Source organism: Nestor notabilis, unplaced genomic scaffold, assembly GCF_000696875.1.
Source record: "Nestor notabilis isolate BGI_N333 unplaced genomic scaffold, ASM69687v1 scaffold16844, whole genome shotgun sequence".
NCBI classification, from domain to species: domain Eukaryota; kingdom Metazoa; phylum Chordata; class Aves; order Psittaciformes; family Psittacidae; genus Nestor; species Nestor notabilis.
Genome location: NW_009924476.1, coordinates 1 through 70,834, shown reverse-complemented (window position 1 = coordinate 70,834; position 70,834 = coordinate 1). Strand labels below are relative to the sequence as shown.

The 70,834-nt window shown below is 36.0% G+C and overlaps 1 protein-coding gene across 1 annotated transcript; it reads right to left on the bottom strand.

Annotated features, from left to right (window-relative positions):
- Positions 1–21,380: 21,380 nt before the first annotated feature.
- SLIT2 (slit homolog 2 (Drosophila)) lies at positions 21,381–69,117 on the bottom strand (the record flags this gene model as incomplete). The annotated part of the gene is made up of 17 exons (XM_010012624.1): positions 21,381–23,224; positions 24,294–24,505; positions 28,209–28,497; positions 33,151–33,305; positions 38,966–39,096; positions 39,708–39,948; positions 40,073–40,210; positions 41,782–41,875; positions 54,547–54,686; positions 56,112–56,209; positions 56,343–56,467; positions 61,147–61,310; positions 63,738–63,809; positions 65,190–65,261; positions 65,524–65,595; positions 68,307–68,375; positions 68,973–69,117. Coding segments are annotated over 17 exons (2,459 nt in total), but the record flags the coding sequence as incomplete, so codon positions are not given.
- Positions 69,118–70,834: the final 1,717 nt, after the last annotated feature.

Here is a 70,834-nt window from a genome sequence, read left to right as displayed (position 1 = left end):
GGAGCTGGGGCACTGTCTGCAACTGATCAGAGATCAGTGTTTGCTGAATAAAGAGCAAAAATTAGATTAAAAGGATCAATATGTGTTTATGATTTAGAAGGCGGATGGTGAATTTCCAGGTGACATTGCTACTCATTTTTATCCTCTGGCTTAATAGTTTCCCATGGGAAATGGGATTCGGGAAACACTTGGGTTTTTGCTTTTATGTAACAAAAGTTTGGCTTTCAGGGACAGGGTGATGTTCCCATTTGTGATCCTTTTTGTTCCAGTAGTTAATTTTTAGTTTCTTTTTCTTCCAGCTAGCCCATTTGTATGGTACTGAAATCTCTCGTCATGAATAAAGTATTTATTTGTGCAACATCACATCTGAACGGGTAAAAGGGCCCAAATAATCATGAGAATGGTTCCTTGCTTTCTTCAAAAGATGTGTTTATTCTTCCATGCACACAACAATAAATCTCCAAACAAGATATTTTCTTGGTTTGCTTGAATTGTGTGGGATACAACCTTTCCACCACTGCATTCTTTCTCACTTATGTAATTTTTAACAAGGAACTGACTGGGACTTCACAAGTGGATAAGAGAGGCTATTCTGTTGGTTTTCCACAAAAAACCCACAAGGGAATGCACTGACAGTATTGAAAAGTAGTTGTTGACTATTTGAAAACTACCAGTGGCATAAAAGTTTGGCCAATGCTGGCATTTCATAATTAGTTTTCTGCAACATAAATAGTCGGTATATTCTGGTAATGGGAAGTTGTAAGTGAGGACATTTGCAGAGTTAAAATGGGGCTGTATAATTGAATGCCTTTGGAATGCGTTAGTGTAAGAGGCCTTTTGGAAATACAGAAGGAAAAAAAATTATAAAAATAATGCTGGAGAGGGGAAGAATTCTATTTTGTTTCTAAGTATTTTTAACTAAACCCAACAGACATTGCAGTATTTTCACAAGGTTGTTGTGCTGTTCCACAGTACTAAAGACAATAGAGAAATGTATGTCTTTTTTATCCATAAATTTTACAGGCTGGTAAATGATCTCAGAAAAATCCAGTATTTCTAAAGCAGACTGTGCAAGTCTTTGAAAATCACACTACAAAATACAAACCAGCATGAGTATCTCCATAATGAGAAAAAAAGAACTGCTTTTCTGAGCAAGGTTTATATTTAGCTCAGTGGTCTAGTATCATTTTATACATATATCTGATGTAGTTGCTTTGGGAGTACAGAGCAGACTACAACTACATTCAAGCGTGGAAGAAAGTAGTAGTACAATTCCTAAGTCAGTAGGAGGTATGGACTGCTGTGCTGCATGAAGCAAAATACCCCTGATCAGCTCTGTGGAGTCAGCAGCTCCCACTGAGTTCCTGGAGGCACAGAAATGGCTGGGTTGTAAAAGGACGAGTTACACTCCAGCCTCTGTGCAAGAGTAGGGCTTAGTTCAGAGTTCAATCAGTTTCCTGAAAAGTTAAAAATAAGAGTGTTACGGTATGGTGGTGTATATGGCACAATAGGGAGTCCTGCTGTACGTTGAACATTGAATATACAGACTTCACTGCTTGCCTTGCAGTGAGAGGTGATGTGTTGCTGAGTGTTGTCGTGGGGAATATGGATCAAAATACTTGTAATAAAATGCGTTTGTTAAAATAAAATACTTTCCATACTGAGTCCCACTATTTTTGATGGTTGTAATAGGATCTAGTCTGTGATATTTTAAACATATTTGGTGGATGGACAGTTTAGAAGGAAAAATACTGTAAGATCTATACTGTGTATAGTTCAACAAAACATGACAAATTTTAAGTTTTTCTCTATTGTATTGATACCACTTCATAGTCTTAAATATGGTGTCATGAACTGCTATTATTACTGTATATTTGTGTAGCATTAGCTCCAGTTATTATGAGTTTCTCCATTATGTATTTTTTAGTTTGTTTAACTGCCATAAACCTTTCTAAATGCTTGAAAGTAAGTAAAAGACAAAAATATGAATAATTTGCAAGGGGTTTTTATCACGAAAAGAAACGTGGTCACTGACATGTACGTGAGTGTGTTCAGGTGAGCATGTATAAATCTGAAAATGAAAGCTAACTCCGGACTGATTAGTTTTCATAATAACAATACTCAACCAATTTAAATAGAACCAATGATTAATTAATTATCTATTACTGCTGATAAAACCAATATGCAATTTGACTTCTTTTTTCATTAGTCACAGTTAAATAGTTAATTGCTTAGAGGGAAGAGAATTCAACAAAGCAAAATGAATTCTGAGGCTTATGAAATTAAAACTGAGGTTTACTGGGCTGTGGCTAATTAAAAGAACATCACATAAAACAGTCACGTGTTAGGTCTTTTTGTCTGAGCACACTTGTACTTTTCTTAAGCTAATTTGTTTAGTACGGTTTAGGCTTGGCCTTTGGCCAGTGCCAATTGGGAAATGGTGGAGAGAATATTTCTTCACAAGTACAGACTTTTGGATGTAGAAGGAAGGGATTTGGTACTTGAATTTTTGTCATTTTCTAAACCAAGTGCAATTTTAACCCCAGTTGGGGGCTAACAGCTCTTACAACCTAGTAAGAACAGTAAAATAACAAAACATGTTTGCTCAACATATTTGGTAACGCTTTTTATTTCTCCAGTAATTGTGAAAAGCCAGAAATTCTCACTGGTCGCTCAAGAAGTGCACATTTAAAACTGAAGTCACTAGGAGTGTTTTCCTTAGATAGTCTTCAAACACCTTTCCCCAGAGCTTTTATTCTGACTTTAGTACTCTATAAAAGAGTTATTTTACAGGGTTTAGCAATACATGTGAGCTACAGAATAGACCGTAGGTACCTAATTGTAGTTTTCAGGTTCCTCTGCAAATATTTGGATGCTCCAGTCATTCTCAAGGTTACTTCAGTGCCTGTCAGAATTTGATGGACCTGTGAATGTTCCCTTATATCCTCAGTGAAAATTGGTGTGAAATAGTGTCATTTAAGTTTAATGATTCCAGGTAACAGTCCATAGATATTACTGGATTGCTTAATATTTTTTTCTGTAATACACTAGTAATTACTTGGTTGCCTATTATTAAGTAAGTGTTAAATTGCTCTAAGGATTTTGGATTAGCAGATCAAAGTCCTGTGCAAAATTTACAGGCAAAGTCCCAAGAAGCAGACTGATCCAAGGAATACTTTCAGCTTTTGGTATTGCAGAGTAACAAAAATGCATACAAGTATGACAACCAAATTAGGAACTTTTCATTACTTATGGACAGCTCTGCAGTTGTTTGGTTATACTTGTATTTATCTTTTACCCATGGCCATACAAAACCAACATTCCTGTCTCCTGTAGTTAGCTACTACTATCAGAAGCCAAAATAAGACCAGTTATACCCACACATCAATGAACTATACTGCCTCAAAAATGAAATTAGGATTAAAATAAGACATGTCAGGATTTGTTTGTTTTCTTTCCGATTCTTCTAAATTTTCATATTGCCATCAATAATGGCATTTCAGTTTGTTCTTTATTCTGGTGATGCCAGTTGTTCAGGAAGGACAATTCATTCCATTGCCATCTCTCAGGTGGTGGCACATTCACAGCTACTTCTGTAAAAGTACCTTGGTTATTTATGGAGAGAGATCCATTCCCACAGTCAAAAAAGTCACAGTTAGGACCCTGTATTTCTTTGAGTCACTGGACCTGACCTAAATCCAAGTTTTATGAGATTTGATTTCCTGCCTCCTTGCTGTTCACTGGAATCTTGAGTCCTAATTTGTTTAAGAAGTCCTTACCACAGCATGTTGATAGTTAAACACCTACGAGCAAGATTCACAGAAAGTACCAAAGGTGAGCAGGCAGTGGCCAGCACTAGCTCATGGGGAACGTTAACAAGAAAGCTGTGGTTTCAGAGAAAAGTAGGTGCCAAACATTTGGGGGAAAGAAAAGAGGGAGTTGGATATATAGCTGTGAATTCTTGTCTGGAATTTACAATGCTCAAAGTGTTCAAAGCTAACAAAAGGGTTTGGAAGCAGTGCTAGAAGGCTTACTGGGTTATGGAAAACTCAGGTTCAAAAATCTGCTTATGCCTGGTCTGGAGCACAGACTCAAACCCAGGCTCTCCTGCCTTTCAAACCTGAGGAACACAAGGTGATATATCCAAGTATTATTCTTAGCTGCTTTAGGATATCTCTGACTGTCCCAGAGTAACAACTTTTGTTAATTATGCTTTTCATCAAACAGGTGCAAGTACCTGTGATTTGAAACATAGTGACTGTATCTGTGAACATAGCAATCCTGAAAGATGAAGTGGTACCCAGTGTCACATAAAATAGCAACAGGACTAGAAAACCATGTTCTCTATATAAACCAGAGTCTACCTTTAAAAAATGAACAGAATATTCAAAGGTGACTGCTTTATTACAATTTTGGGTGCGTTAAGAAATGTTCTCCACTATTTTATATTGCAGATAGTTTTATAAGTGCCACACTATGCAAATAGAGAAGAGCAAGTAGGGTGGCCTTTCTCTTCCCCTGTAGAGAATGCCATTATTCTCTTCCTACTGATATTTGTGAAGCTGGAATTTGCTTTTAGGCATAAAAAAAGTTTTCATGGGATAATGTTCTTTAAATGCAAGACAGACATGCATGGGCTTTAACTGTGTTCGCCAAATGACTTTATAATTTGAAAATAAAATCTCTCTACTAAATTTCTAAGGAAGGATAAGCATCATGTAAATTCTGCTTAGGAAAATAATTACGCAAAAGTTGGAAACTTGCAGCTGATTGTTAAGGCGCTGCTATGAGAGCTGACTGACATGTTTTCCCTATCAGGATTGCACAGGAAAAAACCCACCAAAAAACATTTGAGGCACACTCCGCAGTTTTCTGTTTTCCCACTTGGTGGCAATCATTCACTGTCTTTCCTTCCCGTTTCTGCGCTTTCTCCGGGAAAGCCGCTGCTCTGCATTCTGTGGTCTCTGTTTGTTGAAAGAAACAAGTGAAAAATCAAAGTTTCCTGTTACTTCAAATATCAAGGGTGGCGAAATAGAAGAGTTTGTTAAGTGGAAATGGAAGTATTCCGTAGTTGAGTTGTCAGAGAAATTGTGTTCTTTGTTAGGAAACCTTTTACTATTTTTTTTTCCCCGCTCTAGGGCACAGATCAGTAGTGGTACATAAAGCATTGATTAAGAGCAAGTTTACTGGACTTTATGGGCCTGTACAGAATGAGGTAAATAACAGTAAATGTGAAAAAGTCGTCTGTGAGTTAACAAGGCATCACAGGAGTGATTCCTTTTTGGTTGGTTTTCTTTATTTTTAATAAACCCATGTATTTAGGACTTCTTGGTCTGCAGAGGACATGCTGGGGCAGAGCCATTGTTGCCCTGGCTAACCAAAAATATCTCTGCAGAAGCTGCAGCTGGGTACAGTGTTGTCTTTTATAACATTAACAGATCTTTTAGCTTTTTCCTGAGTCCATGAGGTTTGCTTTGGTGGATCAGACATAGGGGAGAGCTGCAGGAAGAGCATCAGGCTGTGCTCTGAGGCACACACAGCTTGGATGTGCTGCCTTACAAAACATTTAATGTCTTCCACACACCAAGCACAGCAGGTACTTGAGATAATAAGTCCAGGGATGGCAAGAAAAGATACGGTTTTTATGATATAGAGAAGGCTTGAAAGACAGTTAAGGTCCATAGAACTCAATTCAAGTTCGTGGCTGAGGACTAGTAACAGCCTAGGAGTGTTGGCTGTAGTGATGATGATAAGGATGGGAGCTGTGGTAATATAGATAGAATCAAAGGTGGTGGTAGTAGTAATAGTTTTCATCTTTTCTCTTCTCAGAAAGTGGTGTAGCCACAGCCCACAGTCCCTCTGTCCCTGCTCACACAGGAGTAACAAGTGGGGGAGTAATGCTGTGCTGCTGTCATTTCTCTAATGGATTTTGGAGGAGGATGAATTAAAGAATCTGTAAAACAGGCAAACAAACAAACCAGGAAAAAGAAGCAAAAAGAAGAAAAATAATATCTTTCTAGGAAAGATCGTGGAAGGTGGGGGAGGAGAAGGAGCAGGGCACTGGGGTTGCAGTGAGAAAGGATGCATGAATGGGTGTAGAAGAGAGAGGGGGGAAATTAAAAATGAGGATATCAGGAGGGAACCACAAGCAGAGCACAGCAAAGTCTTCAAGATCATGACTTTCAGACTTCTATTCATGTATTGTAGTTCCTGTAATTCAGACATAATTTTGGTTTTCCACGGTTCTACTTCCTAGAATGAGAAGAGACCTGGAAAGAGAAACTAGAGGCATATGGGCGGGGAAGGAGCTTTTGCTGTATTCCTCATCATAGTAGACTTCCATAGTTTTTATTTGAAATAGCAGACTGTAAGCATGTGTATTTTTGAGGAAGGAAAAGGAAAGGATGGGAAGGGCAAAGGTAGGGAATGAGTACCTCACTGCACTGCTGTGCTGCAGACTGCACTGCTGTCACTGTGTGCCAACATCATCGCACACGTTTGGGTTGGCTGGTGAATCTCATGGGCTGATATCCCTGTGGAAGTGCTGCAGCATGTCGTGTGGGACTAATCTCAAGAGCAGGTTAAAAAGAGTAGTCTGGTTGTAAGAAAGGCCGAGAATGTGATAACCTGAAATTTTGGTGGTCTTTGTACGATAAAAACTAATAGTTATGCAGCATAGGACACAAAAGAGGAAGCTTACTGAGAGCCTTTCTGGTGCAGGTATTTACCATGAGGCAAGTGGCCAGTGTGATATTTGTTATCAGCTTTAAGTTTTGAAAGGTAATTAAGTTCACAAGAGGACTGTGTATTAAAAAAAAAAAAAACTATGAACTTGCCATCTCACCAAAAAATCATTTAAAAAGTGTTGCATGTTCTGTCTAACTGAAAGCATTTCATTGAACACTGGATCAGATCAAAGATTAAGAGATCAGTGTCCTGTACTTAAGTGTCCCATGTGAAACAGCCGAAGAGGTTGCCTACGGAAGCCTATGTGAACCGTAACAACTGTACATTACATTTCCCTTGAGTATTCTCCCAGCTTTCAGCTGTTTGCCATTCAGGAACATCCTGAGCCAGGAATGACTGCTGCATATTCAGTAATCTTCAATGGATTTCTTGCATCTGGATTTCTCCTGTTGAACCTCAGGAGACTATTAGTATTCACAGTAGCCAGCAACGAGGTGTCTCATGGCTCACACTCACCTTTTCATGTCGGTTGTGAATTTGCGACCTGCTAGCTTTAAGTCTTATCAAAAAGTTCTTCTGCTAAGACTTTTTCAAGGTTACAGCAAGAATAGGAAAAGTTTATGTCATTCCACAGGTTGTTTTTTGACTGGTTAATGAAAAATAAAGTGTTACTTCCCAGATTCTCAATACCCTCTCTTTGTTCCTAAAGTCCCAAACTTCTTTAGGTTTTAACTTTTCTAGATGTTCTGCAAAATTACAATTTCTTAATTATTACGGTTTTTCTAATCAGTAATGTAAAGCAGTTCAGTCTGTAGTGGGCCAGAGTGTGCTTTGTAACTGTCAGATGGCTCACACTGTATATAGAAATTTTACAACACACAGAAGACCCCAAGGTGTTCTCTCCTGTTACCCTCCTTCCTTTACTATTTATTTTGCTTGTTTGCTTCTTTTGCTACTCCGGAAATAATAGATAAAATTTTTGGACAGGCCACTCCAGTCTGTTCCCTCTTCCAGCCCCGCCTCTCACATGCTTTTATCAGTCACTCTAGGTCTAAGTATCTATCCACAAAACTGAAAATGGCACCATTTTCATTACCAGCCCAACCTAGTAAGTGCAGTGTTCCACTGAAAGTATTGGTAAAATATATTCTTGAGAGCAATGCAGTATTATTCCATCCTGTTTGTCCATTCATTTTATTTAGCATATATACTAAGAATGCACTTCTAAAATGATCCTGTAAGTTATGGTGTGGAATTCAGTCTTGCAAATTGTTAACAGTGTTCTAAAGATGACTTCAGTAAATAACAGTGGAAAAAAATATAGTGGAAAAAAAATTCATGTGGAAAGTGAAGCAATCAGTGAGGAATGAATAGTGGTATATACATGGGTGTCCTTGCACAGTCACAAAAGGACTGTATCTCTTAGGACAGATATTGTGTGCATTCCCCAAGTAGTGAAGAAAAGCAGTGAGTTGTGGGGGGGAGGTTAGGTCACCAGTTGGAGCTTTTTTGTTTGGTTGGTTGGTTCTGACTAGCTACATTCTTGTAAGTAAGAATTTTAATGCTTTGTGATTTTTGCTGAGCATTAATTATCTATCAAGGGCAAGAAGTGCTGCATGAGTGTTTTTTTTAGCATTTATATTATTTCTTTGACTCAAATAATAATAGTATCATTTACACCATCCTTCTCCACCAAAGTGCAAATTTGCACTCAATTGGTTTTATGATATAGCTTTGAATAGTGACATTAGTAGTTAGGAATTTATTCAATAATTTATTCTTAAATTGAAGAGGCAGTATTTAAGCCTGCTCTTTGATTTCCATTGTTGACCTGGTCTATCACTTACAACAACATTTTACATCCTAGCCATGAATATTGTGTTTCATAGGGTGCATGTATTTATTAGTGGTGTAGTCTATTAGTAGTCCAGTAGTATATTTCACTATTAGACACTCGATCTTGTCAAAAGGAAAACCAAAAAGATTAATCCCTTGCTTTGACAAGCTTCAGATATTTTCAGGTATTTTTTTCTTTAGCTGAATCTTATATTTAGACCCAAACATATCTAGGTATTCCAGTTTTTCTGGAAATTTTCTGGAGTGCTGTTCCCTCACCTTAACCAGAGCAAATCCTGAGAGCTGGGTCCTGAGCATCAGCTGTGCCAGGGAGCTTGTGAAACTAGGTATAGAGCAAGTACAAATGTAGTACTACTCCCAGAGCCAGCATGGGCCCAGAAGCACTGTGTGCCTGTGCCATGCAGAGCAGGGGCTGTGGTGTTAATAAGACCTGTGGACTCATGCCAGCAGCTACCCAACACTGCACCCCTGGATCTGAAATGATGAGGAAAAGGATGGCAAGAAAACTGCATGGCGCCACGCAGTCAGCAAGAAGCTGTAAGAGTTCATTAGGTCTCATCAAGGTCTGACTGGGCTTATTAAATGCAGCTCAGCACCACATTTCTCCAGTTCCTGGTGCGGTGGCTGTCGGTACCAGAAATCTTCTCTGCAATCTGAAAGATCAATAGTTATTTTAATAAGAGAGAATTCTTATGTTCACAAGACCCTGAGATATTTCAGACTTAAAATCACACTGTGTAGTGATGAGGGTTTCCCAAATTAGTTCCAGCTGAGCTGGTATGTCTAAACAGCAAAACCTGGCTCCTTTCACAGAGCTTTGTGCTAATCCGTACAGCAGTATATATGCATTTATGTGACCCTGCCCCAGCACAATTCACCCCCCACCTCAGCTGTGCTTAGTTTATGAAATTTGTGAAAATCTGCATAATGCCCTGACTATTTCTCCAGGTGCTTGGTTGCTGCATTAAGAACAACAAAAGAAAGTGATATATGAAGATACCATTATTGCTAACTAAATTGTGAGGTTCGCCAAGTTGAAGAAGTCCAAGATCCAAATGCACGTGCACATGCATTTTAACTGTGTAGGTGGCCACAGGTTCATTATGAAAAATAGAAGCACCAAAAAGATTTGTCACTGACAAATCCTTGGTGACAATCTGTTGATAACAGCACACTGGAAACACATCAGGTCCACGAAAGATTTAGAAAAACAAAATAGGAAGCAGCAGTTCCAGTGGGTCTCTTTGAAGTGCTGTTAAGCACTGAAGCAGAACCATTTGGAGAATGGATTGAGGTTTAGAAAAGAATTGTGAAAAGTACTCGGACTGGAAGTACAGCTATAAAATTTTACATGGGGATAAGAGTGTTCATTGCTAGAGCAAAACAAAAAGAGAAGAACTTTAGTTTATAAAATAAAAGGTCCAAGACAGTATTAACCTCAAACGTTTGGATATACCTCTCAACTACATTTGCAATCATAAGGCTGAACTGGATCAGGCTGAAAAATGGCATGTGACCATTTCTATTAAAGTGATTGTTTCTGCACAGTAGAATACAATAAAACTGTTTCTGCCAGTCCCAGTTCAGTACTGTTATGTGCCCTCAAGACACCATTTATACTCCAATAAAGGGAATAAAGGGAATTTGTTTATTGGAAGTTATTATACCCTTAAATCACGACAATTCCCTGCCTTTTGTCCTTGCAAAACTATACAATGACTAATTCGAGACTCCTCCTCAGAAAGTTTAACAGTATTTTTCCCCCTCATCCTAAAGATGTGCTGCTGGGTTGGAATTGTTTTTTTCAGACCTTTGTGAAGGAAAAAGCTTTGAGGTAATGAAAGATCTTTTATCAAAACAGAAGAGGAGTCTTTAGCAAGTTACTCTTTAGCTCTATTGTAAATGTAGTGGTCCATTCCAGTTCAGTCAACTTCTCCATCAGCTTACAAAGAAATTTCCAATAGGGCAAATTCCAGATTCTGCCAAAACTCCATTTGTTTGTTTATTTTTTCTTAATTTGATTTGCCAAGGGTTTGTGTTTGACTTGTTGCCATGAATAAAACTATTCCTCTTCTGACAATGGGCTCTCCGGGAATGGTGTGGGAAAGCTAATCCCATTACACAGCTCAGAAGTTCCCACTCAGTGGTGACCCAGGAAAGGCAGCTTATCGGGCACTTAGCAGAGCTGTCAGCTGGTCAGCTCAAGTGGGGTATTCTTCTTTGTGAAGTGCAGCAGGCCAGCAGGAGCAGTAGTAGGGTTTTGTTTGTTTGTTTTAAGTAAATAGAAAAACAGGAAACTTCTACATCCTTGACCTGAAAGTCATGTTCGAGTAAATAGAAGACATTAATGGTGGAGCACACTACAGTGTCGTTAACACATTGGGCAGATGTGTTAATTAATTTATAATCCACAGAGGAGTCTTCCTAAACTGCTGTGTCCTGTGACATTTTCTGTGACTGTCTATCTCTGCAATAGCTCATACTATTCAAGTCATTTTCTAGATACCTCTGACAGCATAGCTTTCCTTCAAGGGAAGTTGTTTTAAGACTCAAAGATGCCTTCGTATTTTTGCTCTGACTGATGGGCATCTTGTGATAGCTCTTGTTACACGGCTAAGTTCTCCTGATGATGTTGTTGGGAGAAAAAAACCTAAAGAAGGAGTTCTCTTTGTTAAGGTGGAAACAGTGGCAGGACTGCCTGAGGAAGGGGCCGTAATTCACAGTAGTGAGGTGAGAATTTGCTGGTGAGGGGCAAGAGTATCTAGAGAAGCATTAGAAAATACATAGAAAAACATGTTACAATACCTTGGTTCTGATGATAACGGGATTAATGCAAAACAGGATAAATGTCTTGTGGTGGGGTTTTTTTTGTCAGTTTTTGTTTGTTTTTTTTTCTTTTAATATAACTTTGTGTTTGACTTGTGAAGCCATTGCTGCATGAAGGGGACACTGTGTCTGACTTGTAAGCACCTGGAATACAATTTTCCAGAAGCCCATGCACTGGAGACTGAGTTATTGTTAGAACTGAGAGACAGATTTAGTTTTAACTCTAGTCTTACTAGTGTTGTGCCTTAACTGATTGTCCTCATTGTTCAAGTAAAGCAAAATATTATCTGGTCATGGGTACAAAATGCCACACTGGATCAGGACTCAGAAAAATTTGGGTTCTGGTCACGGTGCAGCTTGCAGAAATCTTGCTGTGGACAGTTCTTGACTTCATTTGCCTAATAATCCCAGTACTTCTCTTTTATCCCTGTGTATAATGCTGATATGCAGAAGACATAAACCAAAATGTGCTCATGAGAGTCTTGAATAGCCTAGTGATGATGGCCTAGTCAGAAAGTATTTTAAAGTGTCATTTAGAGAATGGCCTTATTAAATTCTTCTTTAAGAGTCAATGCATTAATAATTTTTTTTATTTCCTTTATTGCAAGCCGTTATATTACTTCAGAGCAGCTCCCATTTCCTAATATATTTCTCAAAATGAGCTGATCTTGTAAGCTATGAGGTATTATCAGTTCCCTGTGCCAGCGAAGATGGCTGAGGGAGTGCAGTGATTCCACACAGGCCAGGGACTCTACAAAGAATTGTCCTTCAGCTATAGTTTGGCATTTGTTTGCTTTCATAAGTTTTTAACCAACGGCATTTCATCCTGTGATTCTGAGTTTGTGAGTTTGTATTTTTTTTCTCTTCAGGACAAATATAGGCAACAGTCAATTTTGTGTGCTCAGTATTTAGACCACATAGCGTAAAAGGCTGGCAAAATGAAACTTGTCTTAGAGCACTGGGGTGTGCCACCTATTACTTGCTAGAGGAAATAAGGATACTGAACTAGATAAATATGATCTGTGTTTTAGTTCTGCAATTTTTTTTTAATTGCCTCTTACTTCATTGCCCAAGGTCAGTCTTGTCAGACAAGTGGACCAACAGTTCTCTAGAGTAACATAAAACCATTAAGTTGCTCTTTGATCTTGCACCTTCTTTAGAACCTTTTAATCAATTAACCATGAAGCTACTCAGCTCGTCTTATTTCCTGCACATAAACGTACTTTGGTCGAGCTGACACATTACTACATTATAGATCAAAGATTGAAAGAAACTTCACATCCAACCAGGATAATTATGTGGAATTTTTCTGAATCTGTTACATACATTTTCATGCCTCAGATGGAGGAAAACAGCATTTTGATCTAGATTGAATTAAAGGATTCATGTGTATTTTAAAGCGTTGCTAAATAGGTTTATGCATGACTGACCTTACACAAGGTATAGGTAGATTTCATGGCTAGGTTGCTGAGCCTCAGCTGTCCATCTGTCCTTTGAGAGTACCCACTGCTGACAATAATAGGAAACATGACCTGTTGCAACATAAACACCCATCTCTTGTTTAGGATGCCTTTAAATAAAAAGAGAATTTAAATATTGAATGTGTTGTGATGTGCTACAGATTGAAATCCTTTTAGCCCAGGAATTAAATTTTAGTAGTGAAAAGAGTTGTGTTTTCAGGCTTGTAGAGGCACACTTCTGCAATCTTACTTGTGTGGACAAAAGGCTTTATTTCAAGAATCAGAGATACCTTCAGGATTATGTTCTTAAAGATCTGTGATTGTTGATACTATTATTTTCTAGTTATATGGGAATTAAGATGTCTCGATATATATATACTCCATTCCTTCTGTCCAAATACTGAAATACCCAAACAGCTTCAATAGCTACTCATTTGAGCTTTTCCCTTAAGTGAGACAGAGTGTCACCCAGAGCAGTCCAATGTAGCAAAGCATATGCTCACTCGGATGTTGCTCAAAGCATATTTTGCATAGTTGATTCTTGTGGGATTGGTTTGTTCTCCTTCTCCTTGCTGATGCCAAAAGCAGAGATGGCCTGGCCCAGATAAGAGTGTCACCTGGTGCCTGTGCATAGCTTGCAGGTAGAAATGCCATGAACCAGCACGATTTCTGAAGGAAAACCTGCCTCTGTTGATTTCTTTAAACCAGTAAAGAGGCATCCTTTAAAGAATCCACTTCGTAAAATAATCATGTAGATACTCTTCACAGACATCCCCATATTCTCGTAAGACATATCTTATATCTAGATTCACTATACTTAGATAGGAAATGAGAACCTTTAGAGCTGCTGTAACTCACATTAATGGTAAATTCAAGCCCCTGTCTCTTTGCAAATCTGTATTGATTTTTCTGAATGTTACACTTCCTTTAGCTAAACAGCTCCCTGCTGATGTTTGTCATCTTCCTTTTAAGCTGAATTAAAAGAGAATGAAGAAGTTCGTGGATGGCATGAATAAAGTGCTCTTTGATAGACATACTTCTTGTTTTCTGAACAAAGAAGAGTACATCCAGCTCTTGGTATTAAAGAAGAAATATTTTCCCTTATCTCCCTGTGTACAAATTCCTCATCTAAGTCTAACTGGAGATTTCCCAGAAAAGGAAAGGATATTTGTGAAACTTACTTTCACTTTTACCACCATAGTAGCTTTTTTCATGCTGGATTTAGGATTCAGTGGAGCACCTTCCTTTCGGGATTTGAAAAGACACAAAAATCCAAAAGGACTCAGTAGGAGATTACACTTGATTTTGAGTCTAAAGCAGGCCAAACTTTAAATTCTGTTGTTTGTTTTCTTTTACCCCAAGCTGTAAATCATCCCAGATTCATCAAACTGTTTGCAAATCTAATCCAAGCTGGACCAACTTACAGACTGGACCAAGATGTCGGTTTATAGTAATGCCTGAAAACAGGAAAGACTTTAGATCAGAAAGGAAAAACTATCCAGTTTCATTACATGTGGCTTCAAGTTTCATTACAGAAGGTTTTACGTGGCTTTGATCCCCTAATTTGGTGGGGAAAAAAAAAAAGAGAGAAAAAAAGACGTGATCTCATGTGCACACAGCTAGTTCAGTACATGCATGTGACTAAAACAGATACACTGCATCCCAGCAAACTACAGTGTGCTCCGCACAGACATGCTGCATTTAAGTGCATAAAGTGCAAAGTCAAGATAGATTAGGTCAACTCCCCCACTGTCAGCTACCTTGAATTCTTAATCATACCTGCTGTTGTTCAGAGCTGCTCAGGGGAACCAAGAAGCATAAATAAGTTTACATCCTGAAAACAAACAAAAAAGTATGTACTTTCTACCCTTATATATGTATGCATATACACACACACACAAAAGAAAAGATTTTACAAGAAGAATCTGTTTTCCATAATGCTTTCTTATGGAGCCAAAATTAAGTGAGTCTTCAAAAGTGAGTATTAAAGAAATGACTTCACTAGAAGCAGTTTTACTACAACAGTACTCACTTCATTTTATTTTTTTGGTTAAAGACCTCCTGTCTTTCATTTTTGATTGCTGTTGCTGAAGAGGAATTGCCAATTCTCTTTGCTGCTCTGGAGTTTGGAGAGCAGCACTGAAAAGCGAGCTCCTTTCCCACAAGTCCTCAGCACCTCTTACATGGGGAAGAGGGGCAGAACTGAGAGAGAGGGGGGGCACAAAGGGTTTTCTAAAGTAATAGAAGTGATGGTTCCTTTAGCCAACACACTGGAGGGTGGACCACAGTTCAAAACCCAGGTTTGGTGCACTGAAACCACTAACTCCTTTTTCTAGCAGATAGATGTTGTAGTGGCTCAAGGCCAGCTAAGTTGGGTTTACAGCTGCTTTGCATCTCTGAAACAGCATGAAGCAGCTTGAGCCTACAGTGAATCTGGCCCTAGATGTCTTAAATCTAATCTTTTCCTCTCTCTGGTCTAATACAGTTGTTTTCCTGTATTTTACAAGCCTTTTCATTACCATGTGAAATTCAAATGGACTGTGATCACTTTTACTGAAAGATGTTACTCCCAAATGTTTTTTTCACGTCAGCATGAAGTAACATGGATGGTTACTAGTTTCTGGGCTGTAAGTGTCCTTTCCACAAAATTTTGAAAATATATGGCTGTATTTGTTATCTATGAACAATTGCAACAGTTAACTCCGTTGTGTGTTCACTGCCCAGCATTTTGATATAGCCAGAGCTGGTTCCCTTTTAGCATTCTTATTTCCCAGGCACTCGTACCTTACCTATTTGATTGCTTATACTTTGGTCACTTAGTTAAAAAAAAAACCAACCAAACAACAAAACTAAACTGGGGCATATTATTTGTAGCTTTTGAATGTGACTGCTGAGCAGATTTTCAGTTAGCTCTAGGTCTCTTTATTCTTTCTTTCAATTAACCTGAAGTTATGCATGCTTTTCAGAATGAAAATGAAGAGGCCCCATTCTCCATGTGAGAATGGGAGTTTTACTACTTCGACATTTTGCTGATTGGTACAAGCACTTTGCTGTAATATTTAATAAATAATATTTGATTTCCAAATGCTCAAATACGAATTAGCGGGAGAGCATTCTTTCCATCACCGGGATTGTGTTTTGCTCTCACTAGCTGCCTCCAATTATCTTCATGACTGCACATACAGGAAGGTGATTGCTGCGACTCGCTATGATTTGCTGCAAAGGGAAGAAAGAAGTGTCTCACTGGGGAGGGCTGTGAGACTGGCAGGCACAGTCCAGTCCAGAGCTGGGTGGGTGGGAAGTGGGGGGAAGCAAGTGGTGTCTGGAGTGCCTGGAGCTGGAAGGAAGTGCTGGATGCCAAAGGCTGGTCTGTGGTTTGTGATAATGAATGATGAACACTGTTCTGGTCAAGTGGGACTTAACAAACCTTTTGCTTCTCATTTTTAAGCTGCTTTGTAAAGTTTCTTTTAGGTTGTTTTTTTATTTTTTCATGTTTGTTTTTATAATTTATCTAAGGTAATAGTGAACCTTTTTCTGCAGTGCCACAGAGTCCATGCAGTGCCACATAGTCTCACTGTGGATATTTAGACAAAGAAACATGCCCAAACCTCCCTCTCCACAAAAGCTGGACTAGAATTAGGTAACTGTTAGGCCCCTTTTTCTTCCTTCTCTAGTCCTGGACATTCTGCATTAATTACTTTTAAGGGTGTACTTGGAGGCTGCCTAATAGCCTTGCTCAATAATCATGTAACAGTTTGTTCAGCAAAAAAGAAGGTAAAAACTAATGAATAATAACTTCTGATTTTTCTGAGAGTTTAGGAACAATTTTTTTTAAACCATGACATAGATCTTGTGACTTCTGTGGTAAGTTTAATTTACTGTTGACATTGATTCATGTCCTTACCTTTCCTCTACGGAATTATCATAAAACTGCCCCAAAATGAGTGAACTGATAGGGAATGACATCTAATTAAAAAAACCAACCAACCAACCAACCAAAACAATGGAAAAACCCAAAAAAACCCCAAACAAACAACAAAAAAGGGGGGGGGGTGAAGAAATAAAAACAAAGGAGAGAGAACAGGCAAACTCCAAGCTCTTTAAACTTGCTATTTCAAAACAGCAAGCAACTTCTAAAGCACAGGTCAGCTGGTACCCTCTTATTGCTGTTACCATAGCAGAAACACAGAAATGTGATTAAGTAAATAAAGCTAATCAGAAGCAAAAAAACAAGTTTGCAGTAAAACCAGCTCAAGTTAACCTATTCTCAGAGGACTTGGAAAGAAAACATACTTCTAAAGATGTGCTGTGAGAGATTTTAGGCACAGCTGCAGGAGAAAAAAGGTATCCTTTCCCTCTCCCTTCAGAAGGATTAAATCTGTCCTAGAAATTAAACAAAGTGGACGAAGTTTCTGACTGAAACAACAGACTGCAGCCCAGAATGTTAAAAACTATGAGAAAGAAGAAAAATATTCTGGAAAAAGGCTACTGGATCTTTTTAAGGAACTATAATGACAGAGTAAGCAACCCAGGCACATTAATTCTACCTCTGCTTGTCTCTTGTGATATGGAAAATATCCTAACAGGAATTTAAAAAAAAAAACCCCAACAAAAAAAGCTGTAGCAGACAAAACCAGATAATGATTCCCCTGGTCTGAGTCTATAAATCCATGAAATGTGTAAGTTTATATCAGTCTGTGAAAGTTTATATCTATCTGTGGATGTCAGACTGTTCCACAGGAGGTAATGTAACATTTTCCGATTACAAGGGACATGGAAATGTTGATCTGTGTAGCTGTATGTGTAACCTGTCTCTTCTTCTTTAAGGCAGGTCTTCTGCTCCCTCTACAAATATTAATGAATACCTAAAAAAGGAACAAAAAGCAAGTCTTAAATTTCCTATATGTAGTACAGGGCATGGATTGAGATTACTAAGTGTCGACGTTTAGAACTAAAGGAGCTTGCCTCTGAACTGGAATGAAATAAAAGGATAGAGTTGTAAAGACCAGAAAGCATTACTAAGATCAACATTTTGAAATGAAGCTGTGGATCTGGGAGGCAGTTTTAAAGTCTGTTCCCATGGCTAAGCAAAATTCCTACAGCATGGGTGTCATGCTGTAGAGCTGGAGCGTATTTGCTGGGACTGTGGATAGCCAGAAGTCTTGCTGTTCAGTGGGATGACTGTTTTTTCTCAGCTTGACAAATGACATGCAGCACTGACAGAATACTCCTTTGCTGGCCATCGCCCCTACGGACACTGGCCAGAACAGCAGCAGGAGGAACATACCCACCAACCCTGATTTAATCACATGGAGCCCAGGAGACTACTGAATAGAGCTGTTAACTTTCTGTTTGGTTTGCTTTTCCCATCTGTGTTTTATTAAACTGAGAGCAAGATTTATTCACTTTTTTAACATCAGGAGCTCTTGGTGTCCAAGATGATGGTTGATGTTAAGGTATACATACACAGTTTAACCTGGCTGAGGGCCAAAGAGGCCTACAATTTCCAGCCTAGACAATTTATTTGCTAAAGGACACAGAATCCCTCTACTCTCCGAGAGTTCCTAAAGGATGAGCACAAAAACTCCCAGGAACACAGTATGTAAAGAACACAGTAAAACAGTAGGCTCTCCAGGATGAGCCAGGCTCTGCAGGCACGCAGACAAACACATCAGTTTTGCTTTACTCTCGACAGCCCCTACATAGTCACAACTACTAATGATTTTCTGATTTCCACTCCAGGAATCTTAAGGAGATTTGAGATACCAGCTCAGTGTACAGATATTTCTTCTAAAAGCCAAGAATCCTGAATGGCTCAGCTGGAGAATTGCCCTTTATGGGAACTGAAATTATGTGCCAGGCTCTCCAATGTAAGGTGGGAAAGATGAATCTCAGACACTTGCGTACCTAACAAGCTACCACAAGAATAAAGCTCACTTCTAGAACAGAAGGAATTAATAGATGGGATTTTGAATTGCTTTGAAAAGGTAAACTTTCCTCAAACAGTAGAGTTGACTCAAGGTAGAGAGATCAAGTGTACATTTTTTTGGAACTGTAAAGAGGTTTGTTTTAAATACGGAAGTTTCAAGCAATAACAGATAAGGTTTCCGAAATAGAGCTTCAATTCAAACAGCCTCCAACACTCCTGATGCTTTTCCAAAACTTCTGGGCATTTTCTTCTTAACAGCAAGCTCCTTTCCAAAACATACCATTCTCCCCTTCATCTCTTAAATATCACTCATCTCATCAAAACTAACATAGTGACATCCATGTTCTCTATTGCCATGCTACTATCTCTGCAAGTACACTATGGATTATCAGGTTTGCCGGATCTGTCATCTGCAAAACCTCTGTATTCTAGTCTTTACAGGCAAATGCCTTCATAAACATCATCTGAATATCAGATTTACTGTGGCACCTACACAGAGCATCATCATATTACAATGATTCTTGTAATACTAAGACTCTCGTGGTACCCCCATATGGCAATAAAAAGTATTTGGAACACAAGACAAAATTGTTATTACAATAGAGCTTAGAAAAAAACCCGCCTTTCTCAAGGCTTATTCAAAGTCCACCACTGGTTTGCTTAAAACAGTGTTTCTATCATTCACATACCCATTTTCCCCAGAAACTTTAATACAGGCTGCAGAATCTGGTTTCAAGTCTGATAGTTCCTGTTCTTAATTAACTTCAATGTTAACAAAGAAGCAATGACTTTTGTTACTGTTACTATTCAAGAATGGTCTTTTTTCCATGCTCTTTCACATTTTTATCATCTATGCGATGACAGTAGGAGCTGTTCATGAGCCAGTACAAATTAAGCAACATTCATGTGCTTTCACTTTTACAGCTTTTGAGAATAGCGGCAGAAAAGATGGAATCTGCAAGTTTTGGTTTTCTTGGTTTCTGTTGAAAAAGGGATTTGAATTGTATGCAGTATGAACTTGAAGGGAGGAATTTGGTCACTGTAATGAGTCATATCATAGAATGGTTTGGGTTGGAAGGGACCTTAAAGATCATCTGGTTCCAACCCCCCTACCATGGGCAGGGACATCTTCCACTAGACCAGATTGCTGAAATCCCCATCCAGCCTGGCCTTGAACACTTCCAGGGATGGGAATTTCACTTCAGACCCAATGCTGCTTACACATTTTATTCAATACGTTATAAGCAGGCTGCATGACAGTGATTCCTATAGCAGGCAGCAGATCCTAGGAGAAAAACCTAATCCCTGAAGACTATGTTAAAAGCTGTGTAACTTACGTTTTTGAATGAAACTCCATGAGTCCAGAGTGTTCTGCACTGAGCTAAATTCTCCACTGTGTTCACTATGCCTAAAGCTACAGATGCCCATTTCCCTTTTGGGAAATACAGGTACAAGGCTGCCATTTATAGCAATAGTACAAGAAACTTGATTTAGACATGAGGAAGGTGTCAGGGTGACCCATCAGACTGAGAAAGTTTTCTAGTCATGCACATCTTGTTGATGCTTAAGGACTTTCAGGGGTGAGAATACAGGGCTGCTCAGGTTTCCAAGGTGAGATTAGTCACTGTTTGATGTGGGTGTCTTATCCAGAGGTGCCCCTCCAGAGGGGTCCTGCCAAAGTGTTTTTGGTTGGTTGGGTATTTTTTTGTCTGTGTGTTTTGCCGTGTCCCTCCCCTCCTTTTTTTTTTTTAAATTTTGTTTTAATTTTGGTGTGGGTTTTTTTTCTGTCAAATTCTTAGGTTTTTTGTTTAGTTCTGCTTAGAGACCACAAAGAAGTCCCTGGCTTGATAGCCTCAGGATCACAATAGCTGCTAGCATTGCTTGAACACCAGTGCAAAGTTCCTCTTTCTCTGACAGTATAAGGACAGAACTCCAGGTACTTGGTATGGGGATTTTGATCATACGCATAAAAATAATAGTTTCTCCAAGAATGTTATATAAGCACTGTTATGCAAAAATGGCTTTTTTCCTCACAGCTACCCCTATTTACAGAAGATTTAGAAATCAGAGAAACTGCAAAGAAGGCCTCATGCCAAAGGCTGTTTCATTGCATATTTAGACAAATTCTAATGTAGACTAAGTAAAATAAATACAGACTTATCTATAGAAATTACATTACAGAAGATAAAACTGATTAAGTATCATCCCATCCAATTGCTTAAATTTAAAATACTTAGTCCAAGATTAGTGAAAATGAATCCCTTTGAAGAATCAAATTACTTGCTAAGACAACTGTCACACTGCCATTTGTATAACCATTAAAGTATTAGGATAGACTCAATTTGCCTTTTCATGCAGTGTACTTTATTTATGTCTTTTGTTAATTTTCGTATGAGTTCAGCTGTGTTCATAATGAACCGACATTTTCAGATGTCACTGCCTGTAGGTGTGATAATCCCAAGTTAATTCATTTTCAGATTTTAAGCAATGAATACACTAGATCTAGGGTTGTGTTTTATTCTGTTTTTTACCAATTAGTCTTTGCAACTACAGATGTTTTCTTAAAGGCTGTTAGACAATTTAAACTTCTCAGAAGAATACAAATAAAAGCTGTTAGTGAAGTAAATATCTGTTTAATTTACAAACATCAGTAGCATTACTGATATCAGTCCAAATAAGACAAAGCACACTGCATTACACATGTACATCTAACTTTTTTGTAAAAAAAATAATAAAATAAAATTGAAAAAACATCTGCATTTTTACAGGGTACCCTGGGTTTTACTGAAAGAAGAACACAACCCACTACCGATTACCAACTCTACATTATAATTTAGCAGCAACATGTTAACATGGGGAACATTAGGGCAGTAAAGTAGTTTTATTATTTGGGGAAAGTCACAGTTCTTGATAGCACAGCCTTTTTTTCTTTTTTATAAAAAGGTAAAGAGCTCCATGGGAATATTAATTTAAAAAGATCTACCCTCTAATGTAATTTTCTACACGCCATCTTATTTTCTGTAAGTACTGTATATAGGGAAAGTTAACTTCTCTACAATTGCCACCTAGTGTACAGGTATTTTCTGTCATACATTACGGGTTCTTGGAAGGTGTCCTGAATATCTGATGTACGTGAAAACTGCAGATTGTCATCACTTTCAGATTCAGTGACACCAAATGGTCAGATTCTAAGGGAAAGAAAAAGGGAAGGGGAAGGAGAGGGAAAAACCAGACTGAAAACATTTACCCCAAGACGACATGCTACGTTAGTTCTATTGCAAAAAATCCTGATTTTTAAGTCCTTTAAAAAAAATTACAAAAATACTGGGACAAATATAAATTAATATATATTAAAGCATTGAAAAACAGTAAAAGGGATGGCCTAAAAGGGTTAAGTACAATGTACTTTGATACAATAAATATTTCTCAATGAAACCGAATACTGTATAGAGTTGTTTAGAACTCATAGAAACAGAAATCCATATTATTACTAATTTATCCATCAATAATCTATTTTTATCATCCTCCAAACATTTATATTACAAAAAATTAATACTGGAAAAGGGCAGATAAACACTTTCTTTGTTTCTTTTGCTAACATGCTGACATAAAAGCATACATCATCAGGAGATTTCAGGATTATAGTATATTCTCGCATCTCCTGTTTCCCATTCATTAAATGGGACCCCATCTTCTCAAGATGCTTAAGAATTCCAAAAGATAAAATGTATTTCATACAATTGTTATTTCTGTATAATCTGATTCTTTTCGCTCATAATGCTTCCTCATCCATACATAAGTGATTATGGTCTGTCAAGACAATAAAATATACTGATACGAAAGTGAAAAAACAAGCCTCACGTTCTGGTCAGTATTTCATCTCTGAGCTGTTAAGCTGAAAGTCACCTGTGTATAGTGTCAGTGTATCTTCAGCATGTTATAAAGAGGAATCCATGTTAAAAGCAGTTAAAGTTTCCCATCTCTCTTGCAATGTTAACAGGTCTTTATTTTTTTTTTCTTCAAAGCTCCTCTTGGTTTTGAGAAGTCTCAGTTCAAGCACTTGAATCTTTTCAAATGAAGAAAAAGTCTTTATTCTCATAATAAAAATAAGTCTGTTCTGTATTTTACAATATATTTCAAATATTTCCACTATGAAGCATTAATTAGTCCGACACGGTCAATAAGTATACAACATTTGCAAAAGACAAGTGTGACATGGACACTTAGGAGGGACAATTTGTACAGCCACACTTCACCACTTTTTCAACCTCGTCCACAAATGATGACCCGTCAGTGCATTCAAAAGAGTATTTCCGTCTCTTGCTCCTTAGTGGTCCACAGCACTGCCCGGTTGAACATCCGCCTTTACATTCTAGTCTCGATACCTTCTTGGTCGTCTGGCACGCAGCATACCCTTGCTGCTTTTGGTAGTAATCTCGGATTCGTTCCCCTCGACAAGAGATTTCTGTAGGAAACAACATTCAAAATAAGAGATATACTTTTGAGACACAGATTAAAGAATGGTTGACATTGCTAAGGAAGATGCTGTTTCTAATTGCAGTTGGGATTGATGTTTTACACTTTGACTCAGACTGTACATTGGAAACTAGAAACATGATTTTATTCATGCTGAGTTGTATTCCCTATACCTCCTATTTTCAGTGAAGCTTATATTATTATGTATATGTAAACCGTAAATACAAAGCTATTACAATGACAAGAAAATTGGAAGTTTAAATATTTTCCTTTCTTATAAAAATACACATCTTCTGTTCCTACATTGCTTGCAGCTGGTTCTGTTTACCATAGGGAAATGTTTCAGAGAGCATGCAATTTAATTTATTAGACCTGGAGTTTAATATTATTCAAACTCTTATTTAATACAACTTACATTCCACTAACTTCATAAATTACTGAGGTATAAAGCCAGCAAAAATGAGACATCTGTTAAAAGTTCTACATCCATATTCTTCTGTTCTATTCACATCTACGTATGATACAAAATAAATGCCATCTGGGGTAAGGAAAAGAGAGGGAGAGGGAGAGCTTTGGTAGACAAAGGAAAAAGAAAAAGGTAGGGGGAGAAGTCATCCTGTTTTCATCTGTCTCACCTGCATAATTCGCTGTGATAAATCAGTTGAAGCTGAGAGGTCAAAAGTAGAGTTTGTGATAAAACTAGGAGCAGAATCATTGGATTTGGCTTCTCAGTTGCAGAAGGCAGAGAAACAATAAATACAGAAAGATACAGCAGGTAAAAGGTAGTATTTAAATATAGTAAAAATGTGTTTCTGAATAAAGGCAAAAAAGAGAAATGTTTTCACAGCAAAACATTTGATGAAAAAATCCTCAAAATGTAAACAAATTCATGGGAAAAGTTTGATTTTTCTCTGAGATAAATTCTTATGGTAAAAAAAAAAGCAACAAATGTGTGTATTGTGGGAAAAAAAAAAGCTGGTAATGTTTTTGGCTGTTCATGTTTTAATAAAAAAATATCTAAAGTCAAAACAACAATGTTGTTGTATGTATTTTTTTACCTTTATCACAGCTGTCCCCCGTGTACCCGCTGCCGCATTCGCAATATGGTTTCCCAAGTCCTGAAAGCCTGCATTTGCCATGTTTACACCTGACGGATTGGCAGGGGTTAAACAGCATTTCTTCTTCATCACAGAGGACTCCCCCATGTCCCTGCAGGCATTTACAACTGTATGAAAATGCATTGATCGGCAAGCAGGTACCATGCACACATCTACAGGGGAAACAAGCCCAAGAGAATAAAAATAAATTATTCATCAAAGTTCAGGCTAAGCAACATTAACTACAAATACTTTGGACTGTACTCAGAAGAAATTGCTTTTGTTTCTAATGGACTTTTTCAGTGAGATGCAGTGAAGTGGTTTATAATTTGTATGCAGGTTTACATAAAAGAAGCTGCAGAACAATTTCACCAGAAAACAGCCACTGTAGATGTGTTATGGAAGACTTTTACAGGCCAGTTATTAAACCCAATACATCTTGTCTGTGTAAATATTCAGCATGCTTTTGAGTAGAACACAGCAAAATCAAGCTGGAATCTAATCCAGAATAAGTAGAGAAAAAGGATACTCACCTGAAATTCTGGTTCTTGTATAATTTAAAAAAAACTGCTATATTGCCACTCATGAAGTATGGGGCTCCCAGCACAACCTCAGATCAGGCACTTCCTACCTGAAACTCTTCTGACCCAAGCAATGGCAGTTTCAAACCTGAAGATGTGCTCCCATTTTAAATATCAGCCTGCACTGCCAACTGCCATTAGCGTGGTCATGTAATGTATGTTCTTACTTCTTTTGAAAGAGAAAGGTGGTGTTTCCCAGAAGAAGGATGTTAAATTACCTGTTCCTAGGTATAAGGTGAAGATTAGGGCAATTCACGTTCTGAGATCACCACCAATTACTTTTTCATTTGGTGGCACAGGGTCAATAGCTTTCTTCCTAAAATAGTATTTTCTTTAACTGTTGTCTTGATACACAAGTTTTCTATCTACATACTGTTTCCTAGGGGGACCACAGTGAAGATCCTCTGTAGGCAGGAAGGCAATCCTGACATTCAATGTCACAGTTACCCTCTCTAATGTTTCTCCTCTCTAATGTTTTTCCTCTCTGTATTGTAAGATTTCTGAGCCCACAACCTCCTTAGTAGGTTTTGGCAGCCACCTAAATAAATATGTAAATAAATTAAAAGCTTTAGATTAAAAAAAGAAAAAAACAATCGCATTCCACCTAAAATAAAATCCTTTGAATTTGAAGATGGAAAAAATTAATAAAATAATGCATTTTGTAGTAAGAGTTCTGTTATGAACAAAATCTCATTTTGACATTTTTTAGATAACACTATTTCTGGAAACGTTTTGTACTCTACTCCTTCAGTACAGTAGGAAATTTGGTAAAACTGAAAGAATTAACCATAGTTTTTAACTCACAAAATGGAATCAACTATTTTAAATGGTTTCATTTAATAAACAACTACAAGTTCCAGTCATCAATGAATTCTACTTTACAATTCTCCATCTGTACCCTTAATTTTGTGCAAATGCTTTAGAAATGGTGTGACTTGGAGGAAAAGGAGTGTGGGAAGTCAGTTTTATCACAGAATATTTGAAAGGCACAACACATAGCCTCCATTCACATATCCAGTTTTGTATTAAAAACTGCAAATACAGAACGTAATACCTTAAGCACCTCCAACTTCTCTCTTATGCAACAGCCTTTTGAAACATCTATTTTCCCTAAAACCTTCCAAATTCTTCTTGTAGTTGAAGTCTGATATTCCAAAACTTAGATTAAGCGACTCAAAATTGGAGGCTTAGACAGTACCGCAGGGCAGATAGCTTTTGTTTAGCTTTCATTATGTTCAGCATTTGATCTGTTTACCATTTAAAAAACATCCCCTCTAAGGACATCTGATCTATGAAGGTACTTAGGTGACACTGACATCATACAGTCATATATTAATTCTATATAGACTATTTATTCTATATTCTATCTATTCTATATAGACTATTTTAGATATCAAAATTCTACGATCAAAGCAATCTGTGTCAGGATCTTTGGTACAGTTTTGCTTGACTTAGAAGATGATTAAATCTTAGCTAATGCCAACTCTCACACTTTTGCTTCCATGTGTTCTTTGAAGCCCTAAATTTCATCTTCAGACTGTACTGAAAGGAATGTCAAGCTAAGTGCAAAGTCATAGGTACAGTTTCATCTTACCTAATTTTAGGTACCTGTGTCAGGCACTCAAGTGAGATGTATAATTGCCATGAGCTCCCCACACAGTCATGGAGAGAAATGAGCTTATCCAGAGTGTGATTAGACCACTTGAGGTCTAATTTACGCTTTAGAAATGCGTTTATTCCTTTACTGACTATAGAGCAAGCTTTGGTCACTATGTTCCTAAGTCAAGCACCTAGATTTAGGTAAAATAAATGTAAGCCTTAAGCCTTTTCATGGTATGCAGGAATCTCTAAAAGATCCCCTACATTTTCAAAACAGAGATCACAGTGACAATTCTGTTTCTTGAATAAAGTATAAATGTTATACTGTATTAGACAGATAAAATGCATCTATTCAACAGACAGGATTTAGAGATGAATCAAGAAATACAGAATCAAAATCCCCCTTGGTAATTTTTAACCTGCTGTCACTTCCTTTCTTTATCTCTTAAGTTACCGTGAAAGAAGACAGGGTAAGAAAAAGACCCATAAACAATGAAATGCTATTAATGGTATGCCTCAAAAATTCACTGCTATCGCTTTGTGATGGTTCAAAACTTAAGAGTAATGGAAGAGTCCCCAGCCAATACAAATGATGACAACTGCACTGTAAAACACGCTGAAGCATGGTGTATAAAGCTGTAAAGGGTCAGAATTTCCACACACCCTGTTTGAAAAGATCACTTAAACATAATTTTATATGGAAACTGAAAATCATCTTATTGGAATTTCTTAGCAAACTCAGGCCACTGGTCCTGAAAAGTCAGAAGTTACATAGGCCAGAGCACTGAAAAAGCAGCTGCCAAAAGATCCAAGCAGGCTTACTCTACAAAGAAACAAAAAAAAAAACAACCCATCCCCAAAACAAAGCAAAGAATTGGTTGCCAAACTTCAGTAAGGACAGTGGTAATGACAAACAGAATCCAGTAAATCCTGGAGAACTCTGAATTTCTGAAGTTTCTGATCATCTTGTGCTGGGAGACCATGAGCCAGTAAATTGAATCTGTCTCTATAGTAAATTTAAAAGATGAATATGCATAGATACAAATACTCTTATATACACATATATATACATATGGCTCTCTCTCTCTGTACATATACATGACCCTCTCTATAAATATACATAAAATGTCCAACCTAAAATGTTTTAGTCAAATCAGCAAAAAGAATTAGCACACACAGACTTAAACAGAAGTTAACCATAAAGATGAAAATCTGTTTCTGGCTAAAACCTGGGGTATTGTGAAAATATAAAAATATTAGATATATACTGCATCAAGCTTTTTAAACACATTAGAGAATAATAATAATAATTTTTCTCATTATACGATTACAAATAAGCAAATACATATTTTTTTCCATTTGCAACTTCTAAATTAGTTTTGTACCAAGTGTCATACCAACACTTGCATCAGCATAACTCATTATAGAGGAAGCACATAGAGAAGTATGTAAGAGCACTTCCCAGGCTTTAGGCAGAACTTCATGAGATGTGTGTACCTGCTCCCCTAAATGGGGCACTTTTCCTTATTAAGGTTATGGAAAAAACAGACTATAACCTGGATGCTGTTTTCACTTTTACGTGTTCAGGATATTTTGTTTCTTGCTGAAAAAAGGGTGAATATTCATGAAAAAAATACACGTAACAGGAGACACATATTCATATTATACTACTATTCTGTCTTGAGGAAGGACATACTTGTTTCCAAGACATGGGTCATTAGTTTGTTGGTCACAGAGGGGTCCAGTCCATCCACCTTCGCACTCACAGGAAAAGCCTGACTGGCTGGTAGCATGGCATGTTCCATGCACACAAACTTTCTTGTGACAAGGCTCGCAACCTGGCAGAATTCCCACTTGCAGTGGCACATTTCTGAAGTCCTGGAGCTCGCTGTTGATATATAGATTACGGATGCAACCATGGAAGCTGGTGCCATTCTGTCCTGGAGACTGGCGTAAAGCTGCTATGTTATTTTTCACAGGCATGCCTAGAAAATTAATAATAGCAAGTAATCAGTATAATCCTTGGTGTAATTTTCTGTACCATTTTCTCTATTTTAAAAACATTTTTAAAGAAATATCTCTTCCTAATTAATTATTTGTAGATATTCAGCCTACAATCATAAGCAATGTTCTAGTATTTGGAAATTTTCCTGATTGTCAAGCATGAATGTAAACAAGCTGCAAATACATAAGTTTCTACGTCCAACTTAAGAAATGTATATGGGACTTCACAGAGGAAGCTCACAACTGTGAGAAGGTTTGGATACATGCCATTTTTGACCTAGTGCAATTAAGTCCAAGATAGTGCATAGTTTCTGAATCTTGGAAAAACAAAAATTTAGCAGCTGATATGAGATTTTTTGTAAGCTGCTAAGATATTCAAATCCAGAAGAATTTAGTAGGATCAGCTCATCAATTTGGAGCTGGCACACATTCAAATGTGAAATTTTGCTAGTGAAAATTCTTGCATAGGAAAGCTCAACAGGATGAGGTTCGATTTCTTTCAAAAATATTTTTGCTTAACTTGTCTCAAAAAAACAGATTAATAAAAAAGCCACTCATAGTTTGCCATTAAAGTTTAAAACAAAGGTAATCAATAATAGAAATAATTATGACATCAAAAGACTTATGTGCAGATATTTCTAGATAGTGCAAATGCCTCTAATACTGACTATTTTCAGAATACCTCTGGGTTAGTCCCTAATTGTTACAGGTGTAATTAGAGCAGTAGGCATATGTGATACAGTTATCCGATTGTGATCAGTTAATCATTTAAGACTAATTCAGAAGTAACATTACTATTAAACATTGTTTCCTTGTAAAAATGAAGTCTCTTCTATCCCTTGCTTTTTTTTAAACTTATTGCCAACATATTGGCCTGTATTAGTTAGTTCTTAAGATATTATATTCAAATGATGAATACATTAAATGCTTAAATACCTTCTGAGATTAATAAGTAAAGGAAAAAAAGTATACTGAGTATTAGAAAAGGATATGTTTACCTGAAAATATATATGCTTATTAGCTGCACTGGTTTATTCCTAGGCAAAATTAACAATCTTCATCCTGGTACTTAGATAACCACAGAAAGAGGTAATGTTCTGCTAGTTGCTCCTTAACCATGTAAAGTGATACTTCTAATGGTTTTGTGCATTTACTTTGAACAATTAAGAGTCATGCAGAAGTGCTATGTAACCTAATGAGGTAGATCTGCCTTTCATTCAGAGGTTATTGTAATTTCATTTGTGCTAAGCTTCAGTGCTAATAGAAATGAACAATGTTGCATCCATGCTGCTGAAGAGCCCAATCTTCCTTGACCTTATCAGTTAAGTAAACCAAGCTTGGGACAGTTGTATTAAAGGACTCAGACTGAAAACAACCACTCGTTTTCATTTCCTCAAAACTATTCTCCATATTCTCATAATCCAGGGACAAAACACTGTAAAAATGAAAGCTGCATAACACTAAGTAATGCAGTGTTAAACTAGATGTTATTCTTCTAAGCATCAGGAAACTTGAATATGATTTCTGGGCACCATATAAGCATATATGACATCAGAAAATATGAGGTATATAACGTGATTGAGAGAATTTTTTGTCTACAATCTCTAATATGGAAAACATTTGGAAAGTCAATGCAAGCATATATACAAGGTTTTAGCCTATACACTTTTTGCTGTTTCTAGCAAGTTACCAAGCGTTAGAAGACCAAAGTGTGTGCAAAAGCTGTTCATATTCTTTAGCAATATTTCTTAGCTAATTTTTAGATAAAGGTTGTTTATTAGTTACAAAAGAACTGCCACAGAAACAATGCAAACAAAGATTTCAGCTCTATTTTTGGAAAGGTAAGAAAGTAGTTCCTGCCCCCTTTGAAGATTTTGGTCACTGAATCTGACTACAGGTAAATTACCAAATTACTGCTCAAGGAGGCAAATGGTAAGACCTCTATTAAATAACAGTTAAACAATGAAACTGTCAAAATGAGTATCTCATTCTAGAAGTTCCTAGAACAGAGCAGGCACAAATGAAAAGCAGCCAATGCTCTACTTTCTCAGAAATAGGAACTTCCATGAAATAAGGTGTCACTGTCAATGAGTAAAATATGCTCTAATTTCTTAGGGAAAAATGTGAATTATCAATGAAGACTAACCCCTTTGAAGAGCTTTTGAGAAGAAACAGACTTCTTACAAAAAGCCACAGGCTTTCAATATGATTTACTGAAATCTGTTATAGAAAGACCGAAAAATATCTAGCACGTGCGTTCTGACCACACAAGAGAGCCATACAGTTGGAAAAAGGTCAAAAAAAAAAAAAAGGAGGGGGGTGCATTGGGAGAGAGAAAATGAGGGAGGGTAAGAGAAAGAACGAGTACACCATACGAGGGCTTGCTGTCAAGTCTGAACTTCATCCTGCCAGCTGAGGTGATGCTTACCAGAAATGCCATTTTAGCAGGAAGGTGATAAGAGTAAGTGTAAGCTACATGATGATGTAGGTGTCAAACTAAGATTTTGGCAAAGACAAAATTACTGCATAAAATCCTAGTGAGAATTTGAGTTCTTCACTGATGGAGAAGTGTGATCAAATTCTCAAAAAATTCTAGATACAGTTGGATAAGAAAAAACTGAATGAATCTCAGAAAGGTGGGTAATAAAAGATGCAGGAGTGTAAGTTGTCTCAAGAATTTTGAAGATCATAAATAGATAAACATAGATAAAGAACAGGAAAGTTTCAGAGCTCAGTATCAACCTACTGTGTTTCTTGCTTTGTTTTGTATGAATTTGCTTCTAATAATGGTTTTCATTCTGTTTTGGACCAACAGTTTCTATGACAAGGAAATAATTGAGTCCTTGGAGCCTGAATGTGAAGAATAGAAATAGTAGGAACATAGGACCTCTCTAACGAATATGCAGTAGGTTGAAAAAGATTCCTGCTCTTAGGAATCAAATCACTGAAGGAAAACATTATTTCCAAAAGTTATTTATTCTGATACTTCATTAAGACGATGCAGATTAGTATGATTCTCCTAATGGAGACAAAGATATGCAAGGTGAAGAAGCAGAGGAGAACCGTATGTCACAGATCAAGTAACTTAGCACTGCACAGAATAAATGTTTATAGTTGGGAGTCTTAGCCTCATTTCATCAAAAGGTGCCCATAACAGACAGATCATTCTGCATTAAGCTCAGTTTTCAAGAAGTAGTAGAGTTTGCCTTAGCTGTCATCAAATATGTTGACAATACAAGTAAGCAAGCATGCAGTGTCTTAGAATCTAGGACAATCTCTCCTTCCAAAAAATGTGGCATATGTAAACAACAGAAGTGATACACATGAAAAAAAAGCAGATGTGCTTCCACAAGGCAATCCTCCTTTAAAGATTCATGATATGAAGCAATTTTAAAGGCAGCTCATACATTTGGTAGTTTTAATTCTTTTCTCTGCTGGTCCAAGGAGTGATGACTAATGTTGAATTCTATCTTGTACTTGTTCCCATGTTAGATGGAAACAGGCAATGACAAAATCTGAAAAGATTTTACAAAAAAGCTGGTGTTTCAACAGAAGAATGGAGATTTTCAGTGACCAAAGTCAACTTACCCCTCATCACTTGTAACCAATGCATTTATTATACTGGTTAGACTATTCTTGATTGGTATCAAAGCAGCTTCTTGTTTTTCTTTTCCATTAGAGATAAATCTAAGTAACTACCCCGAGCTTTTCTGTATATTTAGAAAGGACAAATAGCACCTTTTCTAGAGAAAACAGGCATCTCACATATGTACTACTGGTAGCATAACGTTTTGCAAGAAGGCAAGATGCAAGTCTAAAAACTTGTTCTCAGACACAAAATAGTTCTTAAAAATTAAACAAAATGAAAAAGCAAGTAGAAAAGTAGGTATTCTTTTTGCAGAAAGATCAGAAGGAGAGTCCTTACATGCCTCCTTTAAGAGTGTAAAGTTAAACTAAATAGAAGATGAAGACTTGTAGATCAGTAGTATTTAAAAACCATGCTGAGTCTCTCATCACAAAGAACTTAGTCTTGCTATGAAGGACAGTAAGAAGGCATGAAGTGGTGGCTGGATTCTTTTACCTAGGTTGTATCTCCACAATCACCTACTACCAGTTTTACTGAAACAAATAATTCTTTCTTCTCAAAACAAACCAAAAACCCCAACAATAAAAACCCTGCCACATACTGGGAGGCAACTGCCCAGGTGGTTCCCTTCTTACATAATGTCATAATTCCTATCAGCCCTAAGCAATAAAATCTCCAGTCATAAATTATAATTCATGGCTTTATACCTTGCTATCATTTCCTGCAGATACCTGTGCAGTGAAACAGAAATGTAAAACGTAACCAAAACAGAATGTGACCATTCTACACTTTCTGAATAAGTATTACTGAATCTTCATGTAGCTGAACAACATTACACGTATTTCTTCAGTATAATAAAAAGCTACGTAACAGTAGCAGTTTGAGGACATACTAATTGTTAAAACTAAAACTATTGAGATTAACTGCTGAAGTTTCATCTTAAGGTGTTATCTCAGTGAATGAGTCTCTTACCATGTGTTTATTAATGCATGTTACTAGAGTAAATTAGCTATAATACCATTAGTAAGAAGCAGTAAGATCCTCTTACCTCCTACATACAGCGGAGAATCAAAATTCAGAGTGGACTGCTTGGACAAATTGGTAATTATCTTGGGGCTTCCTCCATCAATAGATAAAGACAGAATCTGATCCATAGCTAGCAGCTCCACAATGTGGAAATTGCCATCATTAATTGTTTCCACACTGCAAAATAAACATTAATATTAATTTTCAACAGTTGATGGTCTGGTTAGAACAGTTTTTGATCTTCTTCCCCTCAGAGTTAATACAGCTTCAGAACAGAACTTCTCCAGGAGTGCAGTCTCCTGAAAACTAGATTTTAAGCAAGGACACACATGTATGCTTAAGAGCTAATACAGTACCCCTTCAATAACACTCTATTAACAATATGTATTGTAAATTAATAGCTCTTTTCCATTCAAAGTTATTCTTGCCCTCATCAAATAATGAACCTTCCAACACAAACCACTCTATGATTCTAACGTTATTTCAAGACGTTATATGCATGTACATGTATGTGTGTATGCATCCTACATGTTGCCTAGCATTGGGTTTACATATTTTTCAAGTATGAAGGCCTGAGATCACTCCAGTGTCATATAAACCTACCATTTTATGGAATATGAAACTGCATCTAACCTTAGTCCTGCCAGACAAAACCACATCATTGGTCCAGGCAGCTCCATTGACACTAGCAACAAAGTAATTTGTTATCTTTATTAGGCGTGATTATTTCTGAATCTCAGCTTCTGGCTAGTGCAGTGAATAGCATATGCTATTTCCTTCTGCTTACTAACAAGATATGAACCCACTAGTAGGACAATGCTGAAAGGGTGTCATGCAGAAAAGGCTTGTTTCAACCATGGTGCTTATGTGTAAGGACAAGCCTACACACATTACTAAGTACAAGAAATGGCTGCCTATGTTCACCAGCTTTAATATCTACATAGCAAATGTTTAAGTGCAAGGCAACTACTCTGCATTTGAATACAGTTTATGCACATCAGAGAAGTAAGAATATTATTATTTATTTTTGGGACTGAATATATCATTGTTCTTCCATTGCTTCTAGCCCTTACTCTCTCCCCAGACACTGGAGAATTAAGAGGTGAATGCATGGCTGCATGGAAGTCATGACAATGAGCTGTAGTCCAGAGACCAGACATTATAACCATTCCCATGAAAGCCTTTATTTGCTTCAGGACACCATCAAATAAGTGAACTTAAGCCTTTGAAAAAAGTTATTTAAATGAACCAATTGTATGATAGCCTGAGATGGACTGAACAGTCATACAGTCAGTTAGCTCTTCTTATTAGGAAAGCAATATAGCTGAAGGGGATTAGCTTCCTAAATCTCAAGGCAAAAATCAAGCAAATTACCTTATAACATCCTTAGCAACGTTTTAATTAACCTAACTGCTTTTGTCCTGGAACAGATTAGAAGCACGCACAAGGTTGTTTACAGTGGTGACACACTAAATGGCTTTTTAGCTATTTAGTAACAACTCTAACTATATGGACAAGCTCAGCTCAATATGGATAAAAGATCTGCACGGTGGTATGCATGCTTTACATAAACTTGGCTCTCTGTGAAAGTGCAAACACACAACAGAGCAGACAGTGGCAGAATAAACACTTTCTGGGAGTGGGCAGGAGGGGGACTGTCAGGTTCCATGGGGAGAAGGAAAAGGTCAGGGTTCATCATTCCTAAAAAGTAAGGTCTATTCAAGGTACTAAAGAGTTAGATTTTTTATTTCTGTGATAAAGCAATAAGGAAAGTGCCAGGATTAATTTCTTTAACACATTCCAATGAATCCAAGAAAAAAGTTGTGTTAAGAAACCAAAATATGTATGACTTCTTGACTGAAGCAAGCAAGAAACCCTAACACAAAGTTCTTGTTCCAAGGAAATTTATGTTACTTAACAACTTATCAGCCTTGCACACAATAATATTTAAAAGGATGAGAGCAACACAGAACATGCATTTTTATAGCAAGAGGTCATTCCTGGGACGTATAAAACAACGTGTGAAGGGAATGTATCTTTAAAAGTGATTATTAAAAGCTTCTAATTTAAACTTTTTTAGTGGCAAAAATTTACTGCAGAAAGAGGAGCCCTCCTAGGTAAGGGTGGTTTAAATTAAAGGGGAAATAAGCACCAGGCATATCTCTGCAATACTTCCTGCCAACGCACTTATATTACTTCTAGCCCATCTCCTACTGGAGAAATGAGAGCTGAATGCATAGATTCTAATGAAAAGCTGTAAGAAAAACTGATTTAAAGCTTCTGAAACTCTTTAGAAGAATAATGATTTGTGAAAAAATATTCCCGTATTTCCAATAAATACGTGATGAAAACTGGTTTACAGAATGAAAAGGTGTTTTTCTTCTTTTTTTTTGTTTTGGTTTTTGTGTGTGTGTGTGTAAAAAACATTTAACATCTCAAAATGGATGTCCAGACAGAACAAAACCCAAGTGGATCCCAAATAACTATCTCGAATGAATTAATTTTCTTTACTGGTCTTGGCAATGGCACCATCTCATATTGGTACTCAGATTGACTGATGAGTGCTTCTAGGGTGATGGCTCTTTCTGCAGTCAATTCCCATTGGTAAAGCAGTTCTTACTCTTTACACAGCTAGACCGCTATTACTGTTGATTATCCCTATTTATCATGATTAAATCATCAGTTTGCAGCTTAGTTTTGTTGCTACTGCTAGCACCTCTCTAGGCTTTACAGCTCTCATTTGACTCCTTTTCAACATACTATTTCTTGATGGTCATTTATATTATAAAACTTTTATTTGAAACTCTCTATTGACTCTCTTATTTTGGCCTCTGTTCCAGGCATCTTATCATTGTCCAGTAGAGTACAACTTGTCTTATTCTTTTTCCTACACTATCCATGAATCTTCACTTCCTTAATGTGATCTGTAAATCCCTTGATGAACTTACCAGTTGTTTAATTTCCTTTCTGTTCTCACTGTAAGCAACTTCCCACTTTAGTTTGCGAACTATTTACCCTGTTATCAGATCAATCCTAAACCTCACTCTTCTCCAAGGTGATGAGTTAAAATGCTCTTTTGTCTTCTTCATGTCTCTCTGATAAAACATAATATATTAACTTGCTTGCTTTTATAATTCATCATTTATTTGTACTGGATCTGGCTGAGGTATTCACAATAGCTGGTATGGTGCTACGTTTTAGATTTGTGATCAAAACATCGCTGATAACTCACTAATGTTTTAGCTGTTGTTGAATAATGTTTGCACCGTGTCAAGGCCTTCTCTGTTTTTCACTCTGCCCCTCCCAGTGAATAGATTAGGGGTGCACATGAGGTTAAGAAGGGACACAATCAGGCAGATGACCCAAACATTCAGAAGAAGCAAAAATTAGGCTTACAGAGTAAGAAGAGAAAGATGTAGGACAGGGCAAGAAATAGAATAGAGCAAGAATCAGAGTAACAGTAGCAGACTGTAAGGAAAATGGGACTAGAAATTGAGTCAAGGAGGAGACTAAGAAGGATGAAATAGAGAAAAGGAAAAGTGAATCGGTAGGTTCATGTAGATTATGTCTGTCAGCAGTTTTTAAGCAAAGATGATCAGATCAACCTGGCTTAGAAAAAAATGAAGGGAGGGAAGGGAGGAAAGAAACCATGGTGTTGGACTGAAAGAAGAACGGGAAACATGACAGGAGACAGCTTCAATAGCTAACAAAGGTACAGAGAGACAGCATGCAACAAGGGGATGAAAAGAAGGTGAAGAGTTTAAAAAGGGCAGGAAATGACACAAAGATCCTAGGAAGGTAAACCAGTAAGAACTGGAAATAGGGACAGCTGGAAACAAGTTAGAAAAATAGAAATAGGTTGGAGAGGGTGAAGGGATTAGAGTATGTGTAAAAGAGCCTGTGCTACGACACACTCCTTTCTAGAACCTGAAATAGAAATAAAATAATAACCTAATTTGTAGATTGATCAGAGTGACCACTAGATGCACAAACATATATACAAATGTGGAAATGTACACATGGCTTCCAACAGATGCATTTCCCTCAAGGACCAAAGACTTCGTTACAGTTGATCTCAGTACCATTACATGGCAATTTTCAAATACCTCCTTGAAACTCGATAAATGCTTATTTGAAACAAAAGGGAGGTTAATAATACTAGCACTAGTAATATTACAAGTGTGTATCTGCTTCACTAAACAACAACGTCACTACGTAACACTTCACTACACTTCACATCCCATTTCTTCACAGAATGACATTCTCTACTTGTCTTATAATTCAAAAGAGCTGATCAGATATTAAGGGAGATGCTTTTAGTTGTTCTATGACAGTAACCTAATTGAGACTGTTTGCTAATTGATTACTTGATTATTAATGCCTTCTACATTTATGGTTTTTAATTTTACCTGTGTAAGAATTGTTTTCCAATCTTCTTCTAGAAAACTAAAATGGACAAGTATGAGTTACCAGTTTTTATTATATTCCTGTAATACTGGAGAAAGCATTAAATTGATGAGAAGGAAATAAATTTTTCAGATGGGAAGAAGTATTCTTGATAGGAAAAACAAATGGGAGTGAAAATAACTTGAAATTACATATGATGCTGGTTCCTATTGCTTCCTAGTCTCAGACACCTGTATATATCAAAATAAAAATCAACAAAAATAATTAAACTCCTTACAAAACATTTCCACATGTTAAACCATTCCATGGAATTGTAAAAAACTTTATGAAATACACATTGCATCAGAAAATAAAAGCAACCTTAAGATGCTTATCGTAAAAGGCTATGATTTACTAAACAACTTTATCCTATATTTTATAGGAATGATTTTTCTTCTGTGGAATGCTTTTAGTAATCTACCAAAACTGCAGTTCCCTTGGTCCTATTACCTAACAAAGTCTAGCATTGCTTCCCTGCTTAAGCTTTTGATTTTATATTGCCATTTGAGTACAATAATTTCTGAAAATCATATATTTTCAATCAAATATCCCTCACGGAATGCAGAACAATGTCAACTGCTACAACCTCCAGCAAGTAAATATACTCTGGATATAATTTTACAACACAAATGGTGCAAATACAGCAAAAAGATTCAAGAAAAACTCATTTTACACTTCCCCTTTACTTCTGAGTGTATTTGTAACAATAATGGGCAATCAAGGCCAAGAAGTGATGTCTGTTGTCTTTTTCTCACTCTTGCAATGTCTGTATGCAAATTCTTGAGAAATTACCTAAAACCTCCCCAGAAATTTAGGTGGTAATTTTTCAGAGAACTAGAGAAATTTGACTTAAAAAACCTTGGAAAATTAGCTCCAGAAGCAGATGTGGATTCTGTCTCTAATGACTTTGGAAGCAAAAAATATTTCTTTTTCAAGGATAGTGCCTTTTTTCAGAATTGAGTTTTTAGCTTTCTATTTACTTGGCAAGGAAAAGCCCAACATTACATGACTGTCTAACACAGAGGAAAAGAGAAACCTCCACTTCATTTCTGCTTGTGCAGTACAGTCTGCACTTTACCCTGCACACTAGGAAATTATTTGTCACTAACATCATTAAAAAAACTTCACTTCCACACGTAAGCTTTACATAAATGTATAAATATTCTGCTGAAAGCTAGCTTACTCTGTGTTAATGGATCAAATAATATATTACCTTCTAACATATCTGCCTTATTTTCCAAGCCAAATCATGTATTTTGGCAACAGGTTTTAAATGTCTGACAATACATTCATTTGCATATATTTCTTTTAACCATATATTCAAGAATATGACTTTGATATAAGGAATTAATGTTTTGTTTCAGTTAGAAATTTGTTTCATCTGGGTTCACCTGTAAATAGCAGAGGCTGGGTAAGATCCTGTGTCATAACTGACCCTCACTCTACCCCGGTACAGCTCTACTGCTATGTGATCTTTATCGCCTTTGTAGAGCAGGATCCCACTGTCTTCATCTGTGGCAATCTAGTGAAAAGAAAGAATCACTTAGAAAGAACTAAAAATAAATAGTAAATAAAAATGCTGTATTAAGTGAATCTCTGAATTTACTGCCATAGTCTATTACTTCACAATAAAATTTATTCTGGAAGGACAACCTTACAAAATTCTTTTTCTTCTATCAATAAGCACATCTACTTCAATATGAATATAGTTATTCTGTGATTTTTCTAGATTTTTAGTTCCAACTGTGAAAAGCTCTTTAAGTGAGGGAATGACAATTCTGGCTAATCTTCCACACCATATGAAGTAATTTACACTCTTTTCCATAGCAATAGGACAAGGAGTAATGGGTTTAAACTTAAACAGGGGAAGATCAGGTCAGATATAAGGAAGTAGTTCTTTGCTGTGAGGGTGGTGAGGCACTGGAACAGGTTGCCCAAGGAAGTAGTAAATGCTCCATCCCTGGCAGTGTTCAAGGCCTGGTTGGACAGAGCCTTGGGTGACACGGTCTAGTGTGAGGTGTCCCTGCCCATGGCAGGGGGGTTGGAACTAGATGATCTTAAGGTCCTTTCCAACCAAAACTATTCTACAATTCTTTGATTCCAGATCACAATCTACAACACAAGCAATCTTACCTGTAGAGTGATATTGGTTTGGGGGCGTATCTTTGCTGATGGGATTTGTAGATAGGATTCTTTGTTGATGAAGTTTATACTGATCAGCTTTTCACATTTCTCGCCCTGGTAGCCTGATAAACACTGACAGATTGGTTCACTCTCTTTTATGATACACTGGGCTCCATTTTGACATTCATAATTATCGCAAGGGCTGGTGCGAGGTAGAACCATTGGTGGTGAAAACTCACAAAACAAGCCACTAAATGCAAACAAAAGTCAATATCACAATGCTCACCTACATATCAAAAAAAAAAAAAAAGAAAAAAAAAAGCAACTTTTGACAGAAGACATACATGTTTGTACTGCCTTCAGATCTTTCTCACCTGTATCCTTCTGGGCAAATACATGTATACCCATTAACTGCATCAGTACACTGTGCTCCATTTTTACATTTGTTGTCCTGGCAGTCATCAAAGTCAATATCACAATGCTCACCTACATATCCAGGTGTGCAATCACATCTGTGAAACAGAAAAGCAAGTGGGATAGCACAGTGCTTATGGCAAAGGTAAGGAACTACTGAATTGTTTAAAAATCAAGAAAAAAAAATCATTATTGTGACTTTGTGCGTAAAGACTATGTAGCTTAATCATTACTATATAAGGAATCCACACGTGTTTGCTAGTTACATATGCTTACTCATCTGCCATTATACTGAAGATCTGTGTTTTAAATCTAGGGAGTCCTCATTAATAATTTTGACAGTTGCTCTTGGAATTTATGAGTAATGCAGAAAATTACAGGACGTTGTAAATGGCTTTGAACACTAAAAATAATAAATATGCTTAGCTGTTGAAGGAGAGACTAATAATCCAAAGCTTGTGTTATGGTGATATTTTCTTTGTCAACTGAACAGCTACCAACTGCCTACAAATATACAGTCCACAGTTTCTGCATAATTGGTTCCCCATGAGTTCATATTTTTAAAAAATTAAGATGTATGTAATTGATTTAATTAGATCTTGTGATTCTCTCCTTCGTGATGTTTCTTTTAGTATCTAAAATTTTCTTTAAAGTGTCAAGAGTAATTTGAAATAGCTGAGTAACTTTATTTAAAGTACTTCAATCAAATAGGTTTTAATTTTTATTCAAAAATATATACAAAGAGTGAAGAAAGAATATAAAGCATGCTATTAAAAAGCTAAGTGAGATACATTCTTGAAGTTACTGCATGTACTGTTTCTGATTTAAAATCTCAGAAAGTAACATGGAAGATTAATGAACTAAACAGTAAAGTATAAGATGCCAGACTAGGTTTACTGAAGTGGTATGAAGAAAATAAACATAACACACAACAACTAAAATCCAACAAGTTTTCTATTTTCCAATTGAAAACTATCAACTTAATTTTATATTCATTTGCATATTTAATATATTTGAATATTTTTTCTGTGTTTTAAATAAAATGTCATTTCACAAGTAGTAGGAATGATACTAAATAATCTGATTTTAGCACAAGAGCATACTGTGCATAAACCAGGTGCTTTTGGCAATTGAAATCTGCAGGTTTCCTGTATTTATTAACCTAAAGCCTATAAAACCACTTTAAATTGTGCATGCTAATTAATTATGATAAGGATATGGTCTAATTAAAGATTAGTTTTCCTGGGGATGAACTCCTATAGTTTTTACCTTCCAGCTTGCCTTCCTAATAATGTTTTTCACAATTACTTCTCAGACAGCAGTGTAATTATTCCACTTCAATTAAATGCAATTATTTTCCTACTGTCCAAGCAGTAAAAGGGTTTGGTACAGACTTTCACACAGACTATCTGCTCTACTCTGCATTCCTATTTAAAATCTGACTGGACTTAGAACTGTTAAGGATCAATAAAATTCTGTGAAACACATTTAAGATAATAATGTAGTCCGACATGAAAATAATGGCCTATTCTGCTGTAATGCTTAGTAATAACTGAAATTAGTATTTTGAGACTAGAACTTGCTTCCACTAAAAGAAAAGGAGAAGTTAAGCAGAATAAAAAACCAGCAATTTAGATTCAGTTGGACTGTGACAATATTTTAGACTTACTTGTATCCTTTGGGTGTCAAAATACACTTTGAGTCGTGCTGGCAAGGATTCAGGTTTTGAGCACAGAAATCTAATTTCTCCTCACAGAGCTCACCTGAAATATAATGTATGCTTTCAATTCAGTGAAAATATCACGGTGGCCTGATATTTTAAAAGTAACTGCTAAAACTTTTTTTTTTTTAGTTAACACTACAATACACATACTTCATGATATAGTAATAAATAATACCTTTATAATAAATACTAATAAATACATATTAATACATAGTAATAATAAATACTACTCTTTCTCATAACTCCTTTATAAAAAAAATAGTTCAATACCTTTCAGCAATATGCCAAGCCACGAGTATGATTTCCTTTTACTTATTGCTATGCACGTTACACAGACAAATACCCAGGTTTGCGCTATAAGTAATCTATTACCCAAAAAAACCCTGTTAATATCACTGCATGTCAATACAATTCCAATTATCCCCAAATGAAAACTTGATTTCTATTTTTTCTTAAATATGACTCTATTTTTTGCATTTGTTAATGTGCTACATTTATCTAAAATCTGTTCTGTGAAAAGGAAAAAAAAGAACGTATGTCAAATGTCTACCCTTCCCTGCTGCTAGAAGTGGTGGCTCTAATTTCCAACACTGGCTGTATAATCTAGAAAACATTTTAAGATGGTTAATATATGATTTTATTTGCAACTTTGTGACAAGGAAACAAAGGTGTATAAACAGATCAAAAATGTTCTCTTCCCTGACTAACTAATCAGAAGATACCATGAACAGTGCACTCAGAAAGTTTATCACTGGTTTGTAAGATAGATATACTTATTCCAACATGCATATGAAGAAGGTATATATAATCAGTAGGTATAAAACCTATGCCTGCTGAATTCAGGGACTCACAGGTCTATCAGGCCCTAAAACTACAGAAGGAGTAAGTTTGCCCCTTGTCATTTGTCAAGTAATAAAATATGAGCTAGTGAGGAAAGAGAACTGTACACCAAAATGAGAAAAAAGCAGAAGATGGCAGCAGATGAGCAGCAGATGAGTTCAATCTTCACGGCTCAGGCTGAACTTTCGTTCAAAGAAGTACAATATTTGGCATCCCTCAATTTTATTTATCTGAGCATGGTAGTCTCCTGCAGTATAGTTAGCTGAAATAACAGTATCTGCTGGAGGGCAGCCTGAGATTAAAATAGCATATAATTACTTCAACACTTTTCTTGTTAACACTGTACAGAGGCTGAGGCCAGCACCACCATGAATATGGTATGAGGAAAGGACAGACCATTTAAGGACACAATTTGGGTAGAATCAGAAACAGGTAGGCTGGGAAAAGGGAGAAAGTTATAGGATAATAATTAAGAGTGTATGATACCTTCCAGAATACATACATGTGTGTATGTGTATCAGTTCATCAGTTACTACCGTGATTAAACAATAAGGTTTCTAACATTTTACACTGCTCCTTGCCAAGTACCTAGCACCACATAGAAGCTGCTTCTTGCTTACATGGGCTTCTCTGAAATTACAGAAGCACACATCCTAATAAACTGAAAGCAACAGATTTAGCAGATCCTCCAGAGACATTTATCCTTTCCACAGCATGTGTGTCTGCATTCTAATGTTTAAAACTGCATATTGTGATAATGAATACTGACTACCCAGGTCTTAAGACATTATTTCCAGGACTTATCTCTTAGGGTATGTAGAATTTATTTCAAATGGTGGACAAATAAACAAAAACCTAAAAAAGTTGAGGAACGTTAAAGCAAGGATAGAGAAAAAGCAAAACCGAACCACAGCCGAAGATGGTTATGCTGGATAAACCACATCTGAAACATGTGTGCTTAAAGAGGGTAAGACATGGGACCTCTAACATGGGATAGCACATTACTAATTTGCAAGCAGTGCATTTTCCCTAGAAAACCAAATAAAGCTTTAACACAAGAAAATGGCCCTCAAGCACAGGTCACTTAACAGTCCTTGGGAAAGCTGCCAGTAACAATGTGACTTAGTCAATACATGTAGGAAACTGAATCAAGATCAAATGGAGGCCACTGACGATGACTAATATAAAGGATTTTAATTCTATCCTCAAAGCCTCTTCAAACTCTCAACGGACTTAGTAGTCTGGAAATGTGCACTTGTTATGACTAGGTCATTGCACAAAGAATCCTGAAATACCAGGGATTCTTTGCATCCCACTATATATCAAACAAGAACCATATCCCTTTCTCTTTTCAGAGGGTTTTGTTCAAACAAATACAAATATAAGAGGTATAATTCTTCACATAGCATTTAGTCAATTTTCAGTACTTCTTGTAACCATAGAATGGTTTGGGTTGGAAAGGACCTTAAGATCATCTAGTTCCACCCCCCCTGCCATATGCAGGGTCATCTCGCACTAAACCATGTCGCCCAAGGCTCTGTCCAACCTGGCCTTGAACACCTCCAGGGTTGGAGCATTCACAAACTTCCTTGGACAACCCATTCCAGTGCCTCACCACCCTCACTGTGAAGGACTTCTTCCTTATATCTAATCTAAACTTCCCCTGTTTAAGTTTAAAGCCATTATCCCTTGCCCTGCCACTACAGTCCCTAATGAAAAGTCCCTCCCCAATATCCTTATAGGCCGCCTTAAGATACTGGAAGGCTGCTATGAAGTCTCCACACAGTCTTCTCTTCTCCAGGCTGAACAGCCCCAACTTTCTCAGCCTGTCTTCATAAGGGAGGTGCTCCAGCCCTCTCCAATCGTCCTCGTGGCCCTCCTCTGGACTTGCTCCAACAGCTCCATGTCCTTTTTATGTTGAAGACACCAGAACTGTACACAATACTCCAAGTAAGGTCTCACAAGAACAGAGTAGAGGGGCAGGATTACCTCTTTCGACCTGCTGGTGAGCTGCTTTTGATGCAGTCCAGGACACAGTTGGCTTTCAGGGCTGCAAGTGCACACTGAAGCCAGCTCATGTCAAGCTTCTCATCAACCAACACCCCCAAGTCCTTCTCTGCACGGCTGCTCTGAATCTCTTCACCCAACCTGCAGCTGTGCCTGGGGTTGCCCTGACCCAGCTGTAGGACCTTGCACTTGGCTTGGTTAAACTTCAATAATAGCTGAAATAATAGCTGAAATCTCTTTAAAGGCCAGCAGTGTTTAAGAGTGAGATACAAATATGAGAACAGAGAATTCAGATTTTCAGGAACATGGAGTGGAATAAGAAAAAAATCACTTTTTAGCCTAGTTTGTGCACGTTCCTATGGCTTAGAAATATATGAATGTGTCTGCATGTATGTGTATATATGCATACATATACACACCTCAATACAAATATCTTATGGCATATATTCTATATTAAATTACATGCAGAACTGCAAAATATGTGACACTTCAATTACAAATAATAAACATGTCTGTTCAGTACTTATGACACTTGGACAAAAACACCTCTAAATATTCCCAAAATTATTGATTCAAACAGTGTATCAGAGACTTTCTGAAAGTGACCTATTGAATCTGTCTTACAAGCTGGGCTGAAGGTTTGCTGTCTCTAGATAGATTCACAGTAAAAGTTCAGTGGAACCCCCCCAAAATACACAGAAAAAGGCAAATTAGGACTGGCATAATAGGAGCAAGCAATCTTACTGTTGCTGCCAGTTTTATTGAACTGGCATTGATTTTGCTTCAGGATAGTAACTGTGCCATGGCTTACATTGTTATTGGTGCAGACCTCTGAAACTTATTGTGTGGCAAAAAGCTTTCTGAGTGGTGTCTAAGCCTGTCAATTTTTTTTTTCAATTTTATTTATTCCCCTCCTCCCATCCAGGTACTTCTGAAATACATGATTTTTTAAAGTCATAGGTAAGTGGCCCTAATACACTGAAAGCTGAATCACCTCATGAAAAGCTCAAGGGCACTTGAAAGTCTGAGTTCCCAAGTCATAGCTATGACTCTTGCATGGAGACTGAGGGTTAAACTGGAAGTTTAAGTTTGAAATGGGCTTACGCTTTTGAAAACATTTGCAAATTCTATGCATTATGCAGAATCATATCACTGGAGGGAGCTTTCAATTAAACAGTATGTTCGCAACTAGCCTAGGGAATCAAGGAAAGGACATGGTAAACATTGCAGTCCATGTAGTGAAACAATCTTGTAAACCCCACTATGAACAAGAAAGCCAGTTTTAAGTTAAGTACAAACTTTCATTATAAAGAGCAATATTCATGACAGACTTGAACCCAAGATTGGTAAAAAAAAAAGCAAGGAAAATTCAAGATGGAATTCAAAATATGTACATCAGATACTGGATTTCTGAATGAAAATATAAATACTAGCAGAACAAACCAAAATAACTCACGCTCAAGGTCTCCATTTACACTCTTAAGAGATTTATATTCTGAATGAAGTGTTCCCATAACCAAAATATAACTGTTTGAAAAAGTAATAGAAAACCTAAGTAAAAATTTGTGACATGGAATCTGAACAACTGAAGAATAGCTTCCTGGTAAAGCAACATCTCTTAGCATATTGAATAACCAATGTTTTATTCAGAATTTAACTGAGACAAGGTGAAGGGGAGAAAGTAATTTTGTTGAAATGAAAAGATAGTGACCAAAGTGAAACACTTATTGAAAGAAATACCAGATCTATAAGTTAGGCTCCTTGGTTGTACTGGAAGGAGATCTTAGAGAGTTCCCTGATGTGGGAAGCATAATACAATGTTTTAAAAAACATACTTCAAAATAATGAAAAAAGATTGTGAAACAAAAGTCTCAATACAAGGAAGCTTGACACCAATGTGTGTGTACATTCTTTTATTCATCTAGTAATATTGTAACAGGCTTCTGTAAGAGTTGGGCTAAGTAATTATGGTTTTGAAAGATGGAAACATTTCTGTATGTAGGCAAATAAGCAACAGACTAGTTTGTTTAAAAATAAGCAGTGGATAAAGTGTCAAAAATCCTATGAAAAGCTTCCAAAGTTTAACTGGAACCAGCAGTAACTCTTCTTATAAGGTATCTTGCTTAATTAATCTACGGAGCCTGGATTCTGGTATGAAGTAGTACTTCAACCAGTGTGACTCTGCATGGTGGGCACAGTCCAAGGTCAAGACTGGAATATTTTCTGAGATTTTGCAGCTATATATAGAGGATGATGCAGACTCAAACAGCTAGACAACACTATTAAATACTCATGATGATTGAGCATAATCCTCAATTGACTAACCAAAGTTTTAAGTTCACTAGATTCACAGGTCAGTTTGTATTTCCTCTCATGTTAATTCTCTCTATAAATAATATAAATATAATTCTAATGCTATAAATAGTGGAACATGGTGTTAAGATGTCCCCTTTTTTTTTAAGCCTGAACAGACCCTTAACTCTGGATTTTCCAATATATAAAGACACGAAGTACAACAAATAATGAGGAACAATGCAGTGGGTGAAAAAAGGATTTACATAATTGTTATGTTGAATAATTGGGCAATAAATTCAAAATACAGTTAAATGAAGCAATGTCAGCCACTATATTTCTGAATGAAAAGGAGAGCTCTAATACAAATGGACACAGGCATCTGAATATAACAACAAATTGCTAATCACAGGGAAGGTTACTGAAGAAACAAGCTTAAAATCACTAGGGTATTCACAAAGCTGAGTATGATAATAGAATAAAAAATAGAGGCAGAATGTCAAAGAAAGAATGGTCAGTTTTAATAATCAAAATCAGGTTTTTGCTAGAAGATCTGTTAGCTGTTCCAAAACTAAAATAACAAATATGTATTACAGACTTACTGCTAATTGCTAGAATAACAGGACTTTAGATGTGTGTATATATATATATATATATATATTCATTCCAGCTCCTGATCTTGATTGCAAAATATTGTGAGTCAACTTCTGCAGTATTTATGTTTCATCATTTAGATATTATTATTGGAGTCTTTGACTGGAGGTCTCTGCTTTATTACTTCGGACTGAAATAGCCAATAGAGTGTAGGAGTGGTTGGAAAATATCAATGACATTTAACGAACTATATACAGAAAAGCGCTGCATTTTTATGAAGTCTTGTGTTTGATGAACATTAGACAATATAAATGATTTAAAGTCTTGAGCTGATTCAGAAAAGACAACTAAAAGTACCTAGAATGCAGTTTATAACCACAAATGTGATGATATTGTTGGAATTTAATTTTAAAATAAAATTCTAGATTTGATTTATTTCTGGACCATTCCTATCTTTCACTATCGTGTATGTCTGTTCATCTATTCCCCATGCTTGTGGATCTGAGTGTAAGACAGGGTTTATTTAGTTTAACATTTCTAGTTGTGTTATATGTGCTGTTTGGCAATGGCAAAGAAATAGCAACTTGGAGGCAAGTAAGCTTTTAAACAATTAAGGAAAACAAAGGATGGATCATAGACCAGAATCCATAACGGCAGTGATCAATTAGTTGCAGGTATTCAGCTTGACGAGGATATCATGTATAACTCTCCCTTTATGAAAATGCAGTTAGATTACCTTAATACTCAAGCTTTTAATATAAAATAGTAATTTGAAGTATATTAAGCTAGATGAAACAAAATTTTACAATCAGTGTTGAAAAGCGGAAGTAGCAAAGGTATCTCTGTCATCTAAGAAGCTGTAACACTTCAGTGCAGTTCTAGTAAGAATGAGGATTATGATCCTGATTTAATGAAATAATTAAATTTTTTATCAAGTTTGAGAGGACAAGCTTTGCATTTGATTACTTGCATGCTTAAATTCTAGGCAGCCAGTTATTTGATTACCAAGTGAATTGAAAGTAGTAATTCGCTCCTTTGTTTTAGTAGGAAGAAGACCATATAATGAAGATTCGAAACATGGAAAAATATATCCATCTATATCTAGATCTCATCTAGATTTGTATTTATATCTATATCTATACCCATATCCATATCTATCTATATGTGTCTAGGGCTTGCCTAAACTGAGTAATTACTTAAAATTATCTCCTACTGCCCTCCCCCCTGCTTTTAATTTCCTACTACTGTCACAATTCAAAAGATGTTTGGCATGATAAAGCTGACTGATCCTCAAAGAAACTTACAGATCATCAATAGCTTTTATGTTCAGCTGCCAAGATATTACAAGTATGTATCACATACACATCTGCTAAATTTTGTTGCCGAACTTATTTCACATTGCCTGAATGTTTGATATTTTTCCTTGTGAGGATTTTGTTCCTGATATAATCAGTAATTTTAATATGTTATAGTTCACACTTGTATAATACATTTACAGTGACTATAATTCTGTTCAGAATTCATTGCCTTTCTACCTTTAATATATTTAAAGACATTTAAACATCAGCAAGACTAATTATACACAGGTAACAGTTGCTTCAACTTCAAATGGAGACTTGAATCTCTTCATAGTAGCATCTTCCCTTTACATTCCATTTGAAAAGCTGTCTTTCATTAACATAGAAATTAAGTTTTTCTTTTGATTTCCTAAACTTCTGTAATTTGCGCTACTGCAAATCAGTGACAAAACAAAATTTTATCCATGAGTTACAGATGTCAAACTAGTTATTTTAATCTGCTTGTTTTGTTTTTTTTTAATTAAAAACTAGCATAATTAAGAACTCAACTTTCCTATTTATTTATATTGAGTTTGCACTTAGTTTTTTTAGGGAAAAGTACTCTTTCATAAAATCAACCAGTTTCATACTGGGACGGTAACAGAACAATGTAGAAAAAATAACTTAGGAAGTGACAAGGGAAAGGAAAACAAGAAGCTATCTAAAAGTAATAATAAAATGCAAATATGTCAGCCTGCCTAAATGGAATACGGCTTAAGCATGGAACACCTGTGGCTGGAATAATTTTCTGTAAATGTCTTGTTCTCTCCATCATTTACAGAAATAATTCAGGCTCCCAGTTTAAGTTGGAAGAATTATTCATCAGATGTCTAAATTAATCAACATAGTTGGTATAATTGCTGCCTTGCTCAACATGTTATTTCATGGATAATGAATATATTTTTATTATTAGTGAAATATGATATTGCTTTATAGGCTGCACAATATATTTATGAAATTAAATTAATGGCAAATACACTACAAGATGATCCATTTGCTTTTAAAACTACATATGCAATTTCATAAATATGTCATCACTGACTATGTTAGCTCTCAGACTGTATAGATGATCAGATTGTACGGAAGACGGTTTATCTCTTTTAGTGAGATAGGTGTTGGGCAGAAACCTAGATCAGCAACACCCAAAATTAGTGTCATAAATCTCTCCACTATTACTTTTCTTGTACCATAGCCTCAGCTTAATGTGGTCATTTCAGTTTCTTCAGTTATTTACAGCAAAAAAGGCCACAGAAATGATGAGCAAGAAGATTGCCATTTTATACTCCAGCATATTTTTCTAGTACCATGAACTAATAAGGATATTAAAGCAAAACAGTGCTATAAAACAGAGAATACATTCAAATGGAACCAATTTATCTCTTTAAGGTGATAAGAATAAAGATTTCAGAAGACCACCATGGGAACATTTTGTTAGGTCTACCAGAGGGTGCACATGCTTTTAGTACATCTGAAAAAAAGACAATGAAAGTAGTATTAAAGTTCTCCTGCACAGCGATCTGCATCTTCAATGACCTTCTTTTGACACGTATTCACAGCAAGAGCCAAATGCCTAATTTGAGGATTTGCAGTGAGCTTTCTAAATTACATCTATATACGATTTATTTGATCATTTGTAAGAACTGAAATCCATGCACCTTTAAGGAAAGGAAAGTGAGAAACCAAAGTAAGTGAAAATAGGCTTAAAAGACAACTGACCTTTTTCCACTTCATTCAGATTAGCAGCTTGCAGTGACAAAGACAGAAGAGACAAGAGACTTTTTACATTGTAATACAACAGCATAGCACATTAAGCTAACACACAACTATAGCAGCAGAGAGGTTGATATAGCAAAATGAAGCAAGCTTCAGAGTCTCACCTACAGCAGAGCAAAACAAACAGAAAAGGTAAGAAGTACATGCCACTGGTGGCATAAGAAAGATTTTACTTCTGAATCAGTTAGATATGTGATCTAATGACTGATGAAAATGGGCAAGAGAAATGATCATCTGAATCTATAGAATGCACATAAAATGACCTGAAGTTTACTAAACTGAGATTAAAATAAAGGAGATGACAACGTTAAGAGAATAGCAAAGTTAAAGAGTGCAGGACATAGGTATTTTTATTTCTCAAGGTTTCATCAGACACCCTGAGTGTCTGCTGATTCCATTTGCTTACTGTTGTTTCACAGTTGCAGTCTGCGATCTTAAGAAAGCTCACAGTATATAGTGCAAATATAATTTCTTTGTCTTTCCACCTGTAACTGTGGAGATAATTCTAAAATTTAACTGAGGCAGAGAAACATGGATTAATTCCCAATTACTAAGCACCATCATAATCAGAGAAGTAAAAAAGTGACTGCTTTTACATTGCAACATTCTTTATAACATTTTTCATAGCTTTTGTACGTATTTTCAGAGTTAATTTGAGATTCTAACAAGCTCTCCACCTGAAAAATAAAACTTTAAAGAAGAATGATACCAGCAGGTTTCAGCTGACTTCTTCCTTATACTGTGCTACTGAAATGTATAACATATTTGCAGATAACCATTCAGCCAGAAAAATATTCTAGGCTAGTGCACTTCCACATTCAGTACATATATGCTGTGACATCTTGAACACAGACAATTCAAAGTATTTCCAACAGAATTAAAAGAGAATAGGATGAGCCTATGGTGGTATTTTCATGGCATGTATACTATCCCACTCTGCAGCAACTTACAGCTCATTGACTTTCTGAGCTAGAGATAAGTATCTCTGAATTTAAAAAATCTTTTAACCTGCTGAATATATAGCTTGTTCTCCTGATTGTTAACCTACTTTTGCCCAGCTAGTACCTGATCTCATTTAGTGAAAAATACCTTTCATAAAAAAACACATTAGCAATATGCACATCTGATTTTAACCTGTTAGAATAGACACCAAAATCCAGATGTTTACAATGTTCCTCATGAAATTCACTGTATCCATACTGGACAGGGATTCTGTGATATATCTTTCAAATCAGGCTATAAGCCAGAGGAGAAAAACTAAAAAAATCCTATAAATAATTTGGTACCTCATACACACTTGAGGCAACTGCAACATTACTTTATATTCTGAACACTACCATTTCTATGTACTGATGTGTCCAGACGACTGTCAGTCAAATTCTTAACGCTGGAAGTTATTTCATTATTATGCAAGATCAAGGATAATGGACATGAAGACCCCTTGACTACCTCAATGTTTTATATTTTCTCCTTACAATAAATCTCAAAAATTACTTAGGATATCACACATCATGTCCTATCCTCATATGCTTTCTCAGAGAGTATACTGTAGAATTCTGTACTGTATCCTGTGGAATGAAAAAACTGAACTTTTGCTACAATTTTTGCCCAAGTTGTTTACAAAATGAATTGAAGCTCTTGGTGTTGTACATTTTAAAAAATCCGTTTGTTTTGGCAAGGTGTTGAAAAAAATCTGATGAGATGGTGTAAATTCTCAACATTTTTTAAAAAGCAGCACAGTTAAACTTAGTGATTACAAGTAGATCGATTTATTTTATAGTTGGTGAGATGCTTATCTACTCACTTCTGTAGCAATTATGAGTAGGCATTGCATCTGTAAAAGCAAATCTTTTTTCCCAAAAAAGTTACAGTTAAAAAAATGCACTTGCTATGTAAACTCATAGTATTTTCCTTTTAGAATTATGCACAATTATGAATCAAATTAAAAAATACACATCCTTGTATTTTGAGTGAAGAAGTACAACTGCAATACAAACGTCAAAAATGTTACCAGTGCTTATTCTCCTTTTTTCTCTAACTGTGTAAATGTATGGAGAAATGCTACAATTGCTGGTCCAATTGTAATTGCAAAATTTACATTTCAATCACAATACTACAGAAATGCAACAGGTACACTTAATCAAAGTTTTAGGCTAGCACATGTAAACAAGCCTTTATATCCACTTCATGGATATTTAATACAGAACAGTCCTTCCCATGGCATACTGTGAATATAGCAAGCCATTGACTCTAGCAGTTACATGCACTCAAGAGCAATGTCGAAAATGAAGAAATGAACACCTGCAAAGCTGCAGAGGAGGAATGCAATTGCAAATGAATTGTCTGCTATCTAACAGACATATGAAACCTTTCAGCATGAAGCCACTGAACACGAATACCAGACTGATGTGATTTTGGTTTGCTTTCTTCCAGTCAACCTAGCAGACTAACTCATCCCATTTTTAAAGTAGACAGTGATTGATCCCAGGGGAGCTGAAGCTTGACTCACATATACCTGAAATAGCTGTTGTCGAAGAAATAGCAAACACTTATCTCATTGATGCTGTTACCTGTTATTTTCTAAAGCTTGAATTGTCAATTGCTCTTAGGTATTAAGGTATCAAGCAAAACAGTATTTTGCCTAAGCAGATTATGTCTGTTCTTCCAGATGTGGACCATCCACTTATTACTAGTACATACCTTATTCTGGTTAGTTATACTTTTAACCTCTATTGCAGTGCATATGATAGCTCATTCTGTATGGAGAAGTTTCTACGAAGTATTTACCCAGCATATGTACTGGGTGAATACATGTATTAGATTATGAAATTGCATTTCTTATACTTGTGTTCTATCATCTTCACTCTCTGTGGGTTTCCAAGATTTAAATATTAACTTTATGTCTGAATGCCCTGAAACATTTGAACAATCCAATAGGTTGTAGAACTAATAATGGAACTACCTTGGATTAAACAGGAGTTGGCCGTGTTTTCAATAAATGGAATTAACTAAAGAGTTTACCTCTCCTCACAGGTTTCCAGAGCTCAAACCTGATAGATTAAAATAAAGATATAGGATGGCTGAGTAGCGTTAATTCCCAAGTGATGATGTATTTTACATTTCCTTTTTCGTGTATTTCAAGTCATGGCTTTATGAATTTAAGCTCTGTGTTCTCGTAGTGGTCAGCTAGCTGTGAGAAAATAGATCTGTCTAGTTAGAAAAACTATGAAACAGATCAGTGTAAACAATAGATCCTACTTATTCTCCAGTGTTGACGTTCTAACTATCCTCCGTTCCCACAGAGATGATGACAGCAAGCAAGAGACCCTCTGTCCCAAAAAGAGGGAAATGCTTTGGCCTGTCTGCCAACTGATAGAAACAAATAATTAGACACTCACTAATAAGTTGGGTTTTTGGTTTGGCTTTTCTCTGTGATAGAAGAGAAAGCATCACACTCTGTATTATTGTTTCTAATGCAGGACAGGACAAAAGCCAGGGGTACCAAATTCAGTTCCCTACTGGCACAGACACATGCTTTTCTGTATACGAGGTAAAAGTAGAATATTTTTCACATTTCTACACCTACAGAGGTTCTTCACTGGGATGTCTGGGTTAGGTAAACAGTAGGGAAGGACACATTTTGAATGATCTTTTAAATATCAAAATTCTCTAATTTCTAAAGTAACAAAGGAATTAGTGAGTGGCCATTAAGTCTACTTTTGACTGCAAGCCATATAGGAGAAAAATATAGAGGTAAACTTGGCTTTAAGTCAACTAAAGAGTAACTACTAATTCACCTACAAACTGAAAAATACTATTGTTCTGATAGGAATTCTTGAATTACCTATACTTCCTCTTATACTCCTACCTGTATATTCCGGTGGACAAAGGCAAGTATAGTTATTAATTCCATCCATGCAAGTAGAATTATTTTCACAGTCATTGTCTTCACAGTCATCAACATTTACTTCACAGTTTTCACCTTCGAATCCATCTGCACAAGTGCACCTGTAATACAAAAACAAAACTAACCACATTGACATTTTAGCTGGGGAGGCCAGGCATGAAGTTCTGTAACTAATAGGTACAATAATTGATAATCATCATACCACAAAGAAACACAGCTGATATAATGTAAAAAAAACCCCAAAATAATAAACACTACCAAAATATATTTCATATTTTAAATTACAGGAAAAAGGCTTCTAAATTTGTGCCTTGTTCTTTAGGTTAAGTTGCTTCTTAAACCACTGAATAGTCCTTCTGAAAAGCATGCTACCTTTATATTATAAGGTTAGATTTTATTTCTTATGGGAAGTGATCCTTTTGCCTTTATTAAACACATGGAAAAGATTATGGAATCAGGGATTAGTATGTAATAGTAGGATTCCAACATCATTCAGTTAAATGCACCAATCTAAAGCTCGGTTTAATGTTCTATGCACAATACATGAACGAATATATAAAAAGAAAGCCTGTATAAAACTTCAAAGCAGTAATGATTTTTTGTTTTTAAGTATGTCTATACAAAAAAACACATCAAAATAGATAGCAAGTGTAAAAGATCACTGAAACATGACTACACATACATTTTCATGTAAAATGCACTATCTATAATTTCTGCAGCTTTCATTACAAGATTGCTTTGATTTTCAAAATAAGTAGCGTTTAAACAAATAAATGGAAAAGGTCAAATTCTGAGACATGACTATGTCAATTTAAATTCTAGAAGCATAGTATGAAGATGTATACACTTAAATTTTAATAGAAAACTATTTAATCTTTGGGCAGAATTTGGATTAAAAAATAAGAATAATGTCATAATGAATTGCAGGATAATGAATTGCATCTTTTTGAAGTGTCACTTCTAACAAGCTTGAGGTGTAGATTATTAAATGACTAATAATTTCACATAAGAATGCAAAAGAACTTTATTTCATAATTCATGAAGTACATCTGGAGTAATTGTACTGTGTGATTAAATAACTCAAGATTAAAAATGCTCACAGCATGTTTATCTGCTGGCATAGTGAGTTTCAAATGAATCATTAATTTTCTGTTTCACTGGGATTTACATTTTATCATTTACATGCTGTCTGTTGAAGTAATACACACAACAACAGATGAATTGTGAGATTTTTTTCAGCAGGGATCTAGATAGCTATTAATTAGCATAATGGAGTCAATACTGTGTTGTCTTGACCTGATATGCCTCCACTAATTACAATCATTTGTTATTGTTTTTAACAGTTTCAGAGCTTTAGAAGCTTTCCAAGGACAGCAACATGTTCTGAAAACTTAAGAAACACTAAAAATCTGCCTTTGTGGTGCACTTACCAGCAAACAGAGAACCCAAATATTAACACCAAAATTATTTCAGCATATAAAACTCAGCAGTTTTCCATCCTGTTATCACAATTAAAAGCAACCTACCAGAAACCTTCTTTTTCTCCTTCTTTCAAATGACAAGTTCCGCCGTGATGGCATGGGTTACTAATGCAAGCATGAATGGGAATATCACAGTCTTGACCCTATGCAGGGAAAAACAGTTATAATTTAAGAAGAACGTACAGACAGTAGTGGAAGGGAACCAAATAAAACTCAAAGGTTGTTAAGAAGCAGCTTACATTTCAGTAAGCTTTTTTCTCTTCATTCAGTACCTACCTTGAAACCATATGGGCAAGTACATCTATAGAAGTCAACTGGATCATTGTTGCAGGTTCCATCATTTTTACATGGATTTGATAAACAGGGGTTACACTTAGCAAGAATATTAACATCCACAGGCCCTTAAAAATACAAATTTGATAGTCAGAAACAAACAACGATTTATATTTGACAGGATATACTTGCCATGTTGCTTTAAATTTAAAATGAAATTTATATTTTAGACTTTGTGGTGTTTCCATACGGACAAAATGCTGAACTGTCCTTAATACTTTTGAAATGGCCAACTAAATTTGAGTAGGATTCTTAGTTTTATAATGACAAAATTCAGGAATTAATATTGACAAAATCTTAAGTTTCAGAAGGCAGACTTAGAGCTTTGGCCTACATAAATCTTACCCTTACAAATAAATATTTTTAGATATTTAATTATCTTTCTGTTGTTTTACAATTTTAATACAGCCTTTTCATGGTGAATTTTGAAGTTAGGCACCATCAATTTTTATATTTTTTTGTAAAACAACCAAAGAAATCGCTGTTTATTTGTTAAAAATTAGAAATCACCTGTGTATAAATAATGTTTCATTTTCATACACTTTGTGACAGAAAAAAGTTTGATTATGAGAAAATAGATGACTTTGCCAAAAGCTTATTAAGAGAATGATCATACATTCTCTGTTATCTCCAACTCTATTGCCTGATGACATTACTGTCTTCAGCTTGATTTCAGATTTCACCTATGAAAAAAAACTTCAGCTATCCACATGTGATTTGTATATTTCAAGGAATAATCAGTGATTTCTTCTAACTAGACACAGAGTCAAAACTCTTGAGACCTATCGGTAGAATTGCACGACAGCCCCATCACAGGTTTTACTCAGGAAGAGACAGACTGCAAAGTTTTCCAGGCTAACAGGCACTTTTACTGAGATATAGGGCTTCGGGGGGGTTTAAGCTTCAATATATTAACTTTCTTTTCTTGTTTTCTTTGCAAAAATAATCTCTCATAAATCACTGTAAAGGAACTGGCATGCAAGGAAGCCATGATTATATGAATTCAGAAAGGGTTGTTAAACAAGAAGAGGTTGACATTTTATTTTTTTATTTATTTTTTAATCTGCAGTTGCTGGTATCCTTCTGTGTCACAGCTTGCAAGCAAATCTAGAGGGATGAACATGTTAATCTGTGATAAGATGCTTACTGCAAAGCCACAATCTGTATGGATCATTGACTTTTCTTGTCTCCATTACCTTATTTTGTAAGAGAAATCTATACCCGATTAAAATTTCTGTTAAACCAGCAAACAGTGGAGGTAGAAGAGTTGAAACATACATCATAGAATTAAAATCTAGAAAGTCCTGTCTGTGTACTCTAGAATCTGCTGATTATTTCTAGAATACATTAAGAGGTTCTGTGAATAAAATAAAGTGCAAGAGGCACATATTTAAAAAACAAAAAAATGGAAACACTGATACAGCATGGAAGTTTATGCTTCCTTACCTCAACTATTCTGAACATCATATTCTCTTTTCTATTTCTCATGCAATAAACAGCTAAATATTTGGCATGAATTAAAAACCATTCAGTAACTAAGATTATTTTCTAAAACAGATTAGCGATCCTAATTTCACTTCCAAAACACAGCCAGAAAATGGGAACCTAAGTCTCAACACAATCATATACATCACTGTATCTGAATTTGTGCTGTGCTTATTTCAAACTATTATTTATGTATTAGCCAATAAAACTTAAATTATGATTTATTATTCTTCAGTTGTAAGATCAAAAAATGGAAGTGTTTCAGGTAGTTTTACTGAAGTCTAATGGAAAGCCAGTTCTGCTACTTATTTTCATTTCCACTCTACTGCTCCTTTCATTTTTCCGCTTGCATGTGTTAAAAGACTCGTACATGAAAAAGAATTGGGTTCATAATCTATTGTTTAGTTTTTCATATGTAGACATTAATATTCTTGAATAAGCCCTACATGTAAAAAAAAAAAATCCTTAAAAAAAAAAGGAAAAAATAAGCAGCATTCTTTAATAAACAGTGAAAAACTAAGAGTATTTTATTGACATAGGCACACACATGTAGCTAACATTTCTGAAGAAAAACATGACACGAACTCCCTCAAAACCAGCTTCTACAGAAACCTATTGCAAGAAAAACTTTCAGCTCTGACATTTTATGACTCTTGTTCTCTCTTGTATATGGCCTCAAAATCAGTATCTACACTGATTCACTTATACTGAAGCTGCTAATGAAATCACCAATTTTAGTACAACAATCGTTTCAGTCAGACAATTTTCAGACCTCAAACCCAGGCTTTTAAAATACGAAAACTGTTCACACAATACATTAAACAATATACCATGAAGCATCAGCTGTAAATTCATCACAGGGGAAAACAAACAGTAAACATGCATGTCTTAGGAAAAAGGACTGCTTGAGGTACACAAAAGGAAGGTCAGAAGGTCTGCTCTTAATCAGATCACCCGTTCCAGGTCTACTTATAACCTTACCTGGTATCAGAAAACCACAAGGCCCTGGAATCTCTAGAGGCAGGGCATGGATGATAAAGAGGTAAAAGATTGAGAATCTGTTAGAGGCCACATAAAAAAGGAAAAATAAATGAAGAAAAACAACTGAAAGAAGAAAAAAACTAATGGATGATTCCTGAAGTAAAAGAACTCATAAGATTAGTAAGGTGCAACGATTTTATGGAGCTTTAGAACTGAGATGAGACTTAATTTTAAAATGCTCATTTTCACTGTGAACTATTAATTATGTAAATAAAATTCAAGCACCTGTTTCAATTTCACTTGAATCAAGAGATACTGATAAGAGGGAATGACTCACTGCTCTCTTCCTGTAAATATTTACACAATAGCTGACCATGAACAGATAATTCTGAAAAGAGTCCTCTCCCTCCTAGGCCAAAATTTTGGTTCTAATAGGAATATAGCATCTTCCTAATTTCTATTCAACAGTTCATTTTTAAGCAAAAGATAGAATTACTTCCCTGTGAGAAACTGGCACATAATTTCTTACAGGGCCATCATGTCATTGAAAAGCTACTGATTTGTAATCTGTAATTATGAGCATCTTCACAGGACAGTGTCAGAAAAATAATTTCTCTCAAAGGTATCCATAATACCAGACCTGCACTCTTGGAAGTGAAACAAATACATTTCTTATTCTGCAAAATAATAGAAAGGATATTTTCTGATGGGCAAGGGGGAGTAAGATGTACTTCTGGATTGTCTGGCAGAAACATAACAATAACTGTAGGCAGGGGTGATACAGTGTTTAAGACTGACAGAGCTGGAAAATAACCAAACAGATCCCTCATGTTCATGAAACCATTCTTTCACTTATGTCCCTACAATAGTGTGTAATAAGAGCATATCTGCAGTAACGTTCAGTGGATACTTGTAGAGAAAAAGAACAGATTGTCCAGCAAATGTCCTATCTAAAATCAGACTAAGAGACTTTGCAACAGATGAATGTCATATGCAATGAACAAAGGCATGATCTCAGAGATGTACTTTTGAAAAACTGCAAGAAGGACTTGGAGGGAGACACAATTCACCGGCATCACAAGCAACAAAAAGGGTTCTAGTGGTTTTTGTTTACAAAAAAGTTTTTTGACAGAAAGCCTAAGGAGAGAAGACTGAATAGGAGGAACATGCAGTAAAGAACAACTTTGGATGTGACAAACTCCAACAAAGTCCCACTGCTTTTTTTAAGAAAGAAATTACTAAGGGATTAAGCTCACCCTTGAAAATACATTAACAGATGAGTAAATCAAAATAGCTTGAAGAGTACCTACACTGAGAATGAATTACTTCTACAAGATTAAAGATCATATTCATCTGATGCCTCAGAAATAACTATAAGCTTAGTAATGACTTACAACTATAAGCACACATAAATTCTGTTTATTTTGTATTTGCTTGTTTGCATTTTTTTTCAATTGGGGATTTCCATGTTTCTAAATCAGCACCATGAAAAAAGAAGCTACAGCAGAAGTTTTCTATGTTTTCAAAATATTTAAGAAGGCAGAAATGGATGGAATAGAAGATTAAACAATAAAACAAAACAAGTTCTCTCTCCATGTGAGTAAAAAAGGTACTTTTCTAAGTAAGGCTCAGAAAAAGAACCTAGGAATTCACAGACAATAACACTCTAAGTTGTGATATAAATGCCAGCATCATTGTTCAGACATGGAGATAAATACTCTTTGTCCAAACCCTGGGAAACCTCTTGAACATTTTAGACTGAGACCTCTATAGTGGTATCACATCCTTTTATCTACAGAGTTTTTTGGGGTGTCTTTTATGCTTTTTTCTGAAATACCAGAGGAAGCATTCTGGACATGTTGGTGCAATTAATTACGGACTAGGAAAGGATTATGGGTGTATTTACAGTTTTTACTGTAAAAAGACTGAAGGAAAGGACATTCGTTAGCTAAGGGAAGTATAGACGTTTAAACTGTAGTTCACAACTGAGACAGTACCAAATACCTGTGTGCATCAGTGTACTGAGAAATACTATACTGCTAGTCCAAAGATTTTTTCACTCCACCTATTTAAAAAGAAATACGCATTGAAGTCTTTAAAATAAGTAGAGTTCCTGAATGGAACCAATGGGTACATCCTTAAGTGTGAGGAAAAATGATGACAATGGTGAGTGAAGATGCTATAAGAAGTGTATTTAGAGCACACAGGACTCTTATTTCACAGCTCAACTATTTGTAAAAACTCAAAATATACACTTCAAAGAGAAACACTACAACAGTACCTTGGCAAGTGAATTTTTTAGAAGGAGTTGTGAGAAGAAGTTTATCTGCCATTTCTCCAGGACCAGCACAACGTGCAATACCAGGCTCTTTGTATTCCGATTTTACCCAGTCAGATAGCCATTGCATGTTACAGTCACAATAAAGAGGATTTGCTCCAATAGCCCTGTCAAAAACAGACAAATAAAAAGGGAATAAAGTTTTAAATGGTTGCTTTTAAAAAGAGAAGCCAGAAAACAGGTTGGCAAAAACTCCTTTCAAACCACAAATCTGCCCTACCTCCATGAAATGGACCATAAGAGCATGAAGTGTCTGGATCTGGGTTCTAAATCAAGAAGTGACAGATTTAGAAGTAAACTTTGTCCAGGAACCTAGCTATTCTTAGCTGCATTATGTGTGAACTTTGGACAGCTAATACTAACTAGCTCTGTTTCACTGTTGGTATTTAATGGCCAAGATCTGCATAAGCAGAATGAAACTGATACTGGGAAATTAAGTTAGCAAGAATAAAGTATTTTCTCCAAAGCAGCCAAGGCAACCCCACAGAATTCCACCCTGATATTTTTCCTTTTCAGTTTATGGCTCCCAGGCTAGTACAAACCATCTGTTTCTAGGCTTCCAAATTTGATTTAATTATTTCCTCTTTGGAGCTCTCCCACTGAACTCACAGCTATGTGCGGAATTCCGTAAGAAGTCTCTGCTGTATAAGTAAATAAAACTACATTATCCTAGCTTTGTGGTAGTTACATAAGAACTGCCTTGTTATGAATGCAAATAAATTTATTTAAATAAATATGATTTGTTTTAAAATTAAAAATAATTTAGCTAGAGATTTTGAAAATTTATTTCTGTAAAGGCTTTTTAAATATCTATTTTCTCTGCTAGAAACTATAAATACTCTTAAAATTTGGAGGATAGAAGCATTGTGCTATTCTATAAAGTTGTACTGCTTTTAAGAAATACAATAATCATGTAAGTTTCAACACATAATCTTGACATCTGCACAAACTGTCTAATAACAGTATTAGAACGTTCTCCTTCTCCAGATGTTTCAGTACTTTCATGCAGATTTTTCCATCACTTTGGATCAATGGGTCTTCCAGTGACAGAAGAAAACCTTTGGCAGCCAAAGGCCATAGAAACTACCACTGATGAAACACTCTCTTCTGCCACACTAAGCAGGAAGCCCTCTCTTAATTATTGCTACATACTTCCAGCTGAACACAAAAAACCATACATACTGTTCAGTCAGGCTTAAGTCAGAGCAGTAACAAAAATCAGGGCTAGTGATAGGGAACTTCCCATGCAAAGAGAAACACCAAGAATTTGTCCACTCCATATATGCAAGAGTGAATGTCAGCCTGAACTGAGATAACACAACTGCTCTGCTAAAATCAAAATGTTAGCAAGGATAACTGGCAGACTCAGGGGTGGGGGTGGGGGAAATAACAACAACAATAATCAAATCTATGTAAGTTTTACTGATATTTCATTCAGATAAGCTAGTTTAATAGTAATGTTTGAATAAATTATCAATGACAAAGTTTAATCAGCATCATTAAGTTTCTGAGAAATGGTAAATTAAATGCAAATGTCCAATACTGAACTAAAAACAGATAATTAAGTTTTTAACAACTGCAGCTGTTCAGAAACATAAACCCCAGCTATATATGAAGGCACTAGTCAACTTCTCAATTGCAAGCAAGGATTTAATAACTATTCATAAACACAATGAGGTTGACAGGTAAGTAACTTTTTCTAATGTAAGTTTCCCACTGAAAATTAAAATCAAGACAAGTATTGCCTAAAATCATGCTCTGAAAGCAGATGTCATGTATTTAATGTCAATTTAGCACACATCAACACAGAATAATTTCGGGCACTCTGGAGGTCATCTAATCTCACCTACTGCGCAAAGCAGGGCTCACTTCAAAGTTGCTCAGTGCTGTGTCCAGCTGAGCTCTGAAAATCTCAGGGATGGAGATACTTCCACTTCTTTGGGCAACCTGTTCCAAAGCTGAACCACCCTCACAGTGAAGAATTTTCCTTTATGTTCTATCAAACTTCCCTTGTTGCTGCTTGTGACTGTTGACTCCTATTCTTCACTGCGTGCTTCCGAGAAAAACCTGTCTTCATCATTGCTGTAATCCACTTGGTGGCTTAAAGACTATTAGGTCCCTCCTTAGCATCTTGTCACAGCTCATCTGATCCAGCCACCTTCCAACCTTGCTTGCCCCTGACCTGGATTTGCTCTGGTTCATACACATTTGCTTTGTACTTGAGAAACTGAACACATATTCCAGATGTGGCTTTAGGAGGGCCAAGCAGAAGGGAGTGACCACTATGCTCAATCACCTGGCTGCTTTCTTTCTAATTCAGCCCAGAGAGTCTTTAGCTTTCATTGTCATAAGGGCATATGGCAGTTTGCTGCCCACCAGGAGTTTTCCCTGCTGAGCTGCTACCTCTCTGGCCAGTCCGCAGACTCTACCAATGCATGAGCTTGTTCTAGGGCAGTCCTTTGCCTTCTGTCTTTGTTCAAGTACATGAAATTTGCTAAACATAACAAAAAATAAGTTATCATCTGAATACTCACAGGTGTGATAATGCTGAAAGATCATTAAAAGCTCCTTCAGGAACAACAGAAATATCATTGCCATGTAAAGACCTTAAAAAGAAAATAAACAGAATAAAATATATACATAAAAATCAGTGGGTTATATTTGAAAATTTCATCTTTGATGAATGGATTTCAACTTTTCACATTCTTTTTCTTCCAATTCTTCAGTGTTTCCATCTGTTTGTTTGGTATGGTTGTGTTTGGTTTTTTTAAAGCTCTGACAGCCTACACATCATATAATTTGTTCATCCTACGTTTTCATAAGAAATGTTAATAACATGATTATTTTTAAGTGGAAAGAATAAAGGTGAGTAAAAGTAGGCACACTTCTCTAAAGTACTGATTGGATTTAGGGATAGCAGACAAGTTATATTTCTGATTTTTTCAGCAGTTCCCTGAAATCCCATTAATTACGTTCACACTTTTTTTTAATCTTTGATGGACTGATGAAAAATACAGGCATTGACTTTTCATCAATGTAAGTATTAAGGTTATTGCCCTAATATGATAGTAAAGTTAAAGAACTAAAGACTTATTAAACATCAATACTAGGAATAGTGTTCTCCCTCCTGTAGCAAACCTGAAAAGAATATCTCTCCTTTTCTATAAATTCATTCATTCACATGTATATCTAACACATGTAGAATTATGGTTCTTGAAATTATTCATATTTATATAAAATAACTGAAGTTATGTGTGCACACTTAAATAATGCCATGCTTGAGACATTTAATCCAACTAAGCTATTAAATGATTATAAACTACCCAAATAGAGGCAAAAATTACCTCTTTTTGAGGGGGCTTTTGAGAAAGAATTTTTGCAGGTTTTTTTCCTTAATGACAAACCAAAGCTGTAAACTAGACTGACTGTTCTGTATTTTCCTTTGTCTCTTTCTGTGCCCTTACAACCATGTTTTTCTGAGTGGTAAACCAGAAAGTTTTCTTGGAACTAAAATTTAATATTATTGATTTTCGATAATTCACCATGATGTAATGGCTTTGGAAATACTCCCATATTAAATGGAACAAGAAAAAAATAAATCTATTGTTGGAATAAAAAGATTCAAAATTCAACTGCAAAACCCCCTCGTATATATGAGAAATTTATGCATATGGCATTTCTGTTATACTTTAATGCTTACAACAAGGGAGAACATAACACAAAAAAGAAATACAGCCAGGATGAAAAAGCAGAAAACTACAAAGTATAAGTCTGTATATACAATGTTGTCAAGGTTCACATAACTTCTTGTACAGCATTTTGAGCGTATACTTCCTCAGAATAAAGCCACTTAGATTTTTAAGGCTATGTAACTATTACTTCTCAGACACTTGGTAGGGTTTAACTGCCTACAGATTTGCTATCTGCTGTACAAAACAAAAAAAAAATAATCTGGAAAATAGCAATGGTTAAAAAATAATACTTACAACAACCTAAGTGATTTCAACCCATCAAAAGTCCGTGCAGGGATACACCTCAGACGGTTGTAACTCAGAATTCTGAAAATATATAAAATACTGTCAGCAAGTATATCAACCATTCAGTAAACAATGCAGAGCATGACCAAACCCAGCTTTTGCACACATAGCTAGTTAGGAAACAAGTTATTTTACAGCCTCCAAAACAAGCAAGCTTTAATACCAACTAAATGCCCTTTCTTTCCAAGACAAATAAAAAACCAACACCAAAACCAAAAACCAACAAGAAACAACAACAGACTGTAATGCTTCCAAAGAGTCACTGTTACATGTTTAAACTTACAAGGTGAGCAGCTGAGTCATGTTGCTGAAGCTCTGATTAGAAAGAGTGCTGATTCTGTTGTTACTTAAATCTCTATAAAAAATAAATTCAGAAATTCAGACCTTAAAATGACTGCCTCAGTCCTGAAACACTGGAAGTTAAACTGACAGACACATTATTTTTGTTAGTAGAAGCAGTATCATCACTATCAATATTTAAAGCAGCACATACTTTTATTTTACATGCCATATACAAGCCCAGTGAGTGTTTAGCTTGATCAATGAAAAGCATTTTCATTTCAACACAGATGAAAAAGCAGCACAATGCATTCTTGTACAACAGCAATGTCCATCATGCTACTGAGTTAATAATGTAATCCTACATGAACCCAAGTATAGAAATGAAAGTGGTGTCTTAAAAGTAGAAATCATTCTAGTTGTGTCCCTAATGACACCTATGTAAATATCATGTGGTGCTGTACTTAACACTGATATGCTGAAGACATCAAAGCCCAGAGCTATTATTATAAAGAATACTATCTAAGATTTATAGAGAAAGCCTTAACATCTTTCTTGGTTTTCAATATTCTGAATAAAATCTTAAGCATAAGTATGATGGAAACTGGAGTGGTATGCTGGTAGCTTCAAAGAAGCTTTGAAGAAGCTGTATTAAATGTGAATAGTGCTTGTTCTTTATTCCCATATTGTGCTTTAGTTTTCTTTTTATGTCTACTATTTCACTATTGTTTACTGTATTCTGTGGTGTAATACAGCATTGGTTTCTGAGAAGACCTTGATATTTTAACTTCAGAGTACTGTTAAATAGCTATGCAAGATACATACTTCTCCTCTTAAAATTTCATGAAAGCATGTAAGACAACTGACTCATAATAATAAACATATTGGGCAAGTATAACAGAGCAATCTATTCAAAAGAGAAAGAAAAAGTTAGAAATAAACAATTTCCTTTGTTAATCTGAAACTCTGGAGACTTGTGTGTAATTTCTTATTTGGCCACAGAAGAACTATGCATATGCATAGTATTGTAGTTTTCCAAGCACAGCTGAGGAACATTCTCAACTTTGTAACAGCAGTTTGAAAATACATTCAGAAGAGATTACAAAAATGTGCCCGACAGGTCTGATAGAGACTGTTAATACTGGTTTCATTTGCATTTTATTTACTGTTTATCTATTATATATTGTGTTACATTTGTCTGCTAGCTAATTTGTATATATTTTCTAATTAGGAAGAGGAAAAGGTTTTTTCTGATTTCTGGCTGTGTTTGTCACGAATACACCAAGAGTATTCCATCTTTGTGATGGAAGCCTTGACACTATGCTTCATCTTTAGACATATATCTAGTCTCCACTGATACTGTCCAGTCAATACACAGTCCAGTCAATACCCTTGCTTCTTTTATGGAGGTTCCAAAGTTTGCATTTTCTGTGTGCTGCAAGTTATAACTTCCCAAAACAACCCACCAAGATTTCCGATAGGTTCTACACTTGAGAATATTGCAAGGGATTTTTCCCTGACATTATTTGCAAAATACAAAAGCTTTGGAAAGTTGTTTTTTCTAAATTTGTGACCGTGACCACTTTTGTCTAGCATGAGGTAAATAAAGGAAATCAAGATCTTGTTTTTGAATGCCAAACCATTTTCAGGTTTTGCAGAAAAGCTCTAAACCCAGTCAAAAAGAAATTTAAGGGATTTTGTTACTCCTGTCCACTTTTTATTCTTACTATAATGAAACCACAAACTGCTTTCAGAATGTTACACAGTTCAACCTCAGCCAGTATAAATTTTTGTAGTCCTAACAAAAGCCATGGAATTACAGCCACTTGCATCTACATTCTTCCTGTTTCTCTTGCTGTACTCTTACAAGGTACATAAAGAGGTAATAAATTTTAGAGTAGCTAGTGATCTGCCTCAGATCACAGAGTGAGTCATCAAGAGTTGGCAATAAGGCGTACTAGACAAGTGACAAGCCTTCTTCTACAGTCATTAAAGCATGTAGTGTGGGAGAAACAGAAGGGGTTCCATTGAAGTGTTAGAAGAGCTGTCTGCGCTATTCCTATGTGAAGCACACCACTGAGCAAAGTATATAACAGAATATTTCTTTTGTAAATTAAATGATTCTAGTGCCTTTATGGAGTTGGGTACAAAATGCTGTATTACCCTAACACCTTACCCTAATTACCCTAAATCACTAAGTTAGGTAAAAGATCTTACCTATCTTTTCAGGTTAACTATAATTTCTGGTTATTTACTTTATGATGTAATCACTGCAATGAAATACCCCTGTTTATAAAGCTGGAGAGGGACTCTTCATCAAGGACTGCAGCGATAGGACAAGGGGTAATGGGTTCAAACTAAAACAGGGGAAGATCAGGTTAGATATAAGGAAGAAGTTCTTTACTGTGAGGTGGTGAGGCACTGGAACGGGTTGCCCAAGGAAGTTGTGGATGCTCCATCCCTGGCAGCGTTCAAGGCCAGGTTGGACAGAGCCTTGGGCAACACGGTCTAGGGTGAGGTGTCCCTGCTCATGGCAGGCGGGTTGGAACTAGGTGATCTCAAGGTCCTTTCCAACCCTTACCATTCTATGATTCTATGACCAAGTGTATTATACATAAGATGTGATAAGTAGAATAAAATATTCTCTGTTATAAATTGTGGTTAGGTACAATATTTGCTAAAAGATTTTTTTTTTTTTTTTGTTATAACTAAACCCAGGTATAATGAAGTAGGATATTTTGCTTTGTTTTTCATTGCAGTAGAGACTGTTACTCTAAAACTACTTACATGAGTGTCAAATGCTTGTAGTAGGAAAGCTCTTTTGGAACAAGGGTAAACTGATTTCCATCCAAATAACTAAAATAGAAAAATAAAACATAGAACATAAGTTTTTCATTAAAGCAGACGCATCTTCATGCACTAATCTTAGAATCCAACAGCAAAGTTAATAACAAATTAATGCATACTATTTCTGTTTTATAAGAAACCTTTCTTAGAAATTTTGGTTTTTAGAGACACAAGTGAGGACCTGTAGCCTAAGATCCAAATGCTATTGTATGAGATATTATGATAATTATGAAGTAACAGTAATAACAGCCAACTCTTACACAGTACTTCCTATTATTTCATAAAGACTGAAAAATGATGCCTTTATCATAGCTGTTTCACACACCCCTGTAGAGGTAAAAAGCAAATCTGACTTCTGCAAGTCACTTTAAGTGTGGGTTTTGAGCTATTGTAAATAGGAGCAAACCCTGACATTGTAGAGCTAGTCATTTACAGTAGAAATAGCAAGGGCTGGTCCCAGTTCTAACACCAAATTAATTTGTCATGCCTGCACTTTGGGTCACCTTCCCTAATTTCTCCCTGTCTATTCCATAGTATATCAGGCATGACATACTACAAACCTCTTCCTACAGAGTATGTTAGGGACTAAAACCAGTAATCAATTACCCTTCACTAGGAAAGTAGTGTTTTTTCTGTAGGTTTACAGCTCCTGTATTACATTGCTTGCTTCTTCCTCCATGATAATAATTCTCAATAACAGGCTTGTTATCCTTAGAGTTAACAGGTACCGTCACCAGACTCTTATCAGCACCTGAGTTACAGGCAAAAGAAGTCATCAAGCCTTGTCTAAAGAGCTTTGTGTGCAGTTAGTCATTGCAAACTGCAAGTGGAGGGGTTCTTCCTGCAACAAGGGCAAGTAGATTAGAGTTGATAAGAAAGTGCTGAATTTACCTGATCCTCTGAACAGGCAGTGTCTGAAACAGAAAGTGGCAGGAAGATTAAAGTCTCTTGTTTCTAAACTGGGGAAAATGATTTGATGGTGGTATTGTGGTGGTATTACTTGTGTCTCCTGGAAACCAAATAAAAACTACACCCTTGTTATCCCTATACAAAGAAGATATTTCAGCCATCCAAATACTTTGGGCACACTTGAGTTAAGAACAGCCTTTGTCAGAGACATTCTTAGATTAGTTATGAGCTTAATGTCTCTAAGTATGCTGCAGCATCTTTAGAAACTTTTGTCTTGACTAAATGGATAGGCTGAAACACAGTTAAACTGATATCCTTATATCTACATCTAATAAAAAAGCTTTTTCTTTTTTTTTTTTTCCCCTTGGACCTAACCTTCTGTAGGGCTGCTTGCCAAACCCAAACGTGTCTCAACAAGTTTCATGCTTACACTATGTTAATGGCATTACATAAGTGGTGGTGAAGAGAGCATGGGCTCATATACGTCATTATTAAAAAAGAAACCAACAACATTTTAACTTTTTGAAAAAGAGTTAGTATTCTGAGAAAATTCTTCTATTGACAGATAAATTAGGATATATTGCTTTAGCTTCATTAGAACTAAAGTACTGCAAGTATCCACTTGTCTGATAAAAATCCCTCCTTGTTCAAATGAAGCAACTATTAAGATATTTTATAAAACACATGAAGACTACATCTTGGAAGGGTTATGCATGCTAATGAACAAGAAGAATCAATCAGTATGCAACTGCTAACAGGAACCACCTTCATTATCCTTTTGAAAAATATGCTAAATTGCATGCTTAGACACTAATTAAAGCATACAAAACTGTACACAAGTGAGTTTTCAGTCACAGTCAGGGTTCCACTTGCAATTCCAAAAGTACCTCCCGTTAGCTACTTAATTTTATATTGCATTGATGCCCTTAAATTTCTTACACCAGACCATATTTAATTAAGTCAGTTTCTACTACAAAAAAACAAACAAAAAACCACCACTGAATCCTAATGAAGTAAGTTATAGGTTTATATATAGCTGTGTGCTAATTTGAGTTCTTAATAATTTCTCTTCATTAATGACTAAAGCTTTTTGGATGTTATTAAGCACCAAACTAGTAGTGGACATGTCTGAATCTTCTATATGATCCCAAATGGTGAAAGAATAAAACTGTTTTAGTGACTTAAGATACACAGTTATGATGTCTTCTGAAAAAAACACAACATTAATCAGTTGTTATGAAGCAGTAGTAATTTATTTGCCATATGTAACACAAAAATTATTGTCAATAACTTCTATTTCTTTCAATCTTGTGACCTATCTTATCAAGATTCAAAACAGACTAATAACCCAATTTTTAGGTTTATTTTCCCTTTCATAATGCATAAAAATCAACTCATCTAGTCTTCTTCAGTTATTGTCTTCAAACAATATGTGAGGTAGGAAGCTCTTTTTTGTATCAATGTTACTGTCCATCTGCATATTCATATGATACCTTTTCATAAAGAGCAATCTTACCATTTCTCTCATATAAAAAGTATAAAATTAATAGATAAATATA